At 34.5% G+C, this 63,566-nt stretch overlaps 3 protein-coding genes across 6 annotated transcripts in view; 1 reads left to right on the forward strand and 2 right to left on the reverse strand.

Annotated features, from left to right (window-relative positions):
- Window positions 1-7,277, reverse strand: part of Maml2 (mastermind like transcriptional coactivator 2) — a 329,986-nt gene extending 322,709 nt beyond the window's left edge. The window contains exon 1 of the mRNA XM_010633636.3: window positions 5,375-7,277. Within this exon, the coding sequence (XP_010631938.1) occupies window positions 5,375-5,890 (516 nt within the window). The 5' untranslated portion in view covers window positions 5,891-7,277. The remainder of the gene's footprint in view (window positions 1-5,374) is intronic.
- A 4,236-nt stretch (window positions 7,278-11,513) lies between these two features.
- On the reverse strand, window positions 11,514-44,986 carry Ccdc82 (coiled-coil domain containing 82). 4 transcript variants are annotated; one of them, XM_033764295.1, is made up of 9 exons: window positions 44,902-44,955; window positions 41,299-41,319; window positions 40,097-40,812; window positions 39,447-39,645; window positions 30,833-30,925; window positions 29,024-29,148; window positions 22,968-23,138; window positions 17,924-18,109; window positions 11,515-12,440 (listed from the first exon to the last, which is right to left on the reverse strand). In XM_033764295.1, the coding sequence occupies exons 3-9, from the start codon at window positions 40,802-40,804 to the stop codon at window positions 12,372-12,374; spliced, it is 1,551 nt and encodes a 516-aa protein (XP_033620186.1). In that variant the 5' UTR covers window positions 40,805-40,812; window positions 41,299-41,319; window positions 44,902-44,955; the 3' UTR covers window positions 11,515-12,371. The 4 variants fall into 4 exon arrangements, with proteins under 4 accessions (XP_033620187.1, XP_033620186.1, XP_010631935.1 ...); XM_033764296.1 differs by lacking the exon at window positions 41,299-41,319 and having other exon boundaries at window positions 11,514-12,440; window positions 17,924-18,028; window positions 44,902-44,986; XM_010633633.3 differs by lacking the exon at window positions 41,299-41,319 and having other exon boundaries at window positions 11,516-12,440; window positions 44,902-44,986.
- A 23-nt stretch (window positions 44,987-45,009) lies between these two features.
- Jrkl (JRK like) lies at window positions 45,010-47,273 on the forward strand. The gene is made up of 2 exons (XM_010633634.2): window positions 45,010-45,094; window positions 45,404-47,273. Exon 2 carries the CDS (start codon window positions 45,662-45,664, stop codon window positions 47,234-47,236), a length of 1,575 nt encoding a protein of 524 aa, XP_010631936.1. The 5' UTR covers window positions 45,010-45,094; window positions 45,404-45,661; the 3' UTR covers window positions 47,237-47,273.
- The last annotated feature ends 16,293 nt before the right edge of the window (window positions 47,274-63,566 follow it).

Below are 63,566 nucleotides of genomic sequence, written 5' to 3' on the forward strand. Positions count from 1 at the left end.
GCACCCCCCCCCCCCGAACAAAAAAAAAAAAAAAAAAAAAAAGCTGAATGTGGGTCTAAGTATGAAATCTATGCTTTAAATTTTTCCATATACTTTATCACTAATCCTCAGTGTCCTTATTTGTAAAATGGAACAAATGCTGCCAGTTTACCTGTTTTTTTCAGGCTTGACATAAAGTATGTAATAAAACCATCCTATATATTCTAGAGATTAATAAATATTTGTTGCTTTCTTCTTCTGTATTTTTTTTTTCTATCTGTTTTGGTCCATTCTACCTGGTTAGCACTTTGGTAGTACTTGTATGAGGTGGTCTTGATTTCTCTACTGGACTGTAAGTAAGCAGGAAATATGTCTTTAACAGTGTTTTCCCTTATTTTCCCTCAGAACCTGCTGCAGTATGAGGAAAACAAGCATGGACATGTAGAAGAAAAAGTTTAGAGTTGTGTTCACTCAACATGGTCTTGCCTATGAACAGATGTAAGACAGTGGACTAAAGGACAGGGAAGTCATCATATCCATTCAAGAGGGTATCTGTCTTGCATAGCAGTATAATTTTTTTTTCAGATTTCCTTCTAGGCTTTTTGAGATTAAATAATAATCCTAAGAGTATACATAAACAGTAATAAAAACAAAAATAGAACAGTTAAAAAAAACAGCTAATCATGGACACTCTTCTAGTCATATTTAATTGCTATGTCTAAGGACATTTGAAAATCTGTGTTTAAACATCATGAATTTTAAAAATGATGACGGGCATAGGGAAGCCATTAAAGTTTAAGATTTAGAAAAAGTTGATTAATATCACTTAGCAATGATAGTATTGCAAAGAAATAAGGTGGCCTCTATGAACAAATATCTAAATAAGCAAAGATATCTTGTTTTTCTTGAGACTATCACCTAGCTGTTAGGGCATGTTTTCTACGTCTGTGTGTGTGCGTGTGTGTGTATGGTGCTGGGCATTGAACCCAGAGCCTGGCAATGCTAGGTACCTGGTCTACCACTGAGCCATATCCCCAGACCAAATTTCTGATAAATCATTACACTGTTAACTTTCTCTCTTCTCTTAAACTCTTGTCTTTGTGAGTTCTTAAGTATACAGTACTTGAAAGAAGTGCTAAGGTCCTGGATAGATAAGAATCCTCCCTTTATTACTTTATTTTAGAAGACAGAACAAAAATGGGTCAGTTATTAAGGAAATTATGGCTACATACATAAATAATGTAAACATAGCTATCACTGTGTTGGGAAGGACATTTATCATGTAGACAGCTATAGACACCCAGATCTGGTCCCCCATTTATAGCTCTCTAATTTTTAGTTGTCTCCTGGAAACTTCATTATTATCTGTTAAAAATCACCAGGGAACTCTGGCAATGATTTAACTTGTTTGACTTTCTTAAGCTAACAATTAACATTTAGACTGTTGTTGACAAAATATTTAACTTTCCCATGCACTTTGTGTAAACAACTTTTCTAATATCCTTAAGACACTCAGGGAGGACACACCTTTCAAAGCTTCCCAGGTCTATGCAACAGACCTGTAGAGGGCATGCATTCAAATACACCTAAGATTTCTGCAGCATTGCATATTTTAAATTGAATTTCCTGAGACTTCCTGAACACTTAAGTGCACCAATATCTCAGTCTTATCTTGACATCCCTAAATTTAAAATACCAATCCTTCCATTTACAAAAAGAGCCATTTCACCATTTCAAACAGACAACTGAAAGCTGAGTATACTTTTAATCCCTGGAGAAACTGGTATTAGTATTCTTTGTGTAGTCTTTTATTAGTAGTAATATTAGCAGTGATACCTTGTATTTCTTCAGTGCTTTAATTTTTCTAAAGCTTATTCAGAAACACACACTCATTTGCTTTGTTCAACAACCTAGAGCAGTATTATAGTTCTCTCTATTTTATAGATGACTGCTAGGTGACTTGTCCTAGGTCACCTAGCTGGTTAGCGATCAAGCAAGCACAAAACCAGGGGATACAGGATCCTTGTCTAATCTGCTTTCTTTCTTCCTCACCTCATTAGCGAAAAGATAATCTGAAGTCAAAGATGACTAGGAACCACTTATCTACTCATTCTAGCAACACAATCTATGCAGAATAAAAAAAGCTTGTCTGAGACACAAGAGAAAGATTAATAATGTACCATGAAGCTCTAACTTTATTGTTCCACAGACCAGCAATTATTTAGTTTCACAGTTCATTCAAAGATTCAAACATACTTCACTAGAAAATGATTTAGTGCCTAAAACCTGTCTAAGTGGTTAGAAATGGAGGCCTGCTCAAAGCCTTTCAATCTCAGCCCTCTAAAAAGCTGTGTCCCTGTAGTCTCTGCAGCAGTGGGGCTTCCCCTGAACTTGCACTTGAGCTAAATGAAGAAACTGGCTGAGTAAGGGCTGTAGAATTAGGCTTTCAATGTGGACAGAATTAGAACTGATTTAGAGGTTATTCTTGCATTGTTCTTGAAACTTAGGCTACTGAAAGGATTCAGATACAATATATTCTTTGCAGTAAAACACTCCTCAAAGTCAACACAATCATCCTGAACAAAAGTTGCCCTTTCTCCTTCATTCAGCAAAATTATACATTGTGTGTGTGTGTGTGTGTGTGTGTGTGTGTGTGTTGTAGTAGAAGGTAGAAGGGATACAGAGCTTTTTGTTGGAAGACACAGCACATGTGATTTTAGATGATTAATATTTTTTCCCTTTGTCCAAGGGACATTTATGACCACTCATGGCATACAAATTAACTATTAAAGTGATACATTCAACACATATGGACCACATAAATCTGGTTATGGACACAGTAGCAATAAAGTTAAGAAAGAATTCTGACACCTTATCTGAGCAAAGTCCCTTTTATATCGACAGTGTCTGCAAATGAGAGGAGCCTAGTAAAATGAGATCTGGCAGAGCAATGGGTGTGGTGAATCACTCCCAGATGCCAAGGCCTCCCTTTGGACACAATGTTATCAGTTAACACAGCACTTACATCACCGAAGTAACAAAGAGCCAAAATTTGAAGACAAAATGGAAAGGGAATTTCCAATAATCAAATGGGGTCAGTCAACCCTTGCAACCTCACTCATTCGTAATAAAGGACAACTGTTAGAAATAAGCTGTCCTTTTTTTCTAAGTTACATCAACATTCCCACATCATCACTTTACTCAGGGAGTTCTTCCAAACAAATTTTTTTTTTTTTTGGTACTGGGGATCAAACTCGGGTCCTTGTGCTTGTGAGGCAGGCAGCAGAACCACTGAGCTAAATCCCTGGCCCGCAAATGAGTGTTTTAGGAGATGGTTGGTGGGTAGAGGGAGGAAAGAGATTTCTTCTGAGACCAGGAGTGGCAGAGCAGACACTTTTTGGCTTCTATAGATTTAGAGCAAGGGCAGACACTATTTCCTCACTTCCCTGAAAGCATGATATTACTACTGTAAACTCACAATAACCACCAAAGTTGGTTCCATTTCTCATCCTGAAATACTCTAGAAAAAGAGACAGCCTCATTCTTCTTCCAAGTAGAACCAAGGCCATAGGTGGAATATCATGTTTTTGGCAGAGACTGGGACATGAAAGCCCTAGGAAAAACTCACAGTTGTGGTGCCTTCAAAACCCCTTCAGTCTTAGCACTAAGGGCAGAGATCAGCCTTCCCTATTGAGGGATGGGCTTGGGGCTTTTCTCTGTCTCATCTGTAGAAACGCTTATCAGGAGACTGAGGCACACAAAGCTGTATTATTGGGAGACTTGCAGACAGATTATAAATTACTGAGGACAATCAAGGCATTTAGCTACTTTTGGCTGCAGATGCTAGTGACACACAGATACATACAAACTTCATTCTTCTCACCATTGGAGCAATTCTTTTTGGCCTTTTCCTTCTCTCTTTTACAAAACAAACTCCAACTGCTCTGCTAGGGAATTCCAAGGAGAAGTAGGGATGCAGCAGGTGGTAGTGAAAAGAAATTAGTCCTTAAACCTTCAGTATAATCCCAGAGGGTAATTTATGCATTCAAGAATAAAATACTAAACACTGGGGAGTTTAATTATTGGTAGTTAATTTTCACTTGGAGCTGGCTTCAAGGATTCGCAGTTCTAGGTATCCTAAGCAAAATGTGTGTATGGCTGAGGAGAAGAGCAGCAAACTGGCCCTCGGAACTTCCTGGAAATGTCACTATCACAGGCTCAAGGCAGGGGGATAAAGGGATGCCAGAAAAAAGCATCTTAGGGGCTGGATGATGCTTAGAGCTCAGTTTCAAGACCTTTTGGAGGAAGAGTTTGACACAGCACCAACCTTTCCTTTGGGTCTTCTGAGTACTTTTGTGCTTTCATGGCCACTTCCTGTTTCTATCTTTCATCAGGGCTGGCTAGTGGAAACACAGCTATGACGAAAACAAACTCAGAACTTTAGGACCACCTTGGAACTTAAAGGAAAAGCCTGTAGGCTTTAGAGAAGGGTTGTATCATTTTGCACTGACCAAGCAGTGTGGAGGAAGCCAGCACACATGAAGAGTCACTTCATCAAGACTGGCACCAAAAATCAATGATTCAAGGGATACTCTCTCTGGGTGGGGCATATGTGTGCCTCTGAGAAAGCACTTCGGGTCAGAAATTTAATCACAACTTTGGGTTTGATTCATAGTCACCAGCAGTGGTTAGAGACAAGGTACCCGAAGATGATATCTGAATAGCTAGTATTTGTTCCTGTCCATTTTCACAAGTGCTCTGTGCTAGCACTACTTGCAGGAATGTCTAGCAAAGAAGCTAGATGGGGCTGAGGGAGGTTGGAGTCTACAGGAAATCAGAGAGCAGGCATCTTAGTAAACATTTTTTCAAATGTATCTTTGGGACATCTTCCCCAATCTTTTAATGGAGGAGACACTTGAGGCACTTGCTGTGTGCTACAGAGCACTATGTACACTCTCTTAACCCCAGGAGAAGGGGCACTTCAAAGGGGAAGGGGAAAGGAAGGGGAGTGGAGTAGAGTCAAAGGCTTTGATAAAGACCAGCTGAGCTGATAAATGCTTCCTGGTTGAAGAATGGCTAGTCTAGCCTACTCAGAGTGGGCTAGTCAAAGCAAGGGGGCACTCTAGAGAGGGTCGTTCTAGCCTCTTTTACAAGATGTCAACTCCCCTGAGAGCTTCTAATCAGTTAAGGAATACCCATACATGAGCACCAGTGAATTTGATGAATAAGAAGAGTATAAAACCACACAGACAACACATCCAATGGCCTTTGAGGTAGTCAGGGACATCTTGGCCATTTTTGCCACCATCCATTCTTCATTAGGCCAAGACAACCTCTGACTTCACAAAAGGCCACACGACCAAAGCCAGAATCATGACAAAACCATGTGCCTTACCGCAATCAGGGCTGAGTTCCTCAGGTCCCCTGGGGTTGATGCTGGTGGCTGCTGTTCTCCATTTATTCCACCACTGCCACCATTATTGCTACCGCTCAGCAGATGCTGCTGGTGGTGGTGGTGATAGTCTGGTGGGGGCGGTGGGGCTGCTGTTGCTGCTGCCTGGGAGGCCGTGACAGGGGCAGCAGGGGGCGGTGGAGGGGCGGTGGTGGTGGCAGCAGTGGTGGTGGCGGCCTTGGTGTGTTTGCCAGCCTTCCTCGCCCCCTGGCCGTGCTGTACAAGGCTCAGGAGCTGCAAGGTGCTCTCCCTTTCACGGTCTGAGCTCTCGGCCCTACCACGTTCATAGCGTCCTTCACAGCTCAGGTGGTGCTGGCGGCAGACGGCAATCCGAGCCCTCAGGCGCTCCACGATAGCACTGTGCACTCTAGGGGTGACTGAGCCCCCTCCAAGGAGCCCCGCCCCAGAGGCCCCCCCCAGCCCTCCTGCGGAGGCCTGCGGCGGCGCTGTGTCCCCCATCCTACTGGATAAGACGATTGCTGCCTCTGGGATGGTGAGGTGGAAAGAAGCTACTGCTGGCTATGGCAGGCAAATCTGTTTTTGACAACGTGAGCTCAGTGTTCAGGGCCACATGAACAGTGGTCTTCAGAGGTTGAGGGGAGCGGTGCAGAAGGTGTGGGGGAAGGGAGTTAGTGAAAAAAATGGTGGGGAGGAAGAATAGATACCAGTTGGAGAGGATAAGTTAGAAACAAACCTGATCAACTTACTCTAATTGCATTTGACAGCTCTGGAGAAGTTGGACAGAGTTGGTGGATTTTTTTTTTTCCCCCAACAAGCTGACAAGAGCCACTAGGCACTTCGTAAACACATGATCTGGGGGTTAGTTCAAGAATTTAGGGATTGCCAAGCAAGAGGCAGAAACACACAGCAAAAGGAATTGAGAGAGGTATTAACAGAGAGCTGGACTCCCCCTCACCTTGTTATTTCAGAAGATTCTTTGTGAGGATGTTTCTGGAGAGAAACATTTCTACTGGTCTATGTAACCAGCAATCTTTACTTTTTCTCACGTTTAAAAAAAAGTAAAACAAAATGAAAAAGCAGTGCTGTTTCAGAACGGTTTTGAAGTCAATGTTCAAACTGTACAAAATCAAGGGTGACTGTCTTTTGGCTTTTGATTTTCTCCCTTTCCCTTTGCTCCGGTGTTTTCTCCTCCTGGGGACACTGTAGGATGTTGTCTTCTCCCCAAAGGAGACAGCTTTTCAATCCTTAACAATGTCAGTAATTGGACTTTGGGACCATGCTTTTTTCTTCAGCTAATCCAATCACCGGTAAAATCCTCATTCCCTCTAAGGTTTCCTAGCCTTAAATGAAAGCAATCTGAAGTGGCTAGCCTCTGAGAAAGATCCTTCAACACATTTTTTTCTTTCCCGCTTACGTTTCTATTTCTCACCCCCCGGCTCTTTTCTAATACAGTATCAAGAGAGACAAACTCTTCCGAGAGTAATTTACAAACGATGGTCAAACTTACAAACTTCCAGCAAATTGCACCGAGTCATGTCCAGCCACTTTTCTGTCCACTTTTGTACATTCCATCCCCGGCCAGTGGATCTGAGGGTCTGGACTCGCAATAAGCAATGTGATTCTATCGCTTGTATTGCTCCGCTTTATAGATAAAAAAAAAAAAAAAGTAGCTTGTATTTTCCTTTCTCTTTCTCCTCCGTTAGCCGCTTGCTGACACTGGCTCCCGCCCGGAGTCACGGCGATACACAGGCTTTCATTGTGCTCCGATTAGGAGAGGGAGAGAAAGAGAGAGAGTGAGACAGAGAGGGAGAAAGAGAGAGCCAGCAAGCTGCAGATGGGGGGGGGCGGGGGAGGGCGGGAGAGCTTGCTTGAGGCTCCCTGGTGGAAAGCTGCTGCCACTGCTCGTGTGAGCAATCGCAGCCAGGCACTGGGGAAAGGGGGACGCAGAGGGCCTCCCAGTGGCTGAAGAGGTAAATCCCAAAGTCTGCGCCTCTCAGCAGCCCTCCTTCAGCTCAGCCGCGGACTTGCCTATGCGGGGAAGAATGGGGAAATTCCCCAACGTCTGGGCAACTACTTCACCAGCTCTAAATGTTTAAGAAATTCCCAGTCAGGGAATGTATTTTCCCTCTCAGACCTACATTATGCCCCACCCCCAGGATATCGTTTTCATTTTGCAATATGCTGTAAATGACACCACTGAGCACTCTAGTGAGAGCTGGGTGAGCGCTAAGGAAATGTTCATCAATATAGTGAGGAAATTGGCCAATATGCGTTTGGGATGAGAGTGGAGAGAAGGGAAAATCGTTGTTATTTCCTAAAGGGCGGGCTGCCTCTGTGTGTCTCTGGATAAGTCAACCTGGGTGGTCATAAGAAAATTAGCTAGGATAAATATTTTATGAGGGTGATGAAATCATCAATGCTAGTTTTAGAAGAAAAGGTTTTTCTTAGAAAATTCAAAATTGTTCATGTCATACAAAGGCGTGTCTTATCCATAGTTATCTGGTTCACATGTACAGCACAATGAAGAAAATCAGTACGAACCAGATGGGTTCCAAGTTTAACAACACACATTGAGTAGATCTCTTACAAGCCACTTTGTCCCCCCATCTTTAGATGACCCTGCCTTTAAAGTATCAAGCTAGTGTATTCTGCTTGTCATTATCAGTTATAACATTGAGAGAATAACATTTGAATATCTAATAATTGTGGGTGAGCACAATATTGGAAGACAGGACCAAAAATGATTTGGCTGTACTAATTTGTAAGTCATTTGGATATGAGGTCTCAAGCAGCGGAGCTTCATCTAAACCAGTGCTGGCCTTGCCGTAACATGACCCTGCTTCAAACTGAGCTATGGGAAGAAATGAAAGGGCAGAATCAATGCAAACGTTTCAAGACCAGATTTATTCATAGTTCCTTATAGGCTGGCCTAGTATAGTACATTTTATTTTCACAAATCTTGTTAGGTTGAAATTGGGGACAAGAATGTTCTGTAGAATACAGTTTGGGCATCCCTTACTCCAAATGCCCAAAGTGTGACAGGTTTTGAAGTTTTTCAAATTTTGGGATTCACACAGACTACCAGCTCCTTAATCCATCATGTTGGTACTCAAAAGTTTTCAATATTACAGCATTCCAGATTTTCCATTTTTGAATTAGGAATAATCAGCCTACATAACTTTTTCAGTATTGAGGACTGAACACAAGGATTTTGCATTGAGTTATATCCCAACTCCTTTTTATTTTTTGAGACAAGTTCTTGCCAAGTTGCTAAATTGCTCAGTATGGGTTCAAACTTGCAATCCTTCTATCTCAGCCTCAACTTTTTAACTTTTCATTGGAACATATTTCTATCTGCCTCTTTTAAATTCTCTATTATTTATTTGAAAAAAGGTAGAAATATATGTTAAGTAAACAAACTTTGGAGAATGCTGCATTATTAAAATGAGTTTTGACTATTTTATACTAAGTTCTACTTATTAGATATCTTTCTACTATTAGGGTATTTTACATTCAGCAATCATACCTGATAAAATAAAAAATTACTGTTTAAATGTAAAATGAACTATTCACTGTATACATTTGCCATAACATGATTTGGCTAATAACATGGAGCCTGATTAAATCAGCTATTCCTCAATATATAGTGGACCCTTGACTTACAGCCAGCTGGACAAACTTAGGTTACAACCAGAGTTTTAGTTTTAACTTAAGACCAAAGTCCTGAGTTACAACTTTAATGGCTGCTTGTGCTTCCAGATAGTCTCAGATACAGATTTAACCCTTAAAGAGTTCTGGAGAGAACATTGCAACATCCTTTCCTCTGTGGGGTTAATTGAAAAATCCTGAGCCTATGCCTGGAAGAAAGTGTGGCCTAAAATTACATAGGAGAGAGACTTTGAAGGCTGTGTAGAAGAGCCTGAGCCTTCAACTGACCAACTCAAGTTACAACCAGCCTTTTGGAACAAATTGAGTTCTTAAGTCAAGGACCCACTGTAAATTATAAAAATAAAATGACATAATTGACACATAAGGTTATATTTACGGGGTATTATGTGATGCTTAAAAACATATATACATTGTATGATAAATTTTGATTTCTATGCTAGACATGGACATATTGTAAATGCTCAGAAAGCATTTAGAAAACAAATTTTCATACTATAGTCCACTGATGTAGGGGGTGACTTTGGAGTGTCTCATATACATTTACTCTTATGTATCTCAGCCATTTCAAGTTGACATTATCATTGGCACCCTTATTTCTGTTCACATCATACATTGCTAGTTTTTAAAAGTCACTGCTTCAGGCACAGCACATATAATATTGCCCTTAATCCACAAACAATCCATGAGACAGTTATTATGAATCCCATCCATAAGGAATTATCAAAATTAAACTACTTGTTTTTTATTCATATTACTAAGAAGTATCAGACAAGGTCTTCTCTGACTCACTTCAAACTATACTGTCTTCACCACTATGTTTACTGCCTTAATATTAAGTGTGACAGGAATTATAGGCAAGCCAAGCTATCCCACAAGTAGCTAATGTGCAACAATTATCCTTCAGTCAACACTTTGGGGTCTAAGAGAGCCCTGTAATAACCACAAGGAATGAGCCGTGGATGCAATTATTCAACTAAATGTGGGAGCAGACAACTCAGGGAATACTGTATGGTTAATTTCATCTAACTGCCTAGGAAATAAACATTTCTTTTTTTCCCCCATTGTTTTAGGCTTTTCTCCTTCTCTCATAACCCTAAAGCTTCTGCAGAGCCCAGTAAATTCTTTCAAGCATGACTTCTACTCTTCTGTCTTCCTCACTGTCTCAGTTACACAGTTACCTAACACTAAAGTAGCAGTAAAGTAATAAATGCCCAGATCTAAAAAATTCACTCATGTGAGATTTATAAGCCTATAAGCTGTTTTTTTAGTGTTATAATTGGATCAATGATACCAATGATGGTGGTAAAAATCATACAATACCAGTAAAGGTTAATACTGTTTTTCAACATTTTCAAAACTATTTGCACCAATGCCCCAATCTATGCTAATGTTTACTTCTTAGCAGCCTGCATCTGTCATTCTTTTGGTGTTAACCATAGTCCTGAAAATTTTAGTATCCTCTAAACAACCACTTAAATAGCATGCTTGTTGCAATAACCAGACCATTTGAAAAATTATCTCTAAGCATTTAGTTATCAACAATCATTCTTCTCATTGGAAAAGTGCTTTAAACCAATAATGTGCTCGACCTAGGAACTGGATCAGTTATTATAATGTTATTAGAATTATTAGTGCCTTACTCTTATAAACTAATGTCATTAAAATACTAAACAAGTACATTTTAAAAAGTTTTCAGTTGAAACTCTCCCTCTTCAGCTGTCTCAAGGTTGGCTGTAGTGTCACATGTGAGAAGTGATGCTACCAGGGTCATCAGGGATAGTTTAGAGAGCATTCAATTTTATTTTATTAGCATGTTTGTCAAAAATAATGAATATATTCATTGTGGAGAGTTGGTACATAAAGCCTTCCTTTTTACAAATCATTTGTGATTTTTCTCCCCTCCACTGTGACTACAAGTTCTTTTCTAAATCTGCTTTGCTTCTCTTTGGACATTGTCCCTTCATCTCTACTTTTTAACTATGGCTTCATTTTTATTCCCTGGAATTTAGTTAAATATTACTTCTTCTTGTGCAGAGATATATGAATTAGAGATATGTGCTGAAATTTTTAACACTTTTGAAAAATGTATGCCTCATTAAACATTTTTGAGTTCTTTTAAACCCAGTTTTTAAAAAATGATTATTAGTAATTAATAATTTTATTATTAAAGAAATAAATTGAAGAAAATGTTAACAGATATCCACTTAAAGACTTTAGTATGATGTAGCTTCTCAAATATATACAAACACTGAGGTTTGTATCATAAATCACATAATAAAAGTCAAGTTCAACCAACACCTCCAATAATAAAAGTTTCTAAAATTCCACAGCAAAAAAGAATACTTAAGAATTAAAGATAAAGAATTAAAGATAAAGAATAGACACAGCCCATTTGTTGACTTTGTAACACTTTATTATATTATGAGATATTTTAGATGTGCAAAGCAATGCAGATATCAAAATATGCTTTTCAAATGCTTGGGGAAGGGCTTGTCTTTTGAGATTTTCAGACTCTAATGTATACAGATATGGTAAAAGTTATGAATAAAAAACACATCATTAACATACAGTAAGTAAACAGTAAAAGAAAGAATATTATAAAGTATGAAATACATATCATCAAATTTTTTGTGAATTTGAAGGTTGAATGACTTTAGACTAGAAATCTATTTGCTAGGGAAACTTTAGCTCAGTGGTTCCAGCGCCTGCCTGGCAAATGCAAGGACCTGAGTTTGATCCCCAGTACCAAAAAAAAAAAAAGAAGAAGAAATAAAGCAGTCCTCTTCCACTCAGAATAGATAAACCAAGTTTGATTCTGAGACGAGGTTGAGTTCAAGAGGACCCTGAAGTTTCTTCTATGGTCCACTCATCTAGAAAGTAGTCAAACATATATTAGTGAAGATCTTTAATACTGCCAGAGGTAATAAACAAACCTGGACAGAGACTAAATAATAAATACATATAGATGTTCTGTAAATATATTTTTAAAATATGATATGTTTTTATTAAAATGACAGGAATGAACAGTTCATTCACTTGACAGTCACTGATTAAAGACACTGATACCTTTAAAATACATTTATGGACTTAAAAACTGCTAAGCTTACAACTTCCATGTATGTCAAATAAAAGTTTTATTAGATTATAGAGTGCTGTTTCATGGGAATATAGATGGACAGAGGTTTCAAACAAGATATTTTTTCCATGAATATACATGTAAAATACATAAATATGCCACATGGTATGTAGAAACAAAACTCAAGGTCTTCACATTTACAAGAATTTATAGAATCTTCTTTGGAGAAATGTGTTATAATTCAAACTTCTCATCTTGAAAGTAATCCGCAAAATTGAGATATTCTTGGAGTTGACCATATTTCTGCATACACAATAGAAAAGCTAGTTATTTACTCAAAGCAGTAAAGCTTGACCTTTTCAAACTACAGCCACAAACAGGAATAAGTTCATTTCATGGTAATCGTGAACAAAAATTGTTTTTATTATAAATAGGAACTCAATTTTAAATAAGCATTTCTAACTCAAAAATTATTGGAAAGAAATACTATTATTAACTGTATAACTGTCATATATAATCTTACAATAAAAGTGTAATAACTTCAGTAACTTATTCAAAAAAAATTTGTGAAACACATATCAAATACTGCACTGATTGTTTAGGTACAGAAATTTTAAAAGATAACTTTGCCTGTCCCTAAGAAGAATAACATTAGGTGGTACTACACTAATGACAATCAGTAATAAGTCCATAAAGAAGTACAGACAGTGCTAATGCAGGTTCAGAAGACAAGTCACAGTTAGTTGAGATGACAAGATTTAGCAGACATGAGGTTAATGGCAAAAGTTTTCTGCAAGAGATAAGTATTCATTCAACAGTGACATGACAAGGATATGGGATTTACTATAATCTGAAGGTGAGAGAGAGAGAGAGAGACAGAGAGACACAGAGAGAGACAGAGAGGGAGAATACAGAGAATATGAATAAATTGACCAAAGATATTGAGATAAAGAATACAAGTACAAAATGGTAGAGTTGTGTAATAATTTGACAGGAAATGGAATGCTGCTAAAGGTTTGAGAGCAGGGGACTGAACTGATCTGAATTATATTTTAAGAAAACTGGTAAAACAGCCATTCTAGAATGTTTTGGTGACTAGTTATTAATATATGGTAAGAATTCAGGTCACGTGGGCCCAAATTGGAGTGCTAGCAATGAAGGTAGAGGATAAAGAAAAAGGTAGAACAAGTTAAGAAAGGAGTCAAGGATGGTAGTGAGTAGAAAAATGGCAGGGCTATTTACTGCACAGGTCTATTTTGGGGAGTGAAAGAGATGCATGTGTTCTCTTTTGGACCCACCACGTACAAAGTGGCAAGTGGTAACTTGAGGAGACTCAATGATGTAATGGTTTCTGTACTCTGTTTATGAATTCTGGGTGTCTACTCCCAATGAGATGAAAGAGAAAAAATCTTGATAACCTTGGCTTTTGTGGTGATACAGACCTACATAGGGAATGTGAGGAATGCACTTTCCTTCTAGATAAGGCTATGAAACACTTTTATATATTCTTAAGATATCTGATTGGTTCACCTTCTTAGGAAAGAAGGAAGAAATCAACAAGAGGGGAAATAACCTATGAACTACTTAAGAGTTTTCTTGGACAGGTACCTAGTTTTTATTAGATACACATATTTTAGAATTAGAAAACTATAAAGGCTTGGCTGTTTTTATATTATTTTCCTTTATTTTTCTCTATTATTTCTAAAATTTGTTTTAGAAGATTAAACTATCTCAGTTATAGTTTAAAAAGGAAGTTAAATCTTACCCTTGCTTTTATTACAAACAATAGCAAACATTAATCACTTTCTAATTGCTAGGTTCTATACCAAATGTTTAAAGTGTTAATCATTTAATCTTTATAATCAAACTCTACATTTTATCATTTAGTTCCTATTTTAAAAATGAGAAAACAGGCTTAATGAAGTAAAGTAACTTGCCTCTGAATTCTACTGCTGGTAAATGGCAGAGTAAATACTTAAATTCATGCTTAAAACTATTATAGTTTACTATTTCTACAGCTTAAAGGGTGAAGCTAGGGTATCATTTTTGGTAAGAAAATAAACCTCAAAGCAGAAGTGCAACAGGGAAGAGCCAGTTAGCATTACTCCACCATCCTCTCCACCACAAGATGCAGCTTCCAAAGTTTTCCTCCAATGAACAATTGGAGAGAAAAGTCTTATTTTAATAATGAAAATTACCCTTTTATAGTCCCAGATGGACCTACTGAGAAAACAGTTGGAATTGTGGGAATGATGTCAGAACACAAAAGGAGTTTGGAGTCTTCTACTCAGAAGTAGCAGACTAGACATGAAGAAAGGAATAGATCTAGCAATAGGGCTTCCAGAAGGTAAAAGTCTCAAGGAGAATCTTTATTAAGAATTACTCCATTTTTTTTCTCATTGAGTTTATTGGTATATTTTAGGTATACAGTATAGTTTACATTCATCATTAGGATCTTGTACCTTTACATGACAGGTCTTGGTTTTCATTTTTTCTCCTTAGCCCTGCCGTCCTTTCACCCCCTCCTCCCTTCCCTATTTTAAAATACTTTATTTCCATTTTTTCATTTTCACATTTTTTTCCTTTTCCCTTATTACTCTATTCTTTAAATATTGGGAGTTTAACATTCTCAAGGATTCTCATTGAATAGGTCTGGGGTGAGCCAGGGATTACATATTTCTCACACACTTCCTAGGTGATTCTGATGTGACAGTTAAAGGCAATGCTTTGAAAACAGTTTAAGATTTGGAAAAGAAAGAAAAAGGAAAAGATTAAAAGGTGGGGACAGAGAGAAGAGAAGTGGGAGGAGTTTAAGGAAAGGAAGAAGTATCTAATAATAATTTAAAATTTGTATTATTTAATAATATTTATGCATTACATTCAAAATTTAAAACTGACACTTGATACTCCTATTGATATATTTTCTAACCTCTTGATGTTCTTGTATCCATCATGCCATCCCAACAATCCTATCAACTGCCCAGGAAGCCCCATCATCATATGCACTTTCTCCTCAATAAAAAAAGTTAGAATTACGCCAGTTGCATATCATAGTATTTTAGTAGGAGATATATATTTATATTTCAGTTTTATAACAATTTTCATGTCATTTGTTCTCTTTTGTATTTGAGTTGCTTCAATATTACTTAAATATCATTAGACTAAAAATAGATAAACATAGTTCAATTGTTAGGAGGAAGAAAGTCAAGTCAGCAGGTCTTTGGGAAGACATATTGAGATATCCTGAGATAATGGAAGCAAAATGCTTAAAGAAGGGACAAGTAAGAAAAAAAGCAAAGTGTGAAATGTAAGCTGGAAGTGGAAAGACAGGAACAAATAGTTTGTGTAAGGCAGAAGAAAGATTTGGAATAACTGAGAGTTGAGAGCAGAAATAGACTCTTAGGTGGGCATTCAAGTGGCACTGAGCCCAGTCATTCTAAAGGGTTAGAGTAACTATGGTCACAAAACTGCAACTGAAGAAGACACACACGACAGAACACATGCAGTACTGTCACTCAAAGGTATAAACAGAGAGGGACAGCTAATAGTGAGGATGACAAATGTAGGAGCACACGACAAATTCTGAATTTCACCACAGCAACAAAAGTGCATATGAGTGTCTGGAAATCCCTTGAGAAATCCTAGACAAATATTTTTTAAGGAGAGGTCCCTCAAAATGAAAATGAAGCTCTTTAGTATTTTGATGTGAAAAAAGTACATATTTCCTAAACATAATATGATCTTAAAATGCCTTTAGCGCCCAATACTAAATGTTATTCTTTATGTATAATATTACATTTGACTTTCTATGCCTAAGAATGTTTTTTTCCCAGATCCTTTCTCTTGTCTCAAATCTTCTTAAACTTTCTGTGAGCTACAAAATTATGTGTGAGGCAAATAATTTGGAAATGATTTTTGCAAGAAGTTTAATGTTTCTCATATATATTATTATATAGTATATAACACATGCGGTGATTTTTCTATACTTCGTACACAATCCTTCATAAATGTGGTACACCAATAGGTTTTTCATCTCAACTTGAGGGTTGAGAACACTTAAAGTCATCAATATAAGCACTTAAGAATTTAAGTCTGGGAAAGTGAATGCTGAGGTTATAGATAAGTGATGGCTCCTCCCTAAGCCAAATGGAAAAGCAAAGAGAAGGATGGGGGTGGGGAAAGCATTCAGCAGGAGAGGTAGAAGCAAAGTGAAAGATAAAAAGCTGAAGAGAGTAAGAGAGAAGGAAGACTTAAGGATCAAGATGTCAGGGGCAGGCAAGATCACTGCGTGGTGGTTTGAAGTGGAAGAATAATTGCCAAAAGGGAAACCAATCATGATGTCATTCTCTAGACTAGGAGACTTCCACTGAACATGTCCTGAGAAATTCCTGCTTCATTATTCTCTATTTCTTTCCCACTGCTCATGAATTTATTTGCTAATTTACCATCTGCTCCCACCCTGCACACTGCCCTGGTCTTCTACAGATTTCCCTATGATATAACTCCGGTAATAGATCTCAAGGCAGGCCTTTTCTTTACTTTTCTTCTTTCTTTTTTCAGTAGTTGGGATTGAACCAAGGGCCTTCACACTGAGCTATATCCTCTGCCCATTTTATATTAAATTTTGATAAATTCTCTCTAAATTACTAATTTGCCCATGCTGGGCTCAAACTTGTGATCCTCTTGTGTTAGCCTCCCAAAGTGCTGGGATCGCATAGAATCATGCCCAGGTTCAGTTTGGTTCTCTTTCTTTCTTTCTTTCTTTCTTTCTTTCTTTCTTTCTTTCTTTCTTTCTTTCCTTCCTTCCTTCCTTCCTTCCTTCCTTCCTTCCTTCCTTCCTTCCTTCCTTCCTTCTTTCTTTCTTTCTTTCTTTCTTTCTTTCTTTCTTTCTTTCTTTCTTTCTTTCTCTCTCTCTTTCTTTTCTTTTCATTTCTTTCTTTTCTCCTTCCTTCCTTCCTTCCTTTTTAAAACTAAATATACTGTTGATCTGAGTTGCCTGAAAAAAATCTGTCTCTTATACATCCTTGTAGCTAGACTTTTTTTTTAAAAGACTGCAATCAATCATATCATTTGTTCTTCCATGTAACATAAACAAAACTAAAAGCTCTGTGACCAGACCAGAGCTTATGAGCTGCCAGCAGATCTTTGGGAATCCAGTGCACTCTTCAAAACCCCCACTTTATCTCTGTTTTTCAAATTTAGTGATCAACAGTATATGGGGAATCAAAATCAGTGCCATGGGCGGAGCCTCTACATTCCCCTCAATCTTCAGTTCCTGTGCTCACTACACAGTCCCATGTCCTCAAGAAGAGGATGTGGGTGGTATTAGAACTGGCAGCCGAGGTTTTTTCCTCTGATTGCTACCAGGTGCTTCTTCAGACTCAGGTCACAAGAACTGTTGTAAAGAATAGGAAGCAGATAAACAGAAATGAGTCCTACATTTTTTCCAAAGAAAATAAGGGGACTTAATATATATGTAAGAAGTACTCATGTAGTAGTGAAAGGACAGAGGTTCTTCATTAAAGGACAACATTATTGTTCATTGAAATTTACCTGATGGGCAGAGTGAATTCTTGGACCATCAGGGGATTTATTCAGGGTAGAATAATAATAAGCATGAAAGGAATGGGAGGAAGAAGAGAAAACACAAAATAGAAACAAAAAACAGGGAGAAAAGAGGTTCTCTTTTAACACTGATTTCTAATCATTTGTATCTTTCTGCTGGTCATGGAGTGGTTTTTTTTTTTTTTTTTTTTTAATGGAGTGGTTCTTCTATTTCACTTTACCTCTTTAATCCAGCCACTTTCTTTGTACTGACTGAAAATTCTTTCCACTGTTTCTTTAACTTGTTCATTCTTAAGTTCTTCTGTCTTTGCAATGGAGCAACATTCCTGGTACAGTTTAAATTTAAAATGTTTCAGTTTATGGTAAATTCTGGTTCGATTAGCACAAATTCTGCCAACAGTAAACACCTAAACCAAGAAATAAACAATATAATCTCACATATGAAGTGAATCATGTAGTAATATATATATATATATTTTTTCTTTAAGAGAATCTAGCAAATAAGTTAATTTTATTTTAAATGTTGTATAATGATCCTGTTAACTTCTCATATAGTCAATAAAAACTGAGCACCTACTATATTTCTGGTATTGGGCTAGGCATTGGAAATAGATAAAGGAAAGGTTTACTGTCTTTATTAGGGATGTATAGTCTTGGGATTATAAAACAATGTGACAAATGCAATGTATAAGATACTATCAAGAGGCTGGTGAGGAGCGATATTTAATCCAACCCAGAGAGAAGGAAGGTCCCCAAATCTGTGATGATTGAACTAAATGTTCAAAACACAGAGATAGCCAAGTTTGGGAAGGAAGAGAGAAATGGTCTGTAAGGCAGAAAGATGGACACACATGAAAACAAGAGAAAGCTGTACAATGTATGCACCTATTTGATAATGTTCAATTGTTGAGCCAAGAGTATGTTGCCAAAATCAATTTAAATTATATCATGATGATTGGCAAGAGTTAGAGTTGAGGCATTTTCTTGTGATAATGGTACTTTGGATAGCTTATCTTGAGATTCCCCCAAAGCTGAAGAAAAGCATGTTCAGATTTATGTTCATGCTTCTGTGAAAATCTTCCTGCTTTTCAGATCACTAGAATTAATTACGCATTATAATTTGCTTTTTTCTTAAATTAGCTTTTCCATTTCAATACTATCATCAAACCAGTACTGGTATTAAAGAGCATTAAAATAATTCAATAGTCAGTATATCTCCCTTAGAAAAAAGACATCAGAATAGTTGCAGTGCCTTTTAGGGGTTCCTGTGTATCTACTTCTGCCATCAAAGTCAAATGTGCAGGAAAAGTTTTCTATAGCTGTTGTAGACAAAATACAGGCAAACAATATTGCAATTTGAAGTTCTATCACACCATTAGTCTCTATTTCCACAAAATAAGAAAAATTTATCTGTATAGAAATTTTAAGTTGGAATAAAAATATTTAAAATTCTTATTTTAGTTTTTCCTCCATGAAACAAAAGTGACATTTGAAAATATTTCTTTCAATTTTTAACTTCTGCTTTCTTAGCATCCACTTTCCTTTATAAAGATGATAACCCCTAAATTATCTTTAGAATATTCCCATATTATTTTTCTCTAAACATGATCACATTTTACATGCAAACGCTTAATTTTATGTCATAGCCCTAGTCGTATAAGGATTCATAGAAAATAGCAGATGCATATAATAGATTTATCAGTCTAAGTTGACTTATCCCCTCACCCTATCCCTGTTTTTATATGTATTATTACAGCTAATATCACATGAATTGATGAATACTGTACAGAACAGCTTACAGTGTAGTATTTTATTTGTATAAAGTATTGAAACAGGAAAAAAAATCTATGCTTAGAATAATTATTTTTACACACTCAGAAATTTACTCAGAGCTACTTCCACTTATCTAGTTACATTTCCATACAATAAAGAAACTTGTATAACAAGAAAGATAGTATCAAAAAGATTAAATGGTGCCTGAGTGTTCACAAAGCAGATAAGCAGTATGGCATACATATGATTACTGATCTGTGCAGGTTTAACACATTTCTATGAACTGATAAACCTGATGATAAGTGAATCACTTGTTATCAATAAGAACTAAGTCAGCCTATATACCCAAAGATATTAAGCAAAAGGATGCTAAATTGCAAAACAGTAGAAAGAGCCTGATTTGTAACTTATTAGATAGATCATGTAGATGTATAAATTAATATGAAATAACAAATTAAGGAAACAGCACAAAATAGAACAAGGAAATAGCACAAAACATACATTATGTACAAACAGTAATATCCAGCTAACCGCAGGTGATTTTTTGAGTTATTTATGTAGGCTCTCACTTATTTATTTGCTTTATTTATTTATTTATTTCTATTAGCATATGTTTGGAGTACATAAGAATTACATTCATCCTCGGGGGTTGGTTGGTACATATACATATTTTAATTCTTTTTATGTCTTTTTATGTCTCCTTCCCCTCCATCTCTTGGTCTTCTTATTTGCAAAAGATCTATGTCCCTGTTTCCTATACCTATCTTTCATTTTTGCTCTTTATTTATACTTAGGGTTTCTTTTCTTTTTTTTTTTTTTTTTTTTTTTTTTTTTTTTCTTGGTACCGGGGATTGAACTCTGGTCCAAACCACTGAGCTAAATCTCCGGCCCCACTTTGGGTTTCTCATTTAAGAGAAATCATGTTAAATTTAAGCTTATCTGATTAATTTTACTTAAAATTATAGTCTCAAGATATACAGCCATCTTATTTAATACACACAGAAGCCAGCTGCTTTTGGAAGTAAATGTATGGAGCACAAACAAACAAAAAAAAGATTCTCAAGGAAAGGGAGGAATGGGAAAAGTTTGTATTTTGTTTCTAAGTTTGAAGAAACAGTTCAATAGATTGATCAAGTGATTCTATTTCCTCTTGATCTTTTTTTTTTTTTTTTTTTTTTTTTTTTAACGCAGACACATTATACACTGCCACTTGCCTCAAAATTATTCCCTCTTCCCATGGTATCTTAAGCATCTTGAGCCTAGACAGACTTTGTGCACAACTAAAACGTGACTCAAATTTTTGGTTTTAGTTTTCTCAGCTCCCTTTCAAACTTTCCATCCAGGTAACTTCATCAACAATGTTCTCAGAATTCACCACAATCTGGTGGTCCAAGGCCTCTCATTTCAGTACCCTGCCCAAAACCACTGTAATTAAATTATTCTATTAACTGCATTTTATATCAAAGCATACATTTAAAGAAGCTGATCTCTGGTAACTAAAAAATAAAATTTTATCATTAAACAAATTCACTGTAAATCCTCTTTAAGTATTATGTACAACTTTAAAAACAGCCCTAATCCTAGAAACTCACTTTTATGTTACTACATCAGCACAACACAATAGAGAATTAAAATAATAGGTTATTTCAAAATAATCTGAGGGTAGGTGTAGGGCTGAGACAGTCTCTTTCAGGCTCTGGATTATAATAGGTTTGTTTCTCCCACTTCTTTACATACATGTATTGACACTGTATTTATGCACTATAAGTTTCAATAAGTGAATCTTCATTTTTATGTTTTTTTGTTTTTTTGTTTTGGTACCGGGGATCAAACTTGGGTCCTTGCGCTTGCGAGGCAGGCCACCGAACTGCTGAGCTAAATCCCCGGCTCTAGTGAATCTTCATTTTAAAGAAAAATTTACCAAAAAATATTATTAAAGAAGTTCAATCTTACCTTCTTAAGATAAACAACTGGGTTAAGGTTTGCATATAATTGAATACACAAATCCACATTTTCACACAGAAATGCATACACTGCTTATTGTACTTTCATCAAGAATTCCTTGACAACATTATACTTTATCATTGATTTAAAAATACTTTGATACTTTAAGAGGTATCAATCTTTAGCTTAAGATAATCTTATCTGCATGCATTTAAATAGCAAATATGCATTTTTCTATATATTTAACTTTAATGTTTTCTCCACTGTGATGTGACTATATTAATACTCTTATTTTATGAGATCTCTTATTTTTTAGATCTTTGAATCAATATATATTTTGCAGTACCAGGGATTGAACCCAGTAATACTGCAATATACTGGATCTCTATAATTGTATAAGATCTTTTAAGATTAATTTTTGCTAGGGTTCTAGGGGTCTTATCCTATAAGAAGTCATACATCAATTTTTAAACAATGGAAAAATTCTTGAGAAAAGAAATATGCTTTTATACTAACAAAACATTAATGCCTAGTTCTGAATTTACTGTACAAATACAAATTTTCAAAGTGACTCTTGGAATCCATATTGCAGAGGATCTAGTCTGTTAATGCCCAAGAGTACCGAGGAATCACACTACCTAGGATAGCAGAATATTTCAAATAAATAGCATTTCCACCATAAAAACAGGGAGGATTTAGGGATAACTTTGGCTCTGTATCTCTCCAAACACACATACCTTCACAGATATGCAGACTCGCCATAGGAAACACTCAATAGTAATATTTTTGCATTTGTAAATGCAGCTCTCTTATAAAGATTAAATAAACAGTAGACAGCATCTACACTTTGCATCATTTACATTGTTCTGCCATGTTCTTTTCTATCAAAAACTTATTCTTTCATATTCTGTTCATTCAAAATTAATTCTATTTTAAGTACAAGATGATTACTCTAGACTCTCACATACTTCTTATGTAATCTAAATTGAAGCATGCTGTTCTTTGAATTCTCTCATGGTAGAATAGAAAGCCATTTTCAACTACTTACTTTTGGACTACAAGTTTCATGGATTATCTATGATAAAACTATCTACTTGGCCAAGTTCTCCTTTGGACTCAAAGGCAACCCCTGCTTCTCCTGCCCCAGTGATCTTTCTCATCATTCTCATTCTGTATCCTTCCCTCTGCACAATTCAGGTGATATCTATGTCTATAATCCATCTACGGAAGATACAGCAATTGTATCACTGAATTAGAAATGAATATGCTATCAAAGGCATATTTCTCACATTCAAAATGGTACTTTCTTTCTTTGAATTTTTTCCCTTCCTAGAGTTTTCTCAACTTGTAAAACTTAAGGTTATGTGGGAAAGGTCACAAACTGAACATTTGTAGTGCTGGGGATTTAGCTCACTGGTTGCTGCTGCCTGCCTCGCAAGTGCAAGGTCCAAAGTTCAATCCCCACAAAAAACAAAACAAAACAAAAATCCCAAACAAAAAAACTGAAAATTTCTAAATATTTAAAACTGAAATTAGAGAAAAACATACCTGTTTATCATGCGACATGAAATCATCAGTTTCCATAGTTCTGACGTTATACAACTTTCCTGATAAATGCACTGAATATTTACAGTAGCGATGCAATCCACAAGCCTGGCAAGAACAGTTTTCAGGATTCTTCAAATGGATAAGTACATTAGAATAGTTTTCTACCCGCTCCTGAAAATAATTAAAAAATATTAGGGAGTTTAAAATTAAAAAAAATAAACTAAGAATCTAACTGAAATAAAATTGACCTTAGACTCACAATAAGCAATAAATGCAAAACATACTGGTATTTCTACTTTAACACTTAGCACATGGCAAGTGTTTGACATATTTTTAAATGAAATTTTAATCTTAGCTATTAATTAGATGAGGAAAAAATTAGATCATATCTCTCATATTTAAGAGTGACTACTATGTAGTACACCTGATAGATTTTAATTTACTTCTTTTCTATCATCTCATGCCTAATTACCATTAATGAGGTATTAATTAAAAATAGGAAAGAATGAGCAGCACACACACAAAAAAAGATTACATCTTAGCTAGGTCAATGTGAAGAAAGGAATCACATTCATTCTTTATTGTATAAATTGTATTTTGCACAAAACATTCTAGAAATTATTTAATTCTCCTGCTACAGACTTGGGAAAATAAACATTTTGGAATTAAAACTGCTATATGTTCACTATCTGATTTATCAATGAGTAAACAAATTGAAAAAACAGTTGGTGTGCATAAATAAGCTTTATTAAGCTGTGAAGTTGCTTGTGCTTGAGCATTTTTCCTTACGATCTAGGCCTGTGCGAGGGATAGTGTTTTTCCAATTTGTAATTAATATGTGAACTACACATAATAAACATATTAGCCTGGTTACTAATCTACTTTAATATCCTTTTCCAGCCTGATAGTAAAACTATACAATAGCTTTGTACACTATCATTTTATATACCTTTCCGATTTCTCATACTTTATGGCACTTCATAACACATATCATTTATTGGCTGAAATTCAGACCAAATAGGTGATTGACTTCTTTTTCTGCTTCTGTAGTACTCATGGAAGCATATGCTGAGATAAAACCTCTGAGATGAAAGCCACTGGCTTGGTTTCCTGAGTGTGTACAATGAGCAGAGTATTCCTAGTGACTCATTCCTGACATACATGTGATAAATGTACTTTGTTGAATTAAACTACTGATTTTGTTATTTATTTTATCTGTTACATTACCTATTTTATCAATTGTAGTGTTCTGCTTTAAATCTGAGGTGCCTCTCAAAAAGCCTTATGTGTTTGGAAGGTGATTAGATCATGAGGGGTACTGTACTCATTAGCTGACTTGCTAATAGCAGGTGGGTCACCAGGTGCGTGACCTGGAAGGCTCTATCTCCCTCTGTGATACCTCTCTTCTCTCTCCACTTCCTAGCCACTATGCCCTTCTTCTGCCAGCTCCTTGTATCATGCCATTTCTGCCTTGCTTGCAGCCTGGAGACCATGGACTGAAACTTCTGAAACTGTGAACCCAAATAAACTTCTCTTGCTTTTTAGTTATGGGTATCAGTTTATTATTGTGTCCCAGAAATAAAATAACTAACATACAGTGTAACTCTCTTACCCAAACATCTTACTGAATCATCTGTGTCTGTAATAATTATGTGCATTTTATAGTTATTTCAATGTAGGTTTATTACTACAGTCTAACATAATATAGAGGAATGAATTTTGCAGTCTGAAAGGAAATAGATTTAAATACTGGCTTAATAGCCCTGAAACTTTGTTACTTAATTTTTCTGAGTTTGTTTCCTTGTTTGTAAAATAGAGATGATAACACTGTTTTCTTTACAGGGTACTCTGAAGAGTAAATGACACTTTACATGTAAATCACTTGACAAAAGTTAAGTACATATCTAGGTGTAGATTTTTTTTTTTTTATTGTAGCTAGTTGGGGTCCTATATACCTCACTTATCTGAATGTCCTCTCTCTTTCCCCTCTCTTTGGGAAGTTTTCTGTCATTAATTCTGTGAACAGCCTTTTAAAGTCATTTGTATTTTCTCCTGCTACTTCATGTATTCCTATCAGTCTTATGTTATTCTTCTTTGCATCATCTAGGAGTTGTTGGATCGATTTCTCATGATCCCCTACTGTTTTTAAGAGACCTCTCTTTTCATGGTCACTGACTACAATCTTATCTTCTATATCTGAGAGTCTATCTTTGCATTCTTTTATTCTCTTGTGTACACTTTCAATGGAGTGTTTAATCTCCTGGATATCTATTTGAATCTGTTTTATGGATTCCATTTCTTTCCTATGTTGGGCATTTATTTTTATTTTCTTTCTTATGCTGGGCCTTCATGACTTCTATCATGGTCCTGAGCTCATCTATTTTTTTGTCAGTTTCTGCTCTAGAGTCTCGAATCACGACTTCCATTTTGCTCATTATATCTATAGTTATCTGGGAAATTTTTTCTGTTTTGAATTTTTCTAGAGCCTGATTGATCTGTTTTGTTACTTCCTGTGCTTTGAGTTCAGGGTGTCCTGGTGGTTCACTATCGGCCTTTTCATCCTCACTTAATAATAATAATCAAGATCCCAGAAACCCAACAGAAGAACAAAATACTACAAGCAGTAAGAGAAAAGAAACAAATCACATGCAAAGGAAAGCCCATCAGAATCACAGCAGACTTTTCAACACAAACCTTTAGGGCAAGGAGAGCCTGGAATGAGATATTTCAAGTACTAAAAGAGAACAACCTCCAACCTAGAATGATGTATCCTGCAAAACTCTCTTTCAAAATGGATGGGGAAATAAGACACTTCCATGACAAAGAACACCTGAGAAACTACATGAATACCAAACCAGCACTACAAGGAATTCTAAACAAGATCCTAGAAAAAGACAATGAAGGCAACAACACCATGAGGCCCAACAGAGCAAATCAAATAGGCAAGGCAAGAAACTAAAAGGAGAAGGTGAAAAAGTAAAAAGAGTCAACAAAAGGCCAATAACATGTCAATAATAAGTCAGTACATATCAATTATAACCATCAATGTCAATGGCCTCAACTCACCAATCAAGAGAAATAGACTGGCAAAATGGAATAAGAAGCAATATCCAACAATATGTTGTATACAAGAAACACAACTAGTGTAAAAAGAAGCCCATATACTGAAAGTGAAAGGATAGAAAACAATACTCCATGTGACAGGAGCCCAGAAAAGAGCAGGGGTAGCAATCTTATTTGCAGACAAAGTAAATTTCAAACCAAAACTGATTCTAGTATTATTGATGTAGGACGGTACTGTATCATACCTCTGTGAATGTAAAAAAAAAAAAATATCTTGTACCTGCTTTATGATACATAGTAGTGACTGTGCTTTATCAGAGCTATATTTAATGATATTACTCTAGAATGTTCTCTTTCCAGATGATGATTAAGATGCTAATAAAAATAAATGGTGCCAGGTACCACAACAGCAACAGAACTATGCTGTTTTCTGGATATTATTCTTCTCTTTGGTTTTTTTTTTTTAATGGAATGTGCTGAATGTCTATAATTTTGTTCAGATGACTGCAGAACCTGGAAAAGCTGTTGCTGCTATTGATGCATAACATACTGCTATTATTGGTCTTTTTATATAAATATAAATATATATACATATATATATATAATTTGAATTTTGGGAAACGTTAATGGTGCTGTCAACTTTGGAAAAAGTTATCCCAATTTACTATGTTGAGTTGGCATTGTACAGAAATGGACAGCCATATTGGTCTAGAAATGTTAATTTATTTATTTATTTTTTTTTTTCCCATTTGTACAGGGGTAACGCACTGTATTAAATACGTAAGGTCATTACGTGAGTTTGATTACAGAAACTAATAAAGTATTCTCTAAATAATGAAAAGAAAAGAATAAGACTACAAGAGCAAGAAGCAATTTAATATGTTAAGGGACCACTTCCATCTTCAGAATTAAGGATTATTTTAATCCTACGTCATTGCCTTTTCTCTTTACTTTCCTTTTTAGTTTTATTTTGGGAGTCCCTACTTTTAATGTTCATACAGAGATTTCTTTAACTGAAATACCGAATAGTTTCTCTGGTATGAAAAAATATAATAGTACACAAGAGCCTAATGAGATAATTAATAATGTGAAATAGGAAGTAAAGGGCTAAAGGTGTAGGGAAAGTGGGAAGGGTGGGAGAAAGGCAATAAGGGAGAGGGAAAAAATATGAGAAATTGAAGAAATGGAAACTAAGTGTTTGTAAATGGGGAGGGGAGGAGTGGGTGAAGGGAGGGCAAGGACAAGGGGAAAAATGAGAATCAAGATCTATCATGTAAAGGTACAGGATCCCAATAATGAATGTAACTGTAATGTATACCTAGATTGTACCAATAAACTCAATAAAAATAAAAATAAAAATAAAAAAAAAGTTAAGTACATATTATTTTTCTATTAGAAGTAGCTGGCTGCTGTGGTACAGAACTGTAACCCCAGCATGAAGGGAATCAGGAAAGAAGAACTTGAGCTTAAGTTCCTTGTGGGCAACTCAGAGAGACCCTGTCTCAAAGTAAAAAATAAAAAGGACTAGAGATGTATCTCGGGGGTAGAGTATGATCCTCAGTAAAGAAAGAAAGAAACTGGAGTACAGAAAGGTTGAAAATTAAAAGTAAAAAGAACTATATACTGCCCTAAACTCAAGCCACTCTCCAACTTAAAAGTCTTAATTCTGTAATCCCATAAATTTAACTATTTATACCTAATTCTTATTAGGTAACTCAAGGATGAATAGGCCTTGGATGAAACCAAATACTTTGACTAAACAAGATAAAATGGTTAATAATTTAAGTGTTAGAGGGATTTTAGTAACATGAACTTCCAATACTTACCATTTTCCTTTTAAGAATTTTAGAAATAGGTGAGAAACCCTTTAAAATTATATAGCACATCCTTTATTAGAGATCATAAAACAGAATTCTTGAGATTAGCATAAGATCTAGTAAATATTATAAAATAAAATCTAAAAGTAAAACAAAAATTTGGAAAGTACTACCTTCTATTTTGCCATTTTGAAGATTTACAGTATAAATTCACATATTAAGGTTCCTGAAAAGTTCTTTAGTAAAGATTCTAGTTTACGTCGAACCCACTGTTTATCAAACTTTTTTGATGTATATCTCTTTTCTGAAATAACTCCATGAGAGACATATTCTCTTTTTGAAAGATAGGCTAAGCCCTAGAGATGTTCTGAAGTTATTTATCATTTAGAACCTCTTAATTATTAAACAGTTTAGTGTGAATGATCAACACAATAATAGTCTTTAGAAAAGAAAAGAAGTAAGTTGATTATTCTGACTGGATTCTGAAGTGCTAAGAGGTTCATTACCCCTGTTCTCCAGAGACTCAAAGATACTAAGATTGGAGGTCCCATTTGACCCAGTTATTCCCCTGCTGGGAATCTTTCCTAAAGAATTAAAAGAATCATACCATAGCGATATATGTACACCCATGTTCATTGTAACACAATTTGTAATAGCTAAAACTTGGAAGCAGCCCAAATGTCCATCAACTGGAGACCAGATAAAGAAAATGTGTGTGTGTGTGTGTGTGTGTGTGTGTGTGTGTGTGTGTGTTTTAAATAAAATGGAATACTACTCAACCTTAAAAACTGACAAATTAGAGACATTTATAGTTAAATGGATACACAGAGATGATACTCTTAAGTGATATAAATAGGACACCCGTATATAAATACTGAATAGCCTCTCTAGCATGAGAAACTGAAAGTGAAAATAAGCACTAAAAGGTATAACAGATAATGAGAAACAGGAAGAAAAGGGACAAAGAGGAAGGGAGGGGTAGGGGAAAGTAAAGAAGGGAATGGAATCAGTATGAGAAAATGAAAAATAATGGAAACATAGTCTTTGCAGTAGGAAATGGGGAAAAATAAGAACCAAGGTTGATTATGTAAAGGTACAAATTTTCAACAATAAATGTTATTATACTGTATACATTAAATGTTCCAATAAAATTAATTAAAAAAATAAACTGTATACCTTATACTGCTCTCTCCAACGGCTTCTAGAAGATAAATTCTCCAGTCGGGGCTGAACAAAGCGGTTATCCAAATAGTGAAGAGATGTCAACATATCTTGTGCATATGATTTTTGCCTGGTGCCATCTGTTCAAAAGATCAACACAATAATAAAAATAATTATGTTGCCCCTGTAAAGCATTGATAAAGTTGAACACTTAAGGATATCTTCCCAATAGTTTTATGAAGATGGATGATGGAAATATTTTAAATTAGAAAAAATTAGTATTATTTCATTACAACACAGGGGGGGAAATAAGTATAAGAGACTACAGTTCTCTTTATAAGTATCAAATTTTAACATTATTTTTGCTAGAAGAAAAACCCTGCCAAGTTATTTTTATTCTATTACACAAAACTGACATAAATTAACCACTGAATTAGGCTTCCGAGTTCCTCTGCAATTAGCTCCATTTTACTAATCCAGTGTTAATTCCTCCTCACGTCAACAACCAGAATCCTTTTCTCAAGTTAGTCCTTTTCCATATTCTTCTTTATTTAGAATGCTATACAATTTAGCATTCCTGATTCGATGCATATTATATTCTCTATTTATACGTATCTGTCAGAGCCTGTGAAGTTAAGCACTGATTTCTTGCCTTCTTTGAAGTTTTCTTAACAAATCTAATCTAGTTAATTTATATTAATCACTACAGATTCAAACACTTTTATCATGACTTACAAAGAACTTTTTCTTCTCTCCCTCAATTCATTCCATTCTAGCTACAAGGCCTTCTAGTTGTCCTTGTATACACTAATTCTTTCTTAAGAGTCTTAGAACTTGTTGTAGGTCCATGTATTTCTTCTTCCCTCATTTTATTTATGTTTCTACTTAAAAGTTACCTTTTGAAAGACATTCTTTGATCAGTCTTAACATATAGTGCAGACTTTAGTTTCCAATACTATCCTTTACCCTACTTTATTTTTTACAAGACCTAGTTTAGATTATATCATGATATATATTCACTCATTTATTGTCTGTCTCTCCCATTAGACTTTAGAAATCAAGGTAGAAATCTCATGTTTTAGTTATTGTTATATAACCAGCCCTTAAGCACGGCATGGTCCACAGTAAGCAATCAGTAATTATGTGTTCAATAAATTATGAATACAATCCTATTTTGGCACTTAAGTAGGTATTCAACAAACCATATTTATAGCCTATTAAATCTAGATTCTGGCCTGGATGTAAGAAACACATTTATATATTAACTGAAGCTCTTCTCACACTCTAATAAGGGAAGAAGGCAAAAATGTATTTTCGGTACCATATGAAAAATGCATTAATGAGTGCTACCATCTCATCAGGAAGGTGGCATGAATGAGAGAGTGAAAACTATTCCTTAAGTGGGTAATAGACAGCTTTCATAGCAGACATGTTTAAATATCATCTGGAAAATCTGGAGTAAAAGGAAATTATATTCTAAGAAAAAGCAAAAGCCTCAAAACAAATAGTACGTAAATTTTGGTGAAATTCAAAGAACTTACAGAAACTGGACTGCACAAGTGTAATGAAGTACTCTGCTGATTTATAAGTATGTGTCATGGCAAGGCCCTATCACATATTTACTTTCTATATATCTCAATAAGTGTTATGATATTTTTTATATGAAATACTAGAATCTTTCCTTATGAAACACTAGGATGTTTTTATATTTTTGGTATGGTTTTTCCTTGAAGAAACAATTGGTAAAGCTAAATGATGGTTGTTCATTTTGTTTGTTGTTTAAAACTTGGGGAAAAAATTGTTCTAAACATGCTATTAACTTACCATACAATGTTTGCAGAAAAGAGTCATCTAAAGCATTGATCAGCAGAGCTTTTACCACTCTTTCAAAGTGAGTATAGTGGTCACTAAAAGAATCTGAAATTAATTTAAAATAAGTATTAGGATCTGGTAGACAAAACAATTCACTGAATACAAAAGGCTCCATTTCCAAATTTAAGAAATTAATATTATAAGTAGACATTCCTTAATTATCCTATAGATGTCTTGGTAACTTGTGTAATCACTGAGCAGATCTCTATTTTCTAAATTTTCTGGCTTCTAGTCCAATTTTTCTAGTTACTATTTCAAGTTTTTACTTCTTAAACTTATTAAATAAGGAAAGTATTTCAGGGAATATTAAGAAATATGTTGTAAAAAGTATCAAAATCAGTTTATCAACTGAACAACTGGTGTGACACCCAGAGGGAAAAACCCTCCAAAGATAGATTAATATGCCTTAATCTGTGAAGGTCATTATACATGATATTGTCCAAGAAACTGCTACCCTAGCTGGACCCTAATGGCTATAAAAACTCCATTTCTCTTACGCTGACCCAGATTTGAAATTTGTCATATTACTTTAGAAAGGCTGTGTCTTCTCTATTCCACACCACCTACGTAAGACTGCTTTTCCACTGACCTAGTCTCACAGACAAAAACTGTTGTTGATAGGTCAGGCAGTGATACTATTACCATTACTTTTCAGTGAGGGTTTACTATTGCTGTGGAAATGTTCCCTTATCAAATATAACCCTTTTCTCAATTCAAATAGTTATCACAGAATGTCTGTCCTGTTTGGGCATCTGTGAAGACATTACTAAGGGCAGCCTGTTTATTTCCAGAAATGCAGAGATGTTTATAAGGGATTGAAGCAAAGTAAGATGTATCATTATCAACCAAGAGTATACTTGTCTTCTTTCCAGTAAAAGTAAAACTAAACATAAGACTGAACATACAATAATTTTGGTACTTATGTTTTTGTTAGTAAAAGGCAATGCATCTTGTTTTTCAGACTTCAGTGAAAATTTTAGTCTGCATTCACCTACCAATGGAGGTCCTAAAGTGATCTAAATATAGTAGTACATGTAGATAACAACAGCTAATTTGCACTGGGGCCACCAAACTTCAGAGGGCCTATCATCATTAAAAATTTTTAAAAATTATGGCCATTAGTGAATATAAGCTTTTCTTTAAAATTAGCAAAACTGGGAAATGAAGTGCATTCGTACTTCAAAATGATTCAACTTTGACTAAACTTTCATTAAATTCATGATGTTTCTATATAAATTGGGGTTAAATTAATCTAAACACATTCTAACACTTCCTAAAGTGTGCTAACAGGAAACTATCCTGGGAATATTAGCATTTATATTGAAAAAAAAGTCAAATTCATCCTCTATGCACCGAAATTTAAGTACCACTCAGAATTGTTTACTCCATATATTAGTTTTAAATGTGTTGATGCTTAGTCACTGATCTGCTATAGTTTTATAAAGTGCTGCTCTACTCAAAGACTCCCACAGCACTTTATGATTGGGAGGAAAAGGATGGCAGAGATCCGAATCACATGCACAGCATTTTCCTAACCATAGGGTGCCTCTCCTGTCAATGTGCATTAGAGTCTCTTTCAAAAAGATAAGGAAGAAAACACTCATTTTATTAGGGTTGAGGGAATAGGTGGATGGTGATAGATTATGCTGAATTCTCCAATTGAAAAATAAATAATAATGTTATTAGCAAGTATATGACAGCTATCATTCTAAGCACTTATATGCATTGCTTCATTTCTCACAATAAGCCTATGAGCTACGATTACCCTGTTTATTATTAGTGGAGGAAATGAAAGGATGAAAAATTTCCAGTTAAGAGTTGGAGACATGGCTAGAACTCATGCCATCTGCTTGCAGATTTCATATTTCTATGCCTTAAAGAGATGTTATGTACGATAGTAAGATTTCATATTAGCTTTCAAAACATACACGTTAGACTTAGAGAATTGGAGAGAATGAAAATTCAGATTTCTCATCTTAAAATCATAAAACCACTTTCAATGACGAAATAACTTCCCTAAGTCTACACAACTAGATAGAGGTGGAATCAGGATTGGAATTCAGGCCATTTTGAGAGCTTTTATCAGTGCTCCAGTTCCTGTACTGAATTTGCTTCTGTGAAATATCCTAAGTTTAACTCCCTCCACGTTTATTTTTAAAACTTCAAAGGTTAAAGGAAAATATTTACATTTATGCATAATTTTAATTTTCTAAGATCTTTAATCAAATTTCCTATGCCTCATTTCAGTCTAATTGTTCTCTGTTGATTTCCATGCCTTTATTACATTGTATTTCATACTGATTTGACTGTCACTTTCATGCCAGTATTGCACTTATTTATTGTGACTTTATTATAACTTTTTATATCTAGTAAGGAAAATCCTTTCAATTTACTATTTCAGAATTTATTTTCATATATTTGTTCTCTTAGGTAAATTCTGGAATTGTTTTGTAAGATTAAATAAAAAATCATCAGTGGGGAAAATAGGACCCTTTCTGTTGTTAGAATCCTTCTACATTGGGAATATAGACTAGTACAACCATTAGGGGAATCAGTATGGAAATTCCTCAAAAAATTAAAAATTGCAGTAACATTTGGCCCAGCTATACTTCTTGTGGGTATCTTCCCAAAGGATTTAAAACATCATATTATAGTGATACATGCATATCCATGCTTATAGCAGAACAACTCACAATAGGCAAATCTTGGAAGCAGTCTATATGTTATATATTAACATATAGATTCTATATTAACAGATGAATAGATAAACTGTGGTATACATATACAATGGAGAACCACTCAGACATAATGAAGGATAACTTTGAGTAATTTTAGGAAAATAGATGCTCTTGGGAGACCAAAATTCTCAGTGAAATAAATCAAAGAAGTTAAATACTGCATGGTTTCTCTTCTACGAAAAATGCAAAGTTTAAATAAAGAACAAAATAAAATACAGATAGGAAATGGAGATAGACTGGAGATGGGGAGGAGAACTTGGGATGAGGGGAGAGGGGAAGGAAAGGTGAGGGGAAGCAAAAAGGATCAAGATAAGATGTATATGTGTCAATTCCCCACAATGAATGTATTTATGTATCACTATGTATACTAAGGGAAAATTAATTTCAGAATAACTTGTTTCTTCCATTTATTCATATTTACTTTTTCACAGTAAAGTTTATTTTTGCACATACAAAGCTACATTTATTAAGATTAGGATTAGAAACTTTATTTTGGTTGCCAGTGTACATGCAATTTTTCCTGATTATCAAACTATTTATTGCTAGTATTCAAGATAATTATTGTGACTGGCCATTTCTGAGATCTTTCATTAATTTCAAAAGTAAAATTCTCTGGCATTTTGTGGGAAATGAGTTTTCTGGTACACTGTAGAACTGAAGAGACATACTGTTAAGGGATTCCTGTGTATTGTCTGTTTCTCTCCCAATTTTGGTCTTAGTTTAGTTTAAGGAAGCATAAGAAAGTTTATTAATACTCACTTAGCCAGAAGCACATAAATTATTGATGTACTTTCTTTTGGAATGCAGATGTAAGCCCAGTACAAGAAGGCAGAGGAAGAGCAAAAATCTTACTAACTTCTCTACTCCAATAGATCCTCCCTACCCTCTGTATAAAGAGAAAAGAATGGGGAAAGAACTCCTGCTCTCAAAATATTCTCATCTTTTTTCTTTTGTATCTTTGGCTAAATAAGTGAGAAACTTATAGTTTGTGTGGGTATATTTATATATGCATATAAATATCATATATTAAAATAATGTTTCTCAATACAGATAGCCCCTCCATTTACGATGGGGTGATGTCATTCTAAGTTGAAAATATCTTAAACTGAAAACTCATTTAATACACCTAACCTGGGGTAGTGTTATAGGTAAGGTCTTGAGTTCAATCTCCAGCACTAGAAAAAGAAAAAAAACAAAACAATATAGCTAATTTACTGGACATCATAGCTTAGTAACACAGTATACTAGAGTATCAGTTCTTTACCCTCATTTTTGTGCAGTTGACTACTGCCCAGCATCCAAAGAGAACATTATATTGTCTATCACTAGCCTGGGGGGTTCAAATGCAGATTTTTACCAAATGCATTTCACTCTTACATCATTGTAAAGTCAAAATATCTTAGGTAGAAGCATAATTTGGGAATAATCTGTACTTGTATTTCTGTTTCACTTTCATATCTCATTGCACTGTTCAAAAGACTCAGAACAAATAAAGCAGGATATATTTGTATTAATTTAAAAAAAGAATACTGTACTTCTATGATGCTTTATATAACTATGATGTTGGTTCTAAAACATTTTTCACGGAAATTTCCTCATTTGAATTTACCTTTACCTTATGCGGCAATATGAGTTCACTGGTGCTTTTTACTTATCATGGAACAAATGGTTAAGCTGCAAGATTCAAGACTTAATATAAATGATTATGCTATTCTTCTTATGGTTAACTCTTCATTGTGCTGATTAATTCTCTTTACTTGCTAGATGGAGATCACATTGATATTCTTTTAATCTAACTTCCAGTATTTTAGCAAGGCACTATAGACTAAAATGTATTCTTCTTATCTTTGCTTATTGTTTCTGTCAGTTAAATACGGAAAGGTACTAAAACATACAATCTTTTGTATCCACAAATTAGGATACTATCTACCTATATATACTTCCTATCTACCTGTATATACTATTTTCAGCATGTGACTCTGGGAACACTAGACTAATTATAACTTAATCCAGATCATGGAATGTTTTTCATTATTCATCATACAGGATATTACTTTAATGAGAAAATATATTTTGATTATACAATAATTACCTTATAGCAACTCTTAGAAGAGAATCCCCTAGCATATAAAAAAAAACCTTGCTTAACTTCCATTCTCTTCACACATGATAATAAAGTTAATACAATTATTAGTATTTAAAAATTGGCTAAGCCATAAATTATTCTAAAATATATGCTTTTTTCTGATTTTTTAAAAAAATCTGGTTATGTCTAACATTTATCTCAGTCTTAAAATATAAAACTGAGGAGTCTTCAGACAATATGCTTATCTTAATTATCTATCTGACTGCCAATGAGTTTCTATAATATGTCACAGTCTAAAGGTTACTAGGAATACAAAGAAAAGGGAAGGTGGTTAACCATTGAGCTTTACAGTGATCTGAAAGTGGGGGCACCCACTTGGCTTATTTTATTGGGCTATAGATTTTTCTGAACCAAAAATTATTTTTAGGAAACAGTTCCAACCAATGAATGAAATAATGAACTACAACAGCAGCTGGTGCTCCACCTCAAACTCTTTTAGAACACCTTTTAATCATTCAGTTTTGTACAAATAGAATCTGAAATGCCTGAAAGATAGTTCAATTAAGATGATAAATAATATAATGAAGAAAATTGGACCTTATGCTTAGAAAAAATATTGCCTGGAGATAAAAGTTTTGGAAGTTTTGCCTGTATATTGAGCTAAAATTCATAGGAAATATAACTGTCCCAAGTACAAGCAAAATGAATGTAGCTGAAGAATGTGGACTTTTTGGGAACATTAACGTTTATATGGAAAATGGAAAAAAAAAGAGGAAAACAATATTATAAAGGAAAAACAGGAAAGAACAGTACCAAAAAGACTAAAAAAGAAGAGACTGGTCAATGATAGCAAAGGATATAGCAATATTAGGTTAATATAAGGACTAAACATTATATTGGTAAATAGGTTAAAAATAACTTTAGCAAGAGAAATTTCACTGAATTGATGGATACCAAATTCTCAGTACTGTACTTTGTATTTTTACAGGTTCAAAAAGATAAGATTTAGAATTATGACTCAAGGGAGGAAAGGCATGAACCTGCATATAAGTGGAAGAAAAATAGCTTATAAGGCTAAAGACTTGTAAGCTGAAAATAAAGAAAACTGAGTGGATAGTAGAAACATATATAATTATGAACATACACATTAAAACATTACATAAAAAAACAAGATACATCTTCTCCAAAGGTAGAGATATTTAGTATTAAAAGTAAGCTTACAACTTACTTTGGTGGCTCACGCCTGTAATCCCAGCATTCGGGAGGCTGAGGCAGGAGGATCACTATGAGTTCGAGACCAGCCTGGACTACATGGTGAGTTCCAGGTCAGTCTCAACTACATAGTGAGACCCTGTCTCAAAAAACAAACAAACAAACAAACAAAAAACAAAAAAAACAAAAACCCAATCACAAAATAAAAGTAAGCTTACAGCTGTCTTCATATTTATTCAAATGAGGTAAAAACTTAGGTCCACAGAAAAACCTATATAAAAATGTTTATAGCAGCTTTATTCATAAGTTTGAAAACATGGACGCAACCAAGATATCTTTAAACAGGTGAATGGATAATTAAACTGCAAAATAAACGTAATGAAATATTATTCAATAAAAAGAAATGAGCTATCGTGAAATGCATAATGTTAAATGAAAGAGGCCAATAGGAAAAGTTCAATTCTATGTGATTTCAACTTTATGATATTCTGACAAAGTCAAAACTAGAGACCAAAAAAAAAAAAAATCTCTGGTTTTCCAGAGGTTCAGAGGGAGGGAGGGAGGCAAGGATAACAAAGGAAGATTTTTAGGAAGTAAAACTATTATGGTGTAAGATACTGTAATGGAGGATACATGTCTTAGGAATAACGAGAGTCCTAAGGTGAGTTATGATACACATTATTAATAATGTATCAATACTAGCCCATCTTGAGGTACAAAAGCTACCAAATTACAGGAAAAAGGTTTGTAATGAGGGAAACTGCCTGTGAAAGCATAAGAAACTCTCTGTACTTTCCATTTATTATTTCTATAAATCTAAAAGTGCCATAAAAATAATTATAGAGGTACAGGGTAAAGAAAGCTGAAGCAGTTTCCACTTGCTAAATGTTCAGCAGAAGTGAATATGAGCAGGTATCTCTCAGCAAATGTTTTATCACAGTCTAGATACATAATCCAGAATGATGGGATGTCTCCTGACTATCATTATGATTCAAATATCCAGGTGGCAAGTGATTTAATGCCTATTAATATAAAGAAGACAGTCATTTATTTCACAGTATAGTGATGCCTAGTAACTAACTGCATCTTTAATACTGGTAAGTTTCTTGAAAATTGACTCAGCAAATCTATTTTATTGTAAACTGTGAGATTTAAACCAAACTCAGTTATACTTAATTTTAACAAATATGACCTTTTCTGGAATAGTATTTGGAAAGGATATATTCTTGAAGAAAAATGTAAAGAATATCTCTCTCCCAGCCTGTTTCCACCAGCTATAAAATATAAAAATCACCTTTAAAAATATGTATAATTATAGGGATTAAACAAATAATACATATATAAATACATCCTAAATATTCAGGTCTATTTTAATTAGTTATGTGAAGATATACAAGATTCTAATTTCCTAACTCTAATATTGTTTCATTGCTTGTATGAAGCTTCAAATGGCCTGATAAAAGCAGTAACTGTCAAAGTGTAGTCTACAGATCCTTGGGAATCTTCAAATCCATTTAAAAAAATCTGTGATGTCAAAGGAGTAACATTAAAACATTATCTATTTACTGAATCAGACATTTTCACTGATAACTGCAAAAGCACACTGGATAAAGAAGCTGGCTCCTTAATATGGCAGAAGCACCAAACTATTAGTCATTATGGTAGTCATCACTGCTAGGCATTCACTGTAAAAATAACACTTCTACTTACAGATGCACTTGATGAAGTAATGAAATTAATTTTATTACATCTTAAATCTTAAGTATGTATTATTAGTACCCCACAGCATTAAAGGAGAAATACACACAAAATGTTTATACCGCATACTAAATTACAAAGGTTGTTTCGAGGCTAACCACTTGTGCTGTTGTGTTGTGGCAAAGTTTCATTTCTCATGAAACCCACTTTTTACTTCAAAGAACAAATAGCGAATTATGGTTATTCAGATTGGAACTCTTTCAGCCATGTTCTCAAAACAAAAACAAAAACAAAGTGAGTTATTTCAAGAGCTCACAGTGTTTGTTTATGATGATAAAAAGTGGATAATTAAGTGGAAATTGGAATTGAAAAGCCTGTTTGTACAACTGTGAACTTGCCAAGTTCCTGATATTATAGAAATATTCCAGTGACAATGGTAGTGATATTAGCAAATGTGAATTTTTAAAAATTGTATAATGAAATACATCAATATTTGGATAATCTGCAGAACCCACTGAATGAGTATTTTCCAAATGACTAATGTTTTAGGTCACAAAACCATACTTGAGTAAAATATCCATTCAAACTGTAATATGAGTAGTAAAAGTTCATTTATATGGTTTTGCATTACACATTACAAGTTTTAGGAAAATGTCACTCATCCAGTTGTGGTGGGTTATATCAAATGAAAATATCTATAATTATACAATAATAATGAAACTACTGTTCCCAATCAAAATGACTCAGAACATGAGACTAAAAGGCTAATTTGATGCTTGATATACTATAATGATTAGAATGTCATAAAACATTGTCTTGATATTTAACTTACAAAGAGAATTTTGTTTTATTAATTTCAGTTGTGAGGAAGTCAAACTTTCTTCTTGTTGATTTTTAATCTCTTCATCACCCTCCTCGTCTTGTACTACAAAGTCATCAATAATATAATCATCTCCATCTTCATCATATTTAAAATCATCTTCTTCCTCCTCACTTTCATCACTACCTGGGCAAGATTCTTTTTCAGAGTCCTAATTAAATGAAAATAAATGTATTAGCAAATTTTGCCTTTAAAATAGCCATTATAGATATGAAATTGAATCTAAAAGACAAAAAAAAAAAGATTCACAAAATTATATTCCTATGTTAAGGTTATTAAGGAATTTAGAAAAGTTAAATACTGAACTTTTGAAATTAGGAAGAGTATATACCTTAAGTAATGTAATATGTTTAAAAAATATATAAGTAAGAAATATACAAGAAAGACCATATAAAACAATGAATAGTCTTTCAGTTTTAAAAGAGTAATGGCTAAGGTTTATGTAAAACAATATATTACACACAACAGTGTAATCAAACATGTTAAATATATGAATAAAAACTTCTACACTTACTAAGAAATAGAACAGATTCAGTACTTTTTTATAAAAATTAGTTTAAATAATTTCAAAACAATAACAAAACCAACAAAATGCAACATACCTCAAAATCTCTACCACTATTGCACCTCTGGTGAGATCTTTGTTTTGAGAGTTCCTTCAGCTTCTGGAATTGTTCTCTCTTTCGAGAAGCTAATGAATTTTCAGGATTATTCTGCTCCATTTCCGCTGAAGAACACTCATCTTCAACCACTCGACGTGGACGTTTAACACCTACTTTTCTAACTAAGACATCACTGTCATCACTGTCATCACTGTCATACATTATAGAAGATGTCCTTTTTCTTTTCCCTCGTTTGATTTGTTCTTCTTCTAAATCTTCCTCTATGATTTGTCTAGTGTGTTTGTTGGTATCATCATCGTCTGGACTCAGATGCTTTCCATGATCTAGTAAGTCAATAGTCCTATGATTGGTTTTGTTAATTTCTTCTTCATATGCAGAACTGTTGTCAGTGTTAATAAGTTGCTCATTGTTGCTTCCTCCATTTTCAACTTTGATTAATTTCAGCTCTCTTTCACTTTCTGGTATTTTATTACCATCAAGCCCCTTGTGACAATCAAGCTCTTTATCACTGTCAGTACTTTCATCACTATCAAGCTCCTCATCACTATTGAGCTCTTCATCACTATCAAATAATTGTGTGATACTATTTCTTTTGGTCCGCCTCCAATCAACTTGAGATTTTTGCTTAGGCACTTGAGTTTTAGAATTTGACCTCGTTTCATGTCTTCTAACATGTACCATTTTCATTTAAGCTTCTACAAAATAAAGTTATTAGGAATACAATGATAACCAGATCACAGCAATGACTGCATATATGGTATGCATTATATTTACTTTGCTTTATTAAATGGTCCACAGAAGTAAAATCACAGGAAATATAGGAGATGGTAAAAGTTACTCAAAATATAATTTATTGAAAATCTATAAGATAGTTATAGGCACATGTGCTCTGAATTATGCTATGAATACTTTGTTTTGAAAGGGATACACAGAAAAATGGTCTGTGTCCTTCAGAAAATTATAAGTAAAACTAAAACATATAAACATATAATTAAGAAAAATTCAAGGTATTCGTCTTATGCCAAATTAGAAATAGAAAAAGGCATTTCAGTTAAAAACAGAAAGGACAAAACTTTGAAACTGATAAAGAATATTATATTAGTAAGTAAGTTTTACTGAAAAGGTAGCAGGAAGAAGTTTCAGGCTGGAAAAAAGATATATGGAAAGTAGAGTGAAATTACCAGAACGATTCATCCTGTAGGCTAAAAAAGATGTTGAACAGAGAAATTACATGAATTATAAAGTATTAGTTTATTTATAAGAAGAAAGTAATAAAGCAGTGCCAACCAAGAAAGAAAACAGTGCAGTGTTGAAAAAGAAACTACCACTAAAACTGTAACCTCTCTACACCTTAATAGAATGGCAATGGCTTTAAACTACTCAAGGTTAAAGATGTAATGTAAGACAATAAAAAATCTACTACAATCCAATAATGTAGTCAGGTGAAAAAGAAAAAACTTCATGGTAAAGCAGAGTATGATACCGGGAAGAAGAAGAAAAGCTGTCAAATTCTGATTTAGAAAAGATTAAATGCCATTAAAACTGTTAAGTTATGAACAAGGAATAATTAATGACAGGGAAGATAACTAGAAAATCACTAACACACATGCACTTCTCTTGTTACTAAGGATTACCACAATGTAATGATAGTAATCTCAGAATACATATATAAGAGCTTATATATTCAACTGAGTGATATCCCTTTGAAAAAAGTCATTTTATCAAGGTTATTATTCTAATATTCTTAGTACAGCACAGAATAGTGTTGGAGGTTTTCTATAAACAATAGTACAAAACAAAAACAAAAATTTAAACAAATATTTACATTTTTTTTTAAATTCCAAAAAGTAGTTTCAACATCTACTTCTTTCACTTGTCTTGGGTATAAGGAACAGGTAGCAGTTTCCGGAAATAAAATTTTTGTAAGATGAATATTATCATTAAAAATATTTTTAAGATACTTGACATACTTTGAAGTTAATTCTCAAATTGAAAAGCTTAAACTTCTTAAGCAATGATAGGACCACTGTGCTAAGTTTATAGCTGCCCAAGATGATTAACTGGGAGACAGGGGAGGATACCACTCATTTGATCGTATAAATTGTGGTATATTTATAATGCAATGTGCCTGCTTACAATTTTAATACCTTATTTAAAATCAGAACAAAAGAGTTTGTATGATTATGTATCACAGATTATCTCTATAATGTACACTGAAGTATAGCTTTATGACAATAACTCCTACAAGAAATAATCAGTACTGTAACAGCGATCCAAACATTCTAGTCAATAGACTAAACAGTCTGATATATTTGAAATTGTTTTGCATCTTGTAGAAGTTTTATATTAAAATTAGTACTGATGAAAATTTTGTGTAGTCGAAAGTACCCCTTTAAAAATACTCTTGAAAGTACTGTATAGTTTTGTGTTTACCATATTGCTTTCTAGTAAACATGTTTGAATTGGCAGAATAAAAAAAGCACTTATGATAACAAGAATGATTATAGTTTTCAATATATACAGTAAACCAAATATGGTCAGTAAAATATACTAAAGTTAAAGATGACTTTATTAGTACCTCAAAGCAGATTTACTTACACTAGATGATTATTTCACAAGACTATAATGTTCAAAACACAGGTACCTATATCCCAAAATCCCCTGTATTTTTAATTTTCAGTGTACTTTCATATTTGTTTTAAATTCTGAAAATCATCCAAAGAGGAAGATATTACCTCTCTTCATTTATAAATATTAAAGACAAGCACATAATGTTTAAATCACTTACCAAAGATCACACACAGCTTGTTAGCAAATAGAACTTAGAAACACTCTTTTTAAACTAAATTTTAGTGCAGATGAGTTAGGCCACAAACTTCTAAAAATTATCAACTAGCCAAGAAGAAAATATATCAAAGAGACAAAAATTTGCACACTTCCCTCTACCCTACTGATGGCATTGATCACAATATTTAAGGTAGTTCCTAAAGTGCCCAAAAGTAAAATTTTCAAGAAAGGCAGTGTTTGATGAGAAAAATATTTACTTTGACAAACTACAGAATTTGAATGTTTGAGGAGACACACTGTATTTAAATATATCAATTTCATTTGCCAAATTGTCTTATTTCAAAATTGCAATTTGCATTAGTAAGGTAAAATTTTCTGTTAGTGAAAGGGAAATTTGAACATGGTTGGTTCTTCTTTTAAATTGTGTAGATCTTTGCTGTATTAGCTGGGGAGGGAAGAAGGATAACAATAATGTGAGTGAACCTAGAGAGAGAAATGAAAAGGTAAAGCCAGGTTGATTAGTAAGACATCTCAGTCTTTAGAATCCACGCCAAAAAAAAAAAAAAAAAAAAAAATCCATGCAAATGGATGCAATTTCTGTATATGCTGTCTCTTGAAATGAGAATTCTAATCAAACTTCTGTAATATCTTATCTTCAGGCAAAAGAAAAAGAGACCCCAAACAAAAAGCATTAAATAAGTGAATGAAGAAAATCAAAACTATCACATCTCTGGGCTTCATGGTAAACATCACATAAGATGAAACACATAGCTATGTTGTCTGCCACAGAATATTAATGCTGATAATCTGTATTGTTTGGGTTTTTCCTCTTGCAATAATTCTACACCTAAAAGAAGGTACCTTAGTGATGTCATTTTGATCATTAATTTATACTTAAGCAAAGATTCAGTATAGAAATCATCTGTCTGTATAAACAATATACGTGGTAGCTTAATCGTTTAAGATTTGAAGGTCAGTGGAAAGTTATATGAAATTAACCCAGATAGTTATATGAAATTGTACCGGATGGGATTCAGTAGCTTGCAAATCACTCTTCCTTGATTTATTTTTTCATATGGAGATTAGGAAAGTAAACACTAATATACCAAAGAAATAGCTGTCAAAAGTCTACCAGAATGTCAGCACTGCGATGAAATAAACAACGGTGTCTGCTCCCAAGGAGCTAAGAATCTGAAAAACATACTAGGGACACCAAAAAACAAGACACGATTTGAGGGATTCAATATAAAATTCTAATCAAGTTTTTACCACACTGCTGTGAAAAACTTTACCACTGCCCTCCTGTTGGCTGGAAAAGTATAGCACAACACAAAATAAACAGAAAATGGGAAAATAAGGAAGACTTATAAAGGAAATTCAATTTATCCCATTAGAATCATGGGCCAATTCTACACAATTGCGTAGCGCGGATCCTGCCAACGTGGCATCCACCATAACTACAGTATAACATCCACTAAAATCTGTAACACTGACAGTGGCTCGTTAAATGCAGCAAGGTTAAGCGGTAGATGGAGGAAAGATCCTCTCGGGAGTTAACACCAGTGTCGTTTTCATTGCAGACCTCGCTCCCCGCGCAGCGTGCCCACGCCCGCGTCACTGAGCCTCCGAGTCCGGAAACCAGACCTCAGAGCTTCTCTTAAGACGGAAGCCCCCAGCTCTCATAGGGACGCTGCACCCAGAAAATAAAGGAGGGTCTGGCAAAGTCAGAAACCAAATCACGGATCCAGCTCCTCGCCTCAGTCACGATCCCCTCCCTCGGCACTAATAACGGGCACGGCTCCACTGCAGCTCAGCTGAGGGTGGTGGCGCAACTGGCTGAGAGACGCCTTGCTGTCCACTCTGAGATCGCCCGTGGGATTTTACTCTGGTCTTGCCAGAAGGAGCAGTTTTCCCCGCCCCCCTAATAAAGCATTAGCAGCCCAAGCGAGAGCCAGTCCCACCCGGGAACCGGCCGCGCGCCGCCCTCTAGCTCTCACCTTTCAAAGCGCCTCCGCCTCCGCCCTGGCACCAGCTAGAAGAGAGGCGCCCACCTTCTTCCGGGGACCAGAGGAAGTCCCGCCTCTGGAAGGGACGGGGGCGGAGGGGCGTCTTCCGGGAGCCTGCGCTGAGGGGAGGAGCGGCTGGCGTGCGGCAGTCATAGAACTGTGCAGGGTCCTGGTTGCAACTGAGGTGGGAGCGGGGCCCCCGTGGGTTGAGAGGGGCTGGGGGGACTGACCCGGCTAAGCGCAGCTTGGTGTAGTGGCGCTGAGTAGCGGGAGGGCCTGGCACCTGGGGAAGGAATCAAACGTTACCTTTCCTCAGGGGAGGGGACCAGTGCCCGACTCCCTGGTTCTTCCGCTCTTCGCTGTAACTTTGGGGTGTGGCGGTGGTTGGTGAAGGACCTTCAAGGGCGTCCTGTGCGAGAACGAGGTTTGGGGCCACAAAGCGGTTCTAATCTTGGCTGGCACTGGGGTAATAAAACACATGTCTGTAATCTAGATTATCCGTGGTGAATTGGGGCCTCCTCTACTGCACATCTGAGTTAAAGGCCTACAGCCTCAAACTTCCTCTTTCACCTTCCTCCGAAGTCTCTTTGCCAGCCAAGCCCAGCTGGGGAGGGGGTCAGGGCCATCAGGATGCTGTGAAGGTCAGAAGATTGAGTGTGTTAAGACTTTGTTAAAGTGAGTCAAAGAAAGAGAAAGAAGGAGCCTGTGGATTACCACAGCATAAGTGTGAGGGAAGTCCCAGAACCTCACTATGTCAGGGAAACGGAAGCGTGTGGTGTTGACTATTAAAGATAAGCTCGATATAATAAAGAAACTCGAAGATGGAGGTTCTTCCAAACAGCTGGCAGTGATTTATGGAATTGGTGAAACAACAGTTCGGGATATCAGGAAAAATAAAGAAAAGATTATAACTTATGCAAGCAGTTCTGATTCTACAAGTCTTCTGGCCAAGAGGAAATCTATGAAGCCATCCATGTATGAGGAACTGGATAAAGCAATGCTGGAGTGGTTCAACCAGCAGAGAGCAAAAGGGAATCCCATATCTGGACCGATTTGTGCAAAAAGAGCAGAGTTCTTTTTTTATGCTTTGGGAATGGATGGTGATTTTAACCCCTCAGCTGGTTGGCTAACGCGTTTTAAGCAGCGGCACAGCATTAGAGAAATTAACATTAGAAATGAAAGATTAAATGGAGATGAGACTGCTGTGGAAGATTTTTGTAACAACTTTCGAGATTTTATTGAACAAGAGAATTTAGAGCCTGAACAAATCTACAATGCAGATGAAACTGGACTGTTTTGGAAGTGTCTGCCTTCCAGGACTTCAGTAATCAAAGGTAAATGTATTGTTCCTGGGCACAAGCCAATTCAAGAAAGAGTTACTATCATGTGTTGTGCCAATGCAACAGGCTCACACAAGCTTAAACTTTGTGTTGTGGGCAAAGCAAAGAAACCCCGATCCTTCAAGTCAACTGACACTTTAAACCTGCCAGTATCCTATTTCAGCCAAAAAGGTGCATGGATGGATCTTTCTGTTTTTAGACAATGGTTTGATAAGATCTTTGTTCCACAGGTTCGGGAGTACTTAAGATCCAAAGGTTTGCAAGAAAAAGCTGTGCTTTTGTTGGACAATTCACCAACACATCCAAATGAAAATGTCCTGCGTTCAGATGATGGTCAAATATTTGCTAAATATTTACCACCTAATGTGGCTTCATTGATTCAGCCCTTGGATCAGGGCGTCATAGCAACAATGAAGAGAAACTATCGTGCAGGTCTTCTCCAGAAAAACCTGGAAGAAGGTAATGACTTAAAATCATTCTGGAAGAAGCTAACTCTGCTGGATGCACTTTATGAAATAGCAATGGCATGGAACTTAGTAAAACCGATTATTATTAGCAGGGCTTGGAAGCAAATTCTTCCTACCATAGAGGAGAAAGAAAGCATGGACTTTGATTATGAAGATATTTCTGTGGCTACTGTGGCCACCATTTTACAACATACCAAAGGACTGGAAAATGTGACTACTGAAAACATTGAAAAATGGCTTGAAGTAGACAGTACTGAACCAGGTTATGAAGTGTTAACTGATAGTGAAATCATCAGAAGAGCACAAGGCCAGACAGATGAATCTAGTGAAAATGAAGAGGAAGAAATAGAATTAATTCCAGAGAAACATATAGATCACACAGCTGCTCTCCAATGGACTGAAAATTTGTTGGATTATTTAGAACAACAAGGTGATATGATTCTACCTGATAGACTGGTGATACGTAAACTTAGAGCCACCATCAGAAATAAACAAAAGCTGACAAACCCAAGTCGGTAATGGAATTTTAATCATTGTTTTGGTAATTAAGTTTATTAAATTTGTTTTGGTTTTTTTGAGACAAGATCTCACTATGTAGTTGAGACTGACCTGGAACTCACTAGGTAGCCCAGGCTGGTCTTGAACTCACAGTGATTCTCCTGCCTCAGCCTCCTGAGTGCTGGGATTACAGGTGTGTGCCGCCATGCTCGGCTTGCAATATGTTTTAATTGTATTTGTTTTCTGAATTTTCAGGCACAGTCCTGTGAGTTTCAGGTAGAAAAAAATGTCATAGCTTGGGAATTATGTGTTTTCATTATCTATCTTGACCCTTTCTTTTGCAGATAACTTGATTCTATATAGATACCAATGTATTCAGTTGTGTATATCTATAGTCATTTCTTCAAAAACAGTGGCATTCCCCAAATTCTCTAGCAAAAGTTAGAAATAACAGTGAACAAAATTTAAGCACTTTCCTAAAATCTTTTCCTTGATTTTTTTTTTTTTTTTTTTTTTTTTTGGGAGGGGTGGGTGTTGGGGATTGAACTCGGGTCCTTTCGCTTGCAAGGCAGGCCACTGAACCACTGAGCTAAATTCCTGGCCGCTTTTGCTTGAATTTTAAGGGCTGCCAGAATAATCTTTTCTTGTGCTATCATAAATAGTTGTTTTGTGTATATGTATAGGTTAATAGGATGAGAAAGATATATATTGCTAGATTTCAGGATGATCTATAATTAAAAAAATGAAGTTTAATGGTGGGGAAATAATGATTTATTATCATAAAAATAACAAATTATACTTCTGTTTACATTTCTGTGGGTGGTGAGATTTTTCTGGAAATGAAATAAATATAGGAAGTAACTGGTAAAAGAAACTATTAGCTGATATAAAAAGTGGTATTCTCATCAGCTGTAGGAAATGGAGTTAAAAATTTTGGGAACTAGGTTATTTATACGAAGAATGTTTTAATTTGTTTTTTTACTATGAATTGGGTAATAGTATATGTTTATTATTTATTTATCTAATTATAGTATAGATTTCTTAATGCTTCATGTATGATATGAGCTCCCACCTTATATTTGGTGAATCTAAAAGTAAGATTTGTTTTATTTACTGAATATTTAGAAATATCTATAACTTGAAAAATGTTGTCATACCTGACTTTTATTTGATATGAAAAGAAAATAAAAAGAATAAAGTTTTTACTATTTAAAACAAGTCATGTTTGTATCTGTTTTTGTGAAGAAAGCAGAAGTAGCTATGTTCCAGCCAGGGATTTCATTGTTTATTGTTTTGATAATTTTAAAATGGGATTATTTCTTATGAAATGTAATATGTCAGAATTTTGATAAATTTTAATAAGCTGTTCAGCATTTTGAAAATACTGTGCATATATTAAAATTAATATAATTTGTAATAGAAAAGCAAAACGTTTCCATATTATGTTTTGGTCCAAAATTTTAAAAATTATAGTAAGTTATAATGATTCTCAGTGTTTGACATTTTTGTTGAAGTACTTAACATAGTGCCTTTCTCCAAATTTTTAAACTTCGAAAGATTTTTAGCTTTCCATAATTCCTGTTATCTTCATTGTGTATATATTGATTTTTCAAAAAAAGTTTTGTCATGAAACTATTTAAAAATTTGTGTCCATTCTGTGAATTACCTCAGTGCTTAACATGGGGAAAAGCATAAGAAGTTGGCATACATACTGAGTCAGATAGTAAATTGTATATGAAATAATTTTTTTAAATGAAAGTAAAAACTAAAAAGCTCCTTGAAATTTTTGTCTAGATTTGTTCACTGTTTTTGAAATTAATGTTTTTGGTGAAATATAGCGGTGGCATTGCCACCTGGTGGTAATAACCTTACTATTAAGCTGTGTAATTTTTAATATTAGTATCTAGTAAAAGGTTCACTGTGGACTTCTGTGTGAATCCTATGATTTTTTTTCCAGCTTGAGAGTCTGCTGTAGTTTACCAGTGTTTGTTCTTCTCTGAAACCTGTAAACTGGTAGGCTGTTTTGGATTGTTCCAAATTTCCTGCCAGTTACTGACTGCTGTTTTGTGTTCTAAGCACTCTGCTTGTATTATTCAATCTTCTAATTATGAATTAGGTGGAACTGTTGATACTTGTCTTGTATTCATTATTGCTGTAGATCTTGACCACAAATAAGAATTTAAACCCAGGTAGTATTTGACTCTAAAGCCTCTGCTTCTATTATCCATGCTAAGTTGACCTCTTACCTTTTCCCAGACCTTAGCCTTTACTCCCTCTTGGTATTGGAGATTGAACTCACAGGCTTGTACATGCTACTAAATGTTTTACCACTAACCTGTATCTCCAGCTTTACTTACTCACTTACTCATATATGTATGTTTGTATGTATGTATGAGACCCGGTCTTGCTAAGTTGCCTATGCTGGCCTTGAACTAGCAAGGTAGCCACAGGTGTGTACCATTGTACCCTGAGGTTGTGGGTGTATATCATTATACTGTGTTTGTGTTACCTTTCCTTTTTTTTTAATCAACCACCTAATGGAATTTGAAATTTGGATCATCTGTTTTCTGATTTCTAGTTAGGAGTGCTCAGAATCCTTTCTCGCTTCAACAATTTTAAGCCCAGTATTGGGAAAATAAATTAATGTAAACATTTTTCTCAAGTTAACAAGACAGTCTTGAAGAGAAAGTTGGATGTAGTACAGTACAGTGGACCCTTGACTTATGAACTTGATTGGTTCCCATGGGAGGGTTGTTTATAAGTCAGTACAGCTGAGATCTGGATATTTCCCTGTGTACACACTAAGAGTCAGATGAATCTTCCATTACCCTAATCAGCCCAAGTTGTTTGTATTTCAGGCTGGTTGTAACTTGAAGGTCCACTGTTCCAATAAGGGAGATTTGCTAGGCTAAAGATACTGAAAAGCACTGCTATTAAAAGCACATGAGTACAATTGTGGTTGGATCCAAAGATCAAGACCTCTAAAGGATTAAAAAAAAAGCCTCAAATGGGTCAATATGGGGAAAAGAATGGAGATTAAATTCCAGTAGAAGAGGGAGAGGTTAGAAGAGAAGAAAGAAAAAGTAAGGACAAAGCGGTCTGTAGTGAGGTGTACTTTTTAATAGTGTGCATTTTACATCTTACCCCAAGTTTACAGTTTTTGCTGCTTAATCCTAGATACACTCTGTAATTTCCAGCTTTCACCTTTTATCTATGTCATCCTAAGTCAGTACCAAGTTAAATGTGCTTGATCACTAGCAGATGACAATGAAGGCTGTTTGGATACTATCTGTTTCCAGAGTCATAAATCTTTAGTTCTTAGTTCCCATTCTGTCCATACGTCACCCAAGGTGTTGTTGGCTTTTGTCCATTAGAAGATTAATTATAGGTGCTTGTTCTCACACCAGTCTTCCCAGATGTTTTCTCATTGATATGTCTTGATACAATACTTTCAGAAAGCCAACTGTATAGCACAATGTTACTTACACTTTTAGTATCCAAGAATTTCATGAGACTGGATTTACTTGGAGTTGATATGATAAATTAGAGTTGCTTTTTTTTTTTTCTGAGAGAATTAAGCTTTGGTGGGAAGCTGGGGGAATGGTGTTGAGAGAAGTTGAATTCATGCTTAAATTCAGTCATTCAAAATTTCATTGAGCTTTACCATATGCCTAAGACTGTGCTGGATGTGGTGGGCTCAAGAAAATGTGAAAGACAGGGAAGAGAGATTCCTGTCTTTGAGAATCTTGAAATTAAGGGAGAAAAGTAATACATACTTGAAAGAAAGGGGCAAGGTACACTAAACCATCTACTTCTAAACTCACATGAAATAGCTGATGTAATGTCATATAAACTATGTAAAGAAACCAGATGTATTTTGTTTAGTCATTCCTCTCTTCATCTTTGCATTTTAAGCTTTTTTTTTCTTTTGCAGCTTTTCGATGGCTTAATCCATTTTTATTAGTAGTATGGGATCCCTTCATTTTGTCTTCAGAAGCCCAGATTTATATCATTAATTGGAAAGAGGATTTAAGTCTGAAAGATAAATTATAGTTGTCACTTTGTTTCCCATCCATTGCAAACCATCTATTAGCATCTTTCTAATTTCAGAACTACTTAGAAGAGTTGAAGGTTCAAATAATTATTTAACTAATTACCAAAATGAAGCCAAGCTACCTTGTTTTAAAGCAGCAAAATAGAAATGACTTTTTAATCAATATCATCTCTTGTTTTGGCTTTCCTGGTATATACAAGTGTCCTTGCCTCTGACCTTTCCCTCAGGCAGTAACAGTGGTTTCTTTTCTTTTCTTTCTTTTTTTTTTTTTTGTATTCTTATTGCTGCTTGATTATTTATTTATTTATTTAAACTCACTAGGTAGCCCAGGCTAGCCTTCAACTCCCAAGGATCCTCCTGCATTTGCATCACCACAGCAGGCCTTCTTGTTGCTACTTGGTATCACAATTTAGTTTCTTATGTTTCAACCTTTAACCTTTAAATATCACCATTCAAACTCTTAAGACCAACTACATTCCTTAGAAATGTATGCTTAATGTGTTTCCCCTATTTAAGACAGTGACAACTTTACATTTTTACCTAGTCTTATATACAGTCCTTGCAATTAGAATCTGGGGATGGAAAAACAAAGATTAGCAACTGTTTCGCTTCATTTGAAAATGTCTCTAGACCCCCAGAAAAATTCATATTACAAGATGATCTTTTTTGTGATCGTGTCTCACTGTATCAATTCTTTGCAGAGTAATGAATATGTTCTTAGCAATTTTATACTATATTTAAGAGATGTTCTAGGCTAGTGGTGGCAAACCTACAGCATACATATTGCAGCGAGCTGTTATCGAAAGCTCTAAAACATCTGCCATCACAATTCTAGGCTGTGTGTGGAATATATTGCTAACACTATTTGTATTCAGGAGTGTATTGGCAGAAATGTGGTGGAAGGATATGGAGGAGCAGAGTTGCTTAAATTATGGGGCCAAGAAGCAGAGTGGATTGGAGATGTGAGCCAGAGAGAAAGGGGCCAGGGACCAGAAGCAGACCTCAAGGTGATTCCTGCATGACCCACCCAGACACACTCAGAAGCCCACAGATTTCTGCTTTACTAGGTGGTCCCCAAACCAATCAAATTGGAAATTAAGCTTAAGTATCAAGGAGATTTACAGTAGAGAATAAGAGATAAATTTGTAAAAGTTGTAGAGGGATTGTTTTGTACTGAAGGAGTGCAAATAAAAGGCTTACTAATTCTGATATGGTTGAAGTACAGTTCTGATATAAGGAGTGAAGGTCGTAACAACTGAGTTGGCCTTGAAAACTACTATTTTCATGATATATTATGGTTCTCAAAGCATTTTATAGGTATTATCTTAATGTCCAATTGAACAAAAGAAATACGGTTGGAAAAATAAAATCTTTAATCTTAACTGGAGATGAATCTCTGTAAGTATATTTTCAGTCTTATAACTTCCTACTGCTTACAGTTTAAAGCAGTTATTTTTGAACTTACAGAAGCCTACAAATTTCAGGATTTTCTCTATTCTATTTCTGCTTGTAGCTAATTTCTGCTCTTACCTACTATGTGTGTGTCTTACCTACTGTGTGTGTGTGTGTGTGTGTGTGTTTAATTGGTAAACTCAGCAAGGAATAACTAACCTTACTTTTATGCTTCTTACCAGCCATTCCCCTATAGCAGAGCTGCTTAACCTCAGATTGTTATTCAAATTACTTTTTAAGGGAGGTTTTACTGTGTACTGGATCCACTTGTGCCAGTTCTAACAAGCAACAGTATTTCCAGCTATTGACAATGTTACCCATGGGTCAAAATTGTCTCTAGTTGAGAATGATTACTTTATAACTACAATTAGAAAATAATGTTTTTGAAATGTTTGACTGTTATTCTGTCTTCCCCATATCTGGTAGTAATTTCTTTAATGCCTAATTCCTGCTCACTAATACTGCATATTAGTTTTTGTCACATATATATTACCCTCATGATTTGGATGACTATGTGATGAAATTACTACCAAAATTTTAGCACCTTAACCATAGTTCATTTTTCTCTTAGCAATGTTATAAGACTTGGCCAAGTTTAAATTCTTCAAATTTAAAACCAATTGAATTTTCTTTAAATGATTTTTTAGACCCAAATTTTTTTCCATCTTGTGATTTTGAATGTACCAATTCCTAAGAATCTTCTACATCCAATTACCAGATAGGAAAAGAGAAAATAAACACACTTGCTTCTTAAATTCCTTCTCAGAAGCTGCATACACTTCCTTTTACTTTTTGGCAAGGTCTAGTTAGGTGGCCTAGATAAAAGGTTGAGACTGTGTTTGAATTGTGGAAGTTGTTATCCATGACTTTATACAATGAATGGGGAAGGTACACATATTGGTAAATAATAATTAGTCATTTTTGAAGCAAAAATAGATTTAGGGTAGCTATTCTCACCTAGGGATCTTTTGAAAATAATATCTGTACACGAGTCCTGCTTCTAGAGTATCTGATTTATCTGATCTAAGATGATCTAAGTTCCTGGGTATCTTTTTTTTTTTTTTAAGTTCCTGGGTATCTTAACTCAGTTACAGTTAAGAAGGATAAAATTACAATTTGCAAGGCAAACAGTGTAGAAGATGTAAGTCAGAAAAATAATGATTTCATTTGATGGAAGATGAAATAACACAGTATTGAAGAAGCTAAGTACATACTATGGTTTGTCTCCTCCAAAATTTATGTTCAAATACAATTGCCATATAAAGAGGTTTTTAATGAGTAATGATGCAATGTCATTTCCACTCTTATCAATAGATTAATGTATAAATAAAAATAGTTTTCAGGAGTGGGCATTCTTTCACCTTTGTGCCATACAATGACATAGTAGTGGGACCCTTGTCAGATGTGAGCACATTGACCTTGTACTTCCCAGCCTGCAAATCTGTGAGGAAATAATTTTTTAAATATAAATTAATAATCCTTATCTATTTTGTTAATAGCAGCACAGGACTAGGAAGCACATGAGTGTAGGAGATTGGGCAACTCATACCTGGAAAAAATATGGAGCTGGAGGCAGAAGGCCTATATTTGACTATCAGTTCTACCAGTTTTCATTTGGAAATGCTTCTAAGTTCTTTCATAAGTACTCTTTCCTGTGTACAATAATCTTTCTTTAATTTTAGTCATTTTTATTTATTTAACAGTTGTTTTTTGAACTTTCTGCTATCCTTCTTTTTCCCCTACTCTTTACTGAGTTTTGTCTTTTATGGTCTTGATGCTGTAGCACCTGGTAATTTTTTTTTTCTTCATTTTGTATCAAAATAATATTTTTTTTTCAGCTTTAATTGAGTTTATTGGTTCATTTTAGGGATACAGTACAGTTACATTCATTGTTGGGATCTTGTACCTCTACATTATTGTGTCTTCCTTGCTGCAGTTAAGATGGTCTGAAAGACTATGGTCTCTACTTGTATAATATGTATGAGAAATACAGAAACATGTAAGATTTGCTTGGGCTCTTGTTAGTGAAAATAAAGAATGACTATTATATCTTGCTAGATGGGGAACTTAGAATCTGGTTTTGAACTTGTGTGTTTAATGGGAAAGGTACATTCCAATAATTATCCCAAGCTCTGCTCCTTCCTGAAGATAGACATCTTTCATCTTATGCTTAACTTGGAAGATGGGAATGTGTATTGAATCTTTCCAGTAGACTTGTTGTTGATCCTGCTTTTGGCTTTCATCATTTCCATTTATGGAACATAATTGTCTTGCAGAGTTTATGATCTTCCAAAATTGAACCTACCTGTTATGAGTATGGCAACATTTTCTTCTTTGAATAGTATATATTTTTCTGTTATTTATATAACTAATGTTTGCTTTCCCCCTTTCCTTTTGTTTTTTTTCTTTCTACCGTTTATCTTAATATCAGAAGTTCTAGCTATTTGATTTTGGGTGAGTCTGAGTCTCTGAATCTCTTTAAAAATGAAGATAATATAGGGTTATTAAGAAAATTAAATTATCTTTCTGAATAATGGAAATTAAAATAGGGCTATATGACAGATAATGATAGAAGACTTTTAAAAACATTTTAAAAATAGTATCTCATTAGAGTGATTTCAAGCTGACCAAGAGCAGTTTTTGGTTTCAGTTTTCCCTGACACGGGGTAGCAGTGAATCTACTTTTTCACTGATACAGAGATAATTGGTATTTGATATCATTCTGATATTGAAAGTAAATGATATTAAGCATTTCAATATTTTTATACAGATGTCTTTTTTTTTTCATCTTACCAACTATACTGTGATCTGGTCTCTGATCTTTACCATGAATTGGTGTCTAGCTCTTTGTCTTTTGCTGTTTAATCTTTATTTCTCATATATTATGAAGATGATAAGGAAAAATCCTAAGTGGATCTGTCTGGACACAAGAAGCAGAGACTTGTCAGTAGATATGTGAGACCAAAAATGTTAATCCTGTATAGCAGGACAAATTGTCTTTAAATCAGACTATTGTCATTATCCTTGCTAAAACAATTGGGATTAGGCTAAACTTGATTAGTATTGATTAAATGTTGACAAAGAGCCTTGCATATATTCTAAAGAGGAAAAACTAATTTTCAAGAATTCAACAGATTTCATGTTAATGTGACAATACGTGAATTATATAACAGTTTTTTAAAAGCACAATATACAAAAAGCTTCAAAATAAAAGGTACACAGGACATTTATTTTCTATTGATACTATTAGGATACCTTTTTAAAAAAATTTTTTTAAGATACCTTTTACTGGTCTCTGGCACTTGATAGCACACACAGATATGCACACACAATCACTAAAAAATCCTGTTATGAATGACTGACAAATTCCTTCTTCCAACAAAAAATTCTTTAAAAATGACTGATGGCTGTCTTTTCATAAAATTGGCCTGCCTATACATGGGTACTATGAGGAAGAAATTGGCTTGTGAGTGACAGTGTTTTTAAAAAGCTCATGAATAGTTTAACATCAATAATGCAGTCGGCATTAATGCTTTAACTTTTGGTGAATATTTACAGAAGACTTACTTATATTAGAGACCGTTTTAGGAATTTCATGGTTGATAACTAGATAGTGCTCTTAGCCCTTAGTAACACAATTTTTTTTGTTCATTTATTTCCCTATGGCTCAACTGAAGAGGGAATTAGTTGGTGACTCAGTAAAAGGATTAAATTAGTAATGGTGTCTGCAGATAAAGAGAGCTTCCTTCAGAAGTACAGAGTTTTCTGTCACTGGTAGAGCTCAACATTCATTAAATAGTAATTTTGCTAGTCTATTAGAGAAGAGGTGCAGTCATCCTAGGGTTGACTTGAAGAGATACCCTTTTAACCTTGGAGATTCCATGATAACTTCATTCTGATTCTAAAGGGTTATGGGGGAGCACTGATCAAATTACCAAAGAACAATAAAAATACTTTCAGAATCTTTCCTTCCTCCCTACCATGTAAATTAACTTAGTGCTTACTGTATGCAGGCACTGTTTTAATCATTAGGAATCTAACTTGTACAATTAGAAAGATGATCACTGGAACAGAAGCATTTCATTTATCTAGTTTTGAAGAGTTTCAATTTGTTATCAAGATATACCAGTTTTGGAATAAAAGCAAATCCTATGAAAATTACTGATCAAATTTAGTATCAGTTGCATGCTTCTCTTTCAGTAAGTTTGTACTGAATTTCATAGAACTTGGTGGGTACTTCTGCTTTTAGGATAACAAAGTGATAATTTCCTCCCCATCCATTTAAAAATATTTAGTAACTATGCTACAAAAAGATAGTGATATAAAAATGCTACTTTAGAAAAGGCCATATATTTAGCTTTTTAAAAAATTTTTGGTACTGGAGATTGAACTCGGGACCTTGCACTTGTGAGGCAGGCAGGAACCTCAGAGCTAAATCCCAGGCCCTGCTTATTTTCAGTTTAGTGTTCTTAACTATATGCCATATAAACTTTCCAAATAATAGGAACTATATACCTGGCACACTGGTTCTCATTTGCTTATAGCCTTTCAGTTTTGAGTCATGACAAAGGGACGTGATTTTAACAGAGACAGGAAAATTTATATTGGAAGTTCATAAAAACTTCAGCAACTCCAGTCTGGCCCTTATTTTTGATTAATAGACTCATGTTTCCATTAAAATGAAAGTATTTCCTAGGGTTTTATCCACCTCCTCTACTTTGATATTCTCCTTGGCCATATCGTTCCTGGTTGATCTTATTGCAGGGTGGACTCTTAGTAAGTCTCAAGTCTCTTTCCAAGTACAACCACTTTCCATTTTGCCAGGTCAGTGTATGCAACAATCTAAGCCAATTGAGATTTTCAGTATTTTAAACTTGTTTGAACCTTCTTTTTATGTATAAAACTAAATTTTGCAATTGATATTTATTAATTTATCTAATTTTAATAAAATCTGTATAGTCTATATAGTATTTGTTTAGTTTCTTTGAAGTCACATAAGGAGATCATATAGTAATAAATTGATTATCACTAAGGTGAGGTTACCATTGTGTTATAGTTTATATATAGATTCCTCCAAAGACTCATGCACTTTTAAGTGTCTAGGGAAGTAGCAGTGACAATAGATCTCCATTTGTTTGAGTTTCTAATTAAAGTGTTAGCAAGTTTACTGCTTCTGGCTCCTGTTAGTTTTAGGCAAGGTTAATTATATATATAGTATATATAGATGAACTTTATATTTAGCTGATTTGCTCTTAGGATGTGGGGTCCAGTTTGGGGAGGCAAGTTGCTGGGGGCATGGTCTGGAAAGGCATATCTCCCTCACACCTCCTATCTTCTGTCTTACTTCCTGGCTGCCATTATATGAGCAGACTTCCTCTGCGCAGGCATTTCCAACCATGCTATTACAGGAAAGTGTGACAGCTCAGCATTACTGTCAAGTGTTATAGCTATCTGAAGGTCTCTGGTTTTTGGTTGGTGAATAAGTGAGCCAATGTCAGAGAGGTGGAGGGATTCTTTATTAGGCAGCCAGACTCAGAGGAGTTTAAAGTCTGAGCCCCAAGTAGCACTACAAGCAGTCTTACATAGAGATTTTCTTGGTAGGGAGAGTGGGTCCACCTACTAGTTGAGCATACTATTGAGATGGATGAGTGGAGTTAACAGACCTTTCTTGAAACCTTAGGTATAAACATCGTGCAGCACAGTTACATTGTTTGGATGGAACATCCTATGGCAAAAAGGCGGGGAGGGGGGGACCTTGGACTGGCAACAGAAAAAGGCTTGCCCTGTTCTGCATTATTTTTTATCATTGCAAGGATTGAAACTTATAAAACATAAGCCAAAACAAACATTTCCTCCTTTTAGTTGTGTGTTGGATATTTTGTTACAGCTATAAGGAAAGTGGCTAAGCCACAGATTGGGTCAACACAGATTGTATTTTAAATGAATGGTCTTAGTTTTCTACAGTAAATTTTCTGAAGAGTAGTTCTTGCAAAAACATTTTTTAACCAAGTTTACAAAGCAGTTTTTGGATTTATTAAACAATTTTATTGCAGGAATTTTTTGTCTTTTTTAGGAAACAGACTTCAATGCAATTTCAAATTGTGACGGGGTACAAATAAGTATTAATGAGTATTTTATAGCAATAGTCAGAAAATCTGTGTTTTAGCTAATTAATAACTAATGGTTTGTTGTGAGACATGTTTTTAAAACATCAATGACTATCAATCTTCATTTGTTTCAGTTTCTAATTAAAATGCTAGCAGGTTTACTGCTTCTGGCTCCTGTTAGTTTTAGTTAGGCAAGGTTAATTAAAGAATTTATAGATGAAGCTTATAATTATCTTTTTGCTCAGTGGAATCAAAGAGGAAGAATAGCAAAGAGTGTCACACAATTCTTACATTATATTGGTTCCTGATAAAAACAAGAAATTAATACAATTTATGTTATGATGTGGTAGTAACTCATTGTTCTTTTCATGTGCTATTTTTTAATGATATTTGATATCGAGCATCTTCTCTTATGTTTATTTGCCATTTGTTTCTCTGCTTTGGTGAATTTTGTGTTCAAATCTTTTGCTATATTTTATTCAAATCCAGGTCTACACATGCTAGGCAAGTGCTCTACACTGAACTACATCCCTAGCTCTTTTTCTCACTTTTAAATTGAGTTGTTTAATTTATTATTGGGTCTTAAGGGTCTTGGTGCATTTTGCATAATAATCCTTTATCAGATAAATGGTTTGCACATATTTTTTCCTATTCTGTGATTTCTTTTTTGGGGCTTGTATTTTCAGTGTATTATCTAAGAAGTCATTATCAAACCTAGTGTGATCTAGATTTTCTAGTAGTTTTTTAGATTTGCACTTAGGTCTATCAAACACTGAGAATTAATATTTATGAAAGATCTAAAGTCTGTATCTACACTCTTTTTTTCATGTGATTAAACAATTGCATCAGCATCATTTGTTGAAAAGATTCTACTTTCTCCATTGAATTGCCTTTGCTTATTTTTGAGAGATCAATTGACTATATTTCTAGGTTCCTTATTTTTAAAAACTGGTGTGTTTGCATATTCTTTTGCCAATACCATACTGTTTGATTACTATAGCTTTATAATCTTAAAGTCACAGCTGTCAGTTCTCTGACCTCATTCGATTAGTACAATGCTTGCTATTTTGATCTTTGGTCTTTTCACACAAATTTTAGAATCAGCTTATCCATATTTATAAAATGATTGGTGACATCTTGGTTGAGATTTTCTTGATACTAGAGATTAAGTTGGGAAGAACTGATAACTTGAAAATACTGTTTTCATATCATGAACATGCAATATTTCTCCCTTTATTTAGAACTTTGATTTCTTTCATTAGAGTTTTTTTTGTTTTTCTCATATACAATTGTACATTTTTTTTTGGTTATTTATTTATTTATTTATTTTTTTGGTACTGAGAATTGAACATGAAGCCTAAGTATTTCTTTTCTCTCTTGATGCATATGTAAATGGGCTTCTGAATTTAAATTCCAGTGTTCATTGTTGGTATATATGAAAGTAATTAAATTTATGTTAATTTTCTATCATGCAATGTTCTATAATCACTTAATATTAATTCCAGTAGTTATTTTTTATTGATGTTTTAAAATTTTTATCTAAACAATTATCATTCATGAAGAAAGGGTTTTATTTCTTCCTACTCAATTTGTATATGTCTCTCATTAAGAAGGATTTCTAGTATGATGTTGTAGTAGGGAGACAAAATTAGTTTTTAAAAAGAAAATATTTCACTATTTCATAAATTGATAGTGAAATTATGCAGTTTAATTCCATGTTAGGTAAGAACACAAAAGTTTGATTAAAGGGTTAGCTAAGCTTATAATATTGCAAAGAAAAACCAATGCATATTCCCTTGCAGTTATTTCTAACTGATGGAATAAGTCAAAAGGAAATGTTTTCTTCTGCTTATGTAAGTTTTTAGGAAACACATAAAACAATTGAAGAGAGAACTCACTTGTGAGGCATTCAGAAGAATAGAAATAAATACCTTCCTCGTCCTTCACAGAGAACATATAAAACACAAACATTTTTCTTATTAAGTTCAATAATAACAGCTAATTTTTTAAAAAATGAAACTTTTAGTAAATATCGAGAAAATAGGCAAATAAAAGGAATATTTTTTGAACATCACTATGGACTATCAGATATCTTTTCTATACTAAGATCCTCTTAAATGAAAAAAAAAAAAAGGAAGAAATAAGGAAGAATACAAAGCCCAAAAGAGAAGTCTTACCAATATGTTCACATGACAAAGTAATATGGACATACATTCTTTTGATACTAGTATTACAATTGTGAAATAGAAACAGTTTAATAGGGCAAGTAATTATGATGACCCACAGAATCACTGCATAGGAGGTATACATACAGAGTAGCGGACGAGGGTAATAATGCACAGACACATATGTGTGCGTGTGTCTTTATACAACAGACAAATGCAAATAGCCTACAGAAAAACAAAGATACAACTCATACACTGACATACATTAAAGTGAATATCTTTGTTCTGTTTTGTAGGCAATTGTGATTTGGAAGCATAGATGCTCCTGGAATCTTAATTTTTGACAAAGCACAAATTAAGGCTTCCGGAGTGTTTTTAAACTTTTTTTTTTTTAAAGCATTTTGAATGGTATAACATCCCCATCTTGTGGAGTTTCAGAATATTGACTCTGCTTTGTAAAGTATTTTGATTTTACGTAGTTTTGGTACAAATGTGTCTAATGATTGTGGAACATGGGAAAGTACACAGAATTGAATTTATAAATTTTCAACTCAATAAATTTTTAACTGAAACTAAACTACTTTTATGGAAGAGTTGTATTAGTAGCAAGTGTAATTACTTCAATAGTTGATTCTTTAGCATTTACTCTAACCTTACTAGGCTTGGAGCAAGAACTAAGTAGTAATATACATTTGTAGTCTTTTCTTAAATTTAGCGCCTACAGTTTTAATTTCTTAAAGGAAAAACTGTCTTGTTATTTTCTTGCACTTCATAATTAAAAAGTGAAAAGTGATCACTGCTAACATCAATATGTTAGTATTTTAGACTGGAATCCCTTTTTTCCTATCTAAAATGTGGGATAAATTAAATCAATGTTATGAGTTGTATCTAATGCAACTGCATCTATATTCTATGTTATTAGACTTTTTATTGTTTTATTTGATGTATGAAGATTTATTTTTAGTAAGAGTATGAGTATGCCACTAATTGATCCTGAGGCTTTAAAACTATAACTGGGAACATAAAAATAGACAATGTGAATTGGAGCCCTTAACCAACAGATGGTTGTAGTCTCATTGAGAGTAGACATCAATATAAGAACCACATTTAAAATAAGACAATGCATCATTTATTTTGAAATGCCCTATCAAATTTCATAGTTCTCTCTTCTGTGTCAGTTATTTAATTCATCTATTACTATAGTATGTACTATGAAAGATACAATGAATAGTTACAGGAAAAATAATTCAAGGCCCTAATAATCTAATTAGCTCATCCCATAATAACAAAATCATAGTGAATTTAAGTGATTAGACTTACATGTGATATACTAATGTTATGAATGAAAACAGAGAGAGATAATGTCTTTATTGGATAGGTCCCTCATTTTTATTTTAAATATATTTCAAGATACAAAGAAAAGATAAAATTAGAAACCATGGATGGAAATAATTAATAATACTATTATTTTTTTAAAAATTGACTTTATTGATACAATTTAGGTATACAGTATAATGACATTCATCATTGAAGATTTGTACCTTTACCTAATATATCTTGATTCTTTTTTCCCCATTCCCCTTCCCTCCTTTCACCCCCTCCACCCTTCTTTATTTACAAAGACTTTGTTTCCATTTTCTCATGTTAATTCTATTCCTTTCTTTCCTTTCCCCTACCTTTCCCACTTCCCCTTTACACCTTTTCTTCTTATTTCACATTATCTATGATACATTTTGATCCTTATTTATGCTTTGTTTCTCACATCAGAGAAACTATTTGGTATTTACATGTATGTCCTCTATATTTCACTTAAGAGTTTTGCCTCAATGTGTATCCATTTAGCTATAAATGTCTCTAATTTCTTATTCTTTATGTCTGAGTAGTACTTCATTTTATTTTAAAAACTCACATTTTTTTTTTTAATCCAGTCTCCAGTTGATAGACAATTGGGCTGCTTCTGAGTTTTAGCTATTACATACTATGCCACTATGAATTTGGGCGCATATATATCATTGTGGTAGGATTCTTTTAATTCTTTGGGGAAGATACACAGCAGGGGAATAGCTCGGTCAAATGGGACTTCCAATCCTAGTTCTTTGAGATGTCTCCATACTGCTTTCCACAGTGGTTTCTCCAGTCTACACTCCCACCAGCAGTGGGGCAGGATTCCTCTTTCCCCACAGCCCTGCCAGCATTTGTTGTTGGTTGATTTCATGTTAGTAGCTGTTCTTTCTCGGGTGAGGTGGAATCTCAGCATTGTTTTCATTTGCGTCTCTCAAATTACCAGTGATGTTGAACATTTTCTTGTATTTTTGTATGCTATTTCTACTTCTTTGTCTGAGAAATGTCGGTTCACTTCAGATGCCCATTTTTGGGTTGAGTCTTCAAATTTGAGAGGTCTGATTTTTTTTTAAAGTTCTTTATATATTCTAGATAGTAGATTGTTGCCTAAGGAACAGCTGGTGAAAAATTTTTTCCTACATTTTGGGTTGTGTTTTCATGCTGTTGGTGGTTTCTCCTCTCTTGCTATGCAGAAAGCTTTTTTTTTTTTTTTTTTTTTTTTTTTTTTTTTT

Source organism: Fukomys damarensis, unplaced genomic scaffold (genome assembly GCF_012274545.1).
Source record: "Fukomys damarensis isolate Sample0158 unplaced genomic scaffold, DMR_v1.0_HiC HiC_scaffold_16, whole genome shotgun sequence".
Lineage (NCBI taxonomy): Eukaryota > Metazoa > Chordata > Mammalia > Rodentia > Bathyergidae > Fukomys > Fukomys damarensis.

Coding starts and splice junctions, on each gene's coding strand:
- Jrkl (XM_010633634.2), top strand. CDS start 45,662: ATGTCAGGGAAACGGAAGCGTGTGGTGTTGACTATTAAAGATAAGCTC.
- Ccdc82 (XM_033764295.1), bottom strand. CDS start 40,804: ATGAAAATGGTACATGTTAGAAGACATGAAACGAGGTCAAATTCTAAA. Junction 29,149..30,832: donor TTTTCTGCAAACATTGTATG/GTAAGTTAATAG, acceptor TCTTTTGAACAG/ATGGCACCAGGCAAAAATCA. Junction 23,139..29,023: donor GTTGGAGAGAGCAGTATAAG/GTATACAGTTTA, acceptor AATTATTTTCAG/GAGCGGGTAGAAAACTATTC.